Raw genomic sequence first — 67,035 nt, forward strand, 5'->3', positions numbered from 1 at the left:
GCGAGGAGAGAGAGAGAGGGAGAGAGAGAGACCGCGAGAGAGAGAGAGAGAGACCGCGAGAGAGAGAGAGAGACCGCGAGAGAGGAGAGAGACCGCGAGAGAGAGAGAGAGACCGCGAGAGAGGACCGCGAGAGAGAGAGAGACCGCGAGAGAGAGAGGAGAGACCGCGAGAGAGAGAGAGACCGAGAAGGACCGCGAGAGAGAGAGAGACCGCGAGAGAGACCGCGAGTTAGAGAGACCGCGAGAGAGGAGAGAGACGGCGAGAGAGAGAGACACGGCGAGCGAGAGAGTCCGCGAGAGAGAGACACGGCGAGCGAGAGAGTCCGCGAGAGAGAGTCCGCGAGAGAGAGACAGAGAGAGAGCGAGAGTGAAAGACAGAGACACAGGAAAACCTGGCTCTCAGAGAGAGAGACAGAGCGAGAGACAGAGACAAAGAGAGAGAGGAGAGAGAGAGAGAGAGAGCGAGAGAGAGAGAGAGCGAGAGTGAAAGACAGAGACACAGGAAAACCTGGCTCTCAGAGAGAGACAGAGCGAGAGAGACAGAGACAAAGAGAGAGAGGAGAGAGAGAGGGGGAGAGGGAGAGAGAGACAGACAATGAGTTAGAGTGAGAGACAGAGAGTGACAGGGAGAGATAGAGAGAGCGCGAGAGAGAGACAGAAAGAGAGAGAAATTACGTCTAAATATCTCCGACAGACTGACATGGTCAATTGTAGTAATTGAGTAAAATGAAGATCTACAGTTAAATGTCCTCTAACCTTGAGCCTTTGAAGGTGGTTTATTTTTCTTCTGGACACAGTAAACTGCCAACACCATCAATAAGACAAGGACCACTCCTGCCAGAGACCCTGCTGCCATCCCTATGTACTTTGTGACTAAGAGAGGAAGCAGACACAACATAAGAATGAAGATTGCTCCATTATAAAAACATCTTAATGATAATAATGATAATGATCAGACATCAGAATAAGCATGATCACTTACTAAAAATCCAAAGGGTCTGAGTAGTGTTAGTACAAGTGCTGTTAGTCAAGCCCTGGGTGTGATTGCTGGGTCTGGAGGTCATTGGGGTGTCATGCCCCGGGCCCTTACCAGTGAAGGTTTTACTGGTGGGAGACTCAGTCGTCAACGTTGTAGGCTCAACACACAGGGTATTACCAGTGGCATTCACCCACTCTGATATCTTTGTCCCGTTGGATAAGGTGCAGTTAACATATATCAGCCCTGTAGGCAATCCAAACAACAGTAATCACATTCGTATCTGGATTACATGTAAATACTGGCAAATGGATACTGCTGTTTCTAAACAGGTCAATTCTTATTGATATTATTTCTCATTGATCATTAATCATTGATATATTTTTTTAACAAAGTAAATTAAACAGTAGATTACCTGGACAGTGTGAGATTCTCCTGCTGACAGTATTACGGTTGATGTTGTTTCTGACGGTACAGGTGAGATCTCCTGACAGGCCTTTCTTCAGAGTGATGGTGTTTGTCTTATTATCAGGAGGGGCATCAGTGTCGTTCAGCGTCTGTCCATCCAGAGTCCAGCTGTACTGGGGACCATCCCCCTCAGAGGAGCAGGACACCTTCATCTCTCCATGAGACAGACACTCAGAGGACAGCTGAGGACTGGACACTGGAGCTGTGGGGGAAGAAGGATATGTAACTGTAGTAAGAGGGAAAAACACATTACAACACAACACCAGCCATTCTTCTTGAAAGCCACAGAAACTACTGTAGTCAACAGGAGCAGCAGATTCATGACACACAATGACTGTTGGTTATTTGAAATACAGATGATTTAATGTTGATGGATGTGGTTATGACTATGTATTTTCAGTAAACTATGATGTCAGCGTCAGTGGTGTATAGGTGAGGAAGGAGTCAAGCGCAGGAAACAGAACGGAGTAAAAATAACGTACTTTACTCGGGAAAAATAACAGTACAATAAATCCATGTACGAGTAACAAATCCTAACACGCAACAATAACACATAACAGGAACAATCAGGCACAATACATAATGGGAACCAGAGGGAGAAATCTGGAACTAATAATAACTTAATTGGAACCAGGTGTGTACACTCAAGACATAACAAATGGAAAACAGAAACATGGATCGGTGGCAGCTAGAAAGCCGGTGATGACGAGCACCGAACACTGCCCGAACAAGGAGAGGCACCAACTTCGGCGGAGGTCGTGACATACAGTGCCTTGCGAAAGTATTCGGCCCCCTTGAACTTTGCGACCTTTTGCCACATTTCAGGCTTCAAATATAAAGATATAAAACTATTTTTTTGTGAAGAAATAAATGTTGTTCCACTTCATGATTGTGTCCCACTGGTTGTTGATTCTTCACAAAAAAAATACAGTTTTATATCTTTATGTTTGAAGCCTGAAATGTGGCAAAAGGTCGCAAAGTTCAAGGGGGCCGAATACTTTCGCAAGGCACTGTATGAAAATAAAAATGGACTCCATGGTTACACATAAAATGCATTTCTCATTATTTGTATTAATAGGTAGTCACATATTTGTAGTTTAGCCAGATAAATAGCTTGTCAAAGTTATATGTAATAATTATTTTGCAAGTTAGTGATTTACCTTCGATGAACAGTTGTAGTCCTCTGATCCCAGATGATTTCCCTTCTGAATCGTATTTTTCGAACTGGTATTCACCAGAATCATTCCTTTGTATGTTATTTAACCTAAATGTCCCATTATTTATAAAGAAGTGTACTCGGTTTTTAATGGGGGTCTCTCTTATTACCAATGTGTCCTTCACTCTCAGTATCTCTGTTTTAGCATCAGTTGAGCCTTTATAAAATGAGTAGTGATTATATGCCATGGTATCAGTCAGCTGGAGATAGACAGTTCCTCCCAGAGCTCCATAACACTGAGATCCATTCTGTCTAGCATCACAGGAAGTTTCCAAGCCTGAAGATCAAGAAGAAAAATAGACACTGTAGTGGCTATCACTGTTCTAACCCATGTCAAGTCATGTATCATTTTACAGATGAGGATATAAGCGACTAACAGTACAACCAAACCAACAGCATCAACGTGATAGGGATCATTAAGTCAGTGATCCTTATCATGGGACAATGAGTAAAGAGACAGCTGTCTTCTACAGTGTTCTGATTATTGTCTATCACCATCCGACATTTCTGCTACATGTATAGAAGACTACTGATATTATATTCTGCATAAAAGAAGAGGGAAACCAACACATAAAGATGTTTCTTACCATGAGACACTCCTGCTGAGATCACCAACAGTCCTAAAACAGCCTCCATGTCTCTTTACAACGCAGGGTTTCAGTTTATCAAATTAACTTTGGTACTTCAACAAAGTCCTCTATTTTCTATTCAGAGCTGCACTTCCATAATCTGGCAATGTCTTACAGCACAAACAAAACCAATGCAAGGATAGTATGAGAGATAGCTGTTCCTTCCGCTCAGAAGAATTCACCCAGTTTGTGAAGAGTAACAGAAGAAGTATAATTTTGACCCTAATCATAGGTTCTGGGCGACATCATCAAAGTCTCACTTCTTCATTATATAAATAGCCAGGCTGGCTACATGTCTCCTGTGTGATGGATTTAGACAGGATGCCAAATATAGTATGTGATAAGTGACGCTACTTTTGAGTGTGAAGAAGAGATGTTGGAGCCTGAGAATATAACACCTCATCCGTTGTGTCAGGGCAGTGGTCAGCTCTCACACACTGCTGTCCAACACTGACATGAATACACTACCTTCTTCTTCACAATTAGTAGGACTTTGCTCCATTCATCTTTCCCTCGATCCTGACTAGTCTCCCAGTCCATGTTGCTGAAAAACATCCCCACAGCGTGATGCTGCCACCTCCATGCTTCACCGGATGGTGCCAGGTTTCCTCCAGACTTGTCAAAGAGTTCAATCTTGTTTCTCATGGCCCAAGAGTCCTTTAGGAGTCCTTTAGGTGAGAGTCCTTTAGGTGAGAGTCCTTTAGGTGCCTTTTGGCAACTCCAAGCTGTCTATCATGTGCCTTTTTCTGAGGAGTGACTTCCTTCTGGCCACTCTACCATAAAGGCCCGATTGGTGGAGTGCTGCAGAGATGTTTGTCCTTCTGGAAGGTTCTCCCATCTCCGCAGAGGAACTCTGGAGCTCTGTCAGAGTGATCATTGGGTTCTTGGTCACCTCCTTGACCAAGGACCTTCTCCCCCAATTGCTCAGTTTGGCCGGGCAGCCAGCTCTAGGAAGAGTCTTGGTGTTTCCAAACTTCTTCTATTTAAGAATGATGGAGGACACTGTGTTCTTGGGGACCTTCAATGCTGCAGATATTTTTTAGTACCCTTCCTGAGATCTGTGCCTTGACACAATCCTTTGTAAGAGCTCTACAGACAATTATTTTGACCTCATGGCTTGTTTTTTTCTCTGGCATGCACTGTCAACTGTGGGACCTTATATAGACAGGTGTGTGCCTTTCCAAATCATGTCCAATCAAATGCATTTACCACAGGTGGACTACAATAAAGTTGTAGAAACATCTCAAGGATGATCAATGGAAACAGGATGCACCTGAGCTCAATTTCGAGTCTCATTTGTAAATAAGGTATTTCTTTCTTTTATAAAATGTCATAACATTTCTAAAAACCTGTTGTTTTCACTTTGTCATTATGGGGTATTGTGTGTAGATTGATGAGGATTAAAATGATTTAATCCATTTAAGAATAAGGCTGTAACGTAACAAAATGTAGAGAACATAAAGGGTTCTGAATACTTCCAAATGAACTGTATATTAAATGTATTAATTACACTGAGAACGTTGCAGTCAAAGTGACTGCTCATTGGCTTGAAGGGGATCACCGAGGCCCAGCGGTTCTAGTATTTTTAAAAAATTGTGAAAACAGGTGCACACATTGGATATTACCATTAGACAGTTCTTCTGACATCAAAAGTCCAAACACCACAATCAGTGGATTCATTATTGAAGTTCCAAACTCGGATTACAAACTAAATCAACCTGCCACATCGTGTGACTAGAATGTTTGACCAAAACACGCAATATATTGTGTCATTTCAGGGAGGGGAAAGGAAGTGTTTGAATAACCTCTTGATCTCACTTCTTCATTTCACAGACCAATACATGAAAAGGTGTAATGTATACGATAAAGCCTTAAATAAGATACAACACAGGAGTAAGATACACCACACACACACACAAGTGAACAAGAGATCTGGAGAATAGATTTGCATGAGAGCTGTAAGATCAAATGTGATACAGAAGAAAGTCACACTAAATTTAGTCTGCGAGAACTTGATGCCTAAAAATGAGAGAGACCGAAAGAGAGAGAGATGCTAAGTTCCCCAAAAGCTACTGCAATGTTCTCATTTCATTGTTTGAAAAAAAGTTCTGCTTAGTAAGAGCAGGAAGTTCCAAATCACCCCCACTAAAATATTACATCTACACTACATGATTAAAAGTATGTGGACACCTGCACGTCCAACATCTCATTCAAAAATCATGGGTATTATAATGGAGTTGTTCCCCCCTTTGGTGCTATAACAGCCTCCACTCTTCTAGGAAGGCTTTCCACTAGATGTTGGAACATTGCTGCGGGGACTTGCTTCTCTTCAGCCACAAGACCATTAGTGAGGTTGGGCACTGGTGTTCAGCGATTAGACCTGACTTGCAGTCAGCGTTCCAATTCATTCCAAAGGTGTTCGATGGAGTTAAGGTCAGGGCTCTGTGCAGGCCAGGCAAGTTCTTACTGATTGGGGCCTCTGTCAAAGTCATGGGGGTCACTGTACAGTCGTGGCCAAAAGTTTTGAGAATGACACAAATATTAATTTCAACAAAGTTTGCTGCTTCAGTGTCTTTAGATATTTTTGTCAGATGTTACCATGGAATACTGAAGTATAATTACAAGCATTTCATAAGTGTCAAAGGCTTTTTTTGACAATTACATGAAGTTGATGCAAAGAGTCAATATTTGCAATGTTGACCCTTCTTTTTCAAGACCTCTGCAATCTGCCCTGGCATGCAGTCAATTAACTTCTGGGCCACATCCTGACTGATGGCAGCCCATTCTTGCATAATCAATGCTTGGAGTTTGTCAGAATTTGTGGGGTTTTGTTTGTCCACCCGCTTCTTGAGGATTGACCACAAGTTCTCAATGGGATTAAGGTCTGGGGAGAGTCCTTCTTTTGAAGCTTCCAGTCTGTTACTCAAACTCAATCAGCATGACAGAGTGATCTCCAGCCTTGTCCTCGTCAACACTCACACCTGTGTTAATGAGAGAATCACTGACATGATGTCAGCTGGTCCTTTTGTGGCAGGGATGAAATGCAGTGGAAATGTTTTGGGGGGATTCAGTTCATTTGCATGGCAAAGAGGAACTTTGCAATTAATTGCAATTCATCTGATCACTCTTCATAACATTCTGGAGTATATGCAAATTGCCATCATACAAACTGAGACAGCAGACTTTGTGAAAACTAATATTTGTGTCATTCTCAAAACTTTTGGCCATGACTGTAGTAGACTCAACATCCACAGTGTGAGCGAGGGAAATAGTACCTCTCTGTCTCCGTATGTCTAGTCCATGTACCTGATGCTGTCTGGAACAAAATATTATGACATTTTGCCGATGTAGCATTTGATAGATTGATGCCAGCAAGCATTTGGCCTCTCTTGATGAAATCAATTATAAAATAATTAGCCAATCAGTGTTGAGCTGAGCTGTGGGTTGTCCTAGTGCAGCAAAACGTCCCCCAAGGGAGGACAGTTTGGATTTGGCTCCAGACCAATCAAATCTCTTTCTATGCAAAACATCATTTTCATATAAATGTGTCTGTTTCAGCCCTTTCCTAAGACATGGATGGAGAGGGGGATTTGGACTTGTGGTTTGGACTTAATTCTCTGTACAGACCAATGATTTTGACAGCGATTCTGATCTAACCATGAATTAATACGTTATGCCACTGGCCTGAGATGATTGAAGTTTAATATGTAGCCTAGATCAAATCAAATCTTATTGGTCACATGCACTTGGTTAGCAGACGTTACTGCGAGTGTAGCGAAATGCTTGAGCTTTTAGTTCCAACCGTGCAGTAATATCTAACATGTAATCTAACAATTTCAAAACAACTACCTCATACACACAAGCTAGGTAGCCTATGACGAAAAAAACTAAAGTTGTACTGTATGACAGAGCCATAAACTGTTTTGCCAACATGAAAGAGAGGAGGTTGGCATTGGCATTCAACTAGTCTACAAGTAGTGAATAAAAAAAATGTTTTTACTTGTGCACACACACACACACACACACACACACACACACACACACACACACACACACACACACACACACACACACACTAAAGTCAGTCCCATGGACAGCCACACCCTCCTTTATTCTGTGTTCAATCATGACTCTAACAACATCATTAAGTTTGACAGAACAGTGGTAGGCCTAATCCCCAACAACGACGAGACAACCTATAGGGAGGAAGTCAGAGACCTGGTCGGGTGATGCCAGGACAACAATCTCTCGCTCAACGTGATCAAGACAAAGGAGATGATTGTGGACTACAGGAGAAGGAGGACAGAGCACGCCCCAATTCTCATCGACGGGGCTGTAGTGGAACAGGTTGAGAGGTTCAAGTTCCTTGGTGTCCACAACACCAACAAACTATCATGGTCCAAACACACCAAGACAGTCGTGAAGAGGGCACAACAAAACCTATTCCCCCTCAGGAGACTGAAAAGATTTGGCATGGGTCCTCAGATCCTCAAAAGGTTCTACATCTGTGCCATCAAGAGCATCCTGGCAGGTTGCATCACTGCCTGGTTTGGCAACTGATCAGCCTCCTACCACAAGGCACTACAGAGGGTAGTACGTATGGCCCAGTATATCACTGGGGCCAAGCTTCCTGCCCTCCAGGACCTCTATACCAGGCGGTGTCAGAGGAAGGCCCTAAAAATTGTCAAAGACTCCAGCCACCCTAGTCGTGGACATTTCTCTCTGCTACCGCAGGGCAAGAGGTACCGGAGCGCCATGTTGAGGTCCAAAAGGCTTCTTAACAGCTTCTACACCAAACCATAAGACTCCTGAACATCTAATCAAAAGGCTACCCAGACCCCTCTTTTACGTTGCTGCTACTCTCTGTTAATTATCTATGCATTGTCACTTTAACCTTTTGCGTCTAGGGGGCAGTATTTTCGTTTTTGGCTAAAGAACGTACCCATTTGAAACTACCTATTTCTCAGCCCCAGAAACTAGAATATGCATATAATTGTCAGATTAGGATAGAAAACACTCTAAAGTTTCCAAAACTGTAAAAATATTGTCTGTGAGTATAACAGAACTGATATTGCAGGCGAAAGCCTGAGGAAAATCCAATCAGGAAGTGCCTCTTACTTTCAAACCTCTCTGTTCCTATGCATGCCTTTCCTCCATTTAAATGGATATCAACCAGATTCCTTTTTCTATGGCTTCCCTAAGGTGTCAACAGTCTTTAGACATAGTTTCAGGCTTTTATTTTGAAAAATAAGCGTGAAAGATCACATTGCTTAAGTGGATAGGTGGGGGCTCTCAGAGTGAGTTTTACGCTACAAAGTAAAGCGACCATTGTTCCTCCCGGTTCAATTGAAAAAGCTTCTGACCCGGTTGATATATTATCGAATATATATTTTAAAAACATCCTGAGGACTGATTATAAAAAACGTTTGACATGTTTCTGTGGACATTATGGATATTATTTGGAATATACGTCTGCATTGTCATGACCGCTCTTTCCTGTGGACTTCTGAATATAATGCGACAAACAAACTGATGTATTTTGGATATAAAAATAATCTTTATGGAAAAAAAGGAACATTTGTTGTGTAACTGGGAGTCTCGTAAGTGAAAACATCCGAAGATCATCAAAGGTAAACAATTGTTTTGATTGCTTTGCTGATTTTCCTGACCTAGCTACTTAATGCTTAGTGTACATAATGTTATGTTATGCTATCGATAAACTTACACAAACGCTTGGATTGCTTTCGCTGTAAAGCATCATTTCAAAATCTGAGACGACAGGTGGATTAACAAAAGGCTCAGCTGTGTTTTGCAATACTGCACTTGTGATTTTTTAGTAATATTATTTGACTGTGGTTCTATGCTATTCAGCGGTTGCTGATGACAATTATCCTGCTACCGGAATGGGTAGCGTCAACCTACTTGTACATATTACCTTAATTACCTCAACAAACCATGTCCCCGCACATTGACTCTGTACCGCTACCGCCTGTATATTATTTTACTGTTGCTGTTTAAATATTTGTTACTTTTATTTTCTATTTTAAATTTTTTACTTATTTATTTTTTACTTCACACTTAATTTTTTTTCTTAACTTCTTAAAGTATTGTTGGTTAAGGACTTGTAAGTAAGCATTTCACTGTAAGGTCTACACCTGCTGTATTTGGCGCATGTGACAAATACAATTTGATTTGATATTTTGCAACATTGATTTCACTAAATGGTTTTTGGTATCTTCAAATTTGTTTACAGTGTATTACACTAAGCATATATAGCGTTGTTGATTTGATGTAGCATTGACTATCATTAAATGTGAAGACTGTTATATTATCAAATCAATTCTCTATTCGTAATTATTCCTTAGTTGATTCAATTAATCATGTAACTTTAATTAACCAGGAAGTCGGGGCACCACGGGAAAATGTTTATAGAGTCTCTATTTCCAAAATTTACTTTTCAGATATTTTCATAGTCTTATCGATTACAGTCTTCTATTAATGTATTATTAACTCATCAATCTCAGTCCTGAATGTTGCAAACCCTTGGATATCTGCACGAACCCTAGCATCATAAATCATGAATCAGTCATGTACAAATTGTGTTAATTATTTATTTACTAACTAACTAATCAATCACAGAATTCCATAAACAAACACTAGTTTCACATTGGTTACCAACAGGATACACTGAAAAGTCTCTAGTGGGCTAAACCGATATGACGACGAAGGAATAGGGTGGGGCCAGCTCAAGAGCAGGAATCTCAGAGTGAATCGCCGGTACATACACTACACTCATGGAAATGCTTATACTTTGAAAATGAACAACCGCTCATTCGAAAAAAATTTGCAATTTACACATTTACGAGTGTATGCCTTTGTTGTCCCTGTCTGCGATCACCGTTCAATCTGTTGGATAGATTTACGACAGAAAGTCTCTGGTTGCGTCCACCAGAGATCAGGTTGTTATAATGGATACGTCAGAGTACCATTCGGAAATGTTCTTAGATGAGATGCGTTTACTAGACAAAGTACTTAAACAGCTGCAGCCTGAATAATTGTTCTTTAGTTTGTAGATTTCTTAGCCATTTCAACATGGGAATGATCTCCACATTCTCTGGTCTTGTCCTTTGGTAGAGTTGCCATCCATTTCAACATGTAGCGACAGCTTCTACGTTTCCTGGTCTAGAGTTGTAGTTTGAACCAGTTCACACACCAACATCACCTGGCACGTTTTGGTCTAATGTACATTTTGTCGGAAGTGGGTTTTATACTGAAGTAGAAAAGGGGGTGTTCCATGACGCTGTGTAATTTCTGTGCTCACGGGGGAATAGCCACTGACTTGGTTCAGACTTCATATGAAAACAATTATCTCGTTTAGAAGGCTAACATCACATTACATCTTCACACAAATAGTTTCCTATTTAGTCATATATTGTATACTTGTATACATATATTGTATACAACATTCAGATGCAAACGCCATAATTGAGAAGTGTATGCAACCAAAGACACAGTAATGTGTGTTTCCTGTCCTTCATGAGATGACCAAATGAAGCAATCTCGATATGACTGTTCCTGAAGTGTCCATGGACCACTCCAACTGGTTGGAATAGAGAAATATTGCTACATTATTCAACCTTTTGACATTATAAAGGGATTCTTAACCTTCATTTTGTCAGAGTGGGGTAAAGAGTTTTAGGTATTTATGACCGTCACAAACCTGTGGTGGGAGAGAGAGAGAGGGCTATGATCCTCACCCTAAAACAGCACATAGTGACAATGTTTAAATGTTTAAATTGGAATGGTGCTGGAATAGCGGAGGCAGTGCTCCTGTTATCTTTGTGCTGATTTGCGGTAACTCTGTGGTTCTAAATCTGTAGTTGTTTAGTAAACTGTTAAAAAAATGTCCTTACTAAACCATGCTGCAGGTCATATAACTGTTTGTGAAATGCAATATTTGCTTTGTGGACTTCCCCGGACAGATGTTGCTCTCCGGTTTTGTGATGAAGCAAATGTATGTGTAGTTGAATTTCTGTGGCTGTTGTCTTTTTGTTGTCACTGTAACGATCGTCTGTGGTGGAATAAGGTGAGGACCAAAGCGCAGCGTGCTAAGTGTTCATATTTTTTTTCTGACCAAACTAAAACAAAGACATAACAAAGGAACTAAGGTCAGAACGTGACAATCACAGCCTTTTTATGTATGACAGTGGAGTATGTGCGAATGGGTTATAGAGCAAACAACGCAATTATCACAACATACTGTAGGTTGTAATATGGCTGTTTTACTGGCTTGGCTTCCTCAGTGATTTTACCCATGCACCGCTACTGAACACACAGGGTGTGAATAGCCTCATTCACCCACTCTGATATCTTTGTCCTGTTGGATAAGGTGCAGTTAACATACAGTGCATTCAGAAAGTATTCACACCCCTTGACTTCATCCATTGATCCTGAAAGGTTCATTGCACTCTGGGAGGGGGACACCATGGAGTTGTCAACCGTGATGGAGAGGTCTTGGAGTGGGAAGAGCAGCTCTGTTTTGACGAGGTTGAGCTTAAGATGGTGGGCCGACATACAAGCTGAGATGTCTTCCAGGCACGCAGAGATAAGTGTCGCCACCTCGGTGTCAGAAGGGGAGGTGGAGAAGAGTAGTTGAGGGTTATCCGCAGTGATGACAGATCTGAGTGACTTGGTGTATATAGAAAAGAGGAGTGGGCCTAGAACCGAGCCCTGGGGGACACCAGCAGTGAGAGCATGTGGTGCAGACACAGATCCTCTCCACATCACCTGGTAGGAGCAACCTGCCAGGTAGGATGCAATCCAGGAGTATGCAGAGCCTGAGAAGCGCAACCCTTCATAAAGCATGAACAAACCCTCAAAGGCACTTCAAACCAAATGTTATAGCAACCCAAATACCTTAACAAGTTTCACTCATAGAACACTTCCCATGGTATAATTTCAAAGAATCAAAAAATATACCAACACAGCAATCTGTACAATCAGAGGGTAGCTGGTTTCTGGATTACAGATCTTCAAGGTCTACAAAAAAATGGACAGACTTTTATGAGCTTTTTTGACTGCAACTAACATATACAGTGTATTCAGAACACTTTACTTCTTCCACATTTTGTTGCAGCCTTATTCTAAAATGGATTAAATAACAAAAATGCCTCACTAATCTACAAACAATTCCCATAATGAGAAAGCGAAAACAGATTGTTAGAATTGTTTAAAGATTTATTAAACATGAAAAACTTAAATACCTTATTTACATAAGTATTCAGACCTTTTGCTATGAGACTCGAAATTGAGCTCAGGTGCATCCTGTTTCCATTTATCATCCTTTAGATGTTTGTATACCTGATTGGAGTCTTCCTGTGTTAAATTCAATTGATTGGGCATGATTTGGAAAGGCACACACCTCTCTATGGACAGTTGACAGTGCATGTCAGAGAAAAAACCAAGCCATGAGGTCGAAGGAACTGTCCATAGAACTCCGAGACAGGATTATGTCGAGGCACAGATCTGGGGAAGGGTACCAGAAAAATAATTCAGCATAAGGTCCCCAAGAACACAGTGGCCTCCATCATTCTTAAATGGAAGAAGCTTGGAACCAAGACTCTTCCTAGAGCTGGCCACCCGGCCAAACTGAACAATCGGGGGAGAAGGGCCTTGGTCAGAGAGGTGACCAAGAAACCCGATGGTCACTGTGACAGCACAGAGTTCCTCTGTGGAGACCTTTATGATAGAGTGTCCAGACGGAAGCCACTCTTCAGTAAAAGGCACATGACAGCCCACTTGGAGTTTGCCAAAAGCCATCTAAAGACTCTCAGACATTTCTCTGGTCTGATGAAACCAGGAATGAACAATTTGGCCAGAAGGCCAGGCGCCACATCTGGAGGACACATGACACCATCCCTAAAATGAAGAATGGCGGTGTCAGTTTTGGTATTGTACAGTTTTACGATATGTGGTACAGAAAAGTACAATCATAGGAGAGTACATGGGGAGCTTACGGGACTGTTCTCTGCAGGGGATATTACTGTAGGTAGAAGTAGATATTTTTGTGTGGGGTCCAAATGACCCCAAACTAAAGTGCATTGACACTACTGTACAGAGTCAAATGTGCCGTTTTGAATCTTGAATAGACCCCATGTTTGTGCTAGAGACTTACCGTTTCTTGTAGAGGCTGCAGCTCAATCCCCTCTTTCCGCTGTTTATTTTACTTTTTTTACAAAATGTGTGGGCATAGACAGAGGTGAGAGAAATAAGAAGTGAAACAGAGAAGACAAGCAGATCAAAGTCCAATGTCTCCCTAATAGTGGTTTGTGACTCTCTGGTGTCTTCAACCGGCTGCGACTGATTCCTTTGGGTTGAAGCTGTTGGCTCGACACAATAACATGACTTCATAATGGACTGGGTTAATATACCACTTTCTGGGGGCTCAAACCTTGCCGAATTGGGTTTGTTATTGGATGCAAAAAAAGATTTGCTTTATAAAACTGTTTGGCCCATTCTGCCATTGACTATTACAGTAAGGATTGTGTTTCACAGAATTGTACACCACAGGGACATCTTCTACATCACAGACTTCTGCAGTGAATGACAACTGTTACTACTTTGATGTTTGTTGAAATGTTAAAATAATGTAGGAGAATAACACAATAAATATAGTAGGAGAAAATCCAAAGAAAAAACAACCAGAACTTTCTTTTTTTGAGAGAGACCATCCTCTTAGAAATGCAATAGTAAGGTCATATTGAAAATTACCTCCCCAGATGCAATTCCTATGGCTTCCACACGGTGGCAGCAGTCTATGTACAAGGTTTCAGGCTTGTAAAGTCAAAAACTAATAAGAAATATCAGTTTTAGTACAGGGACACAGTCTTGGAAATTGGTGTTTGCGCGCGCCATGAAGACTGCTAAAATCGGATTCCTATTGAACATACTTCTTTCCGTAAGAAATGTTATAGTTTGATTACATTTTAGGGTATCTGAGGAGTATATAGAAACGTATTTTGACTTGTTGAAACAAAGTTTAGGGGTAGATTTTCAGATTCTTTCTCAGCATGTTGAACGAGTGGATTACTCAAATCGAGCGCTCCGAGGGCTCTGACTTTTTGGGACATAAAGAAGGATTTTATCTAACAAAAACAACACTACATGTTATAGCTGGGACCCTTTGGATGACAAATCAGAGGAAGATTTTCAAAAAGTAAGTGAACACAAATCTTTATTTGTGAATGTATGAAACCTGTGCCGGTGGAAAAATATTTTGATGTGGGGCGCCGTCCTCAAATAATTGCATGGAAAGTTTTCGCTGTAATAGCTACTGTAAATCGGACAGTGCGGTTAGATGAACAAGAATTTAAGCATTCAGCCCATATAAGACACTTATATGTACCTACATGTTTAATATCCATAATATTAACGATTATTTATTTGAATTGCGCGTCCTCCAGTTTCACTGGAATATGTCCCGCCAGTGGGATGCCTATACCTAAGATTAATGTATGTAAGCAGTCAAAGGAGCATTTTGCACCCCAAAAAACATTTGAACACAAGTGCATGTCAACATTCAAGATGCCTTTAGCTTCTTTGGAAGATACTTACTTGGCAAAGAGATATGAACGTTTTAGCTCCTCAGCTCCAATGATCAGTTGTACTCCTCCGGTGCTCAAAAGTGTTCCGTTTGAGTCGTAGATATTCACCAGAATCACTCTTTTCTGTGTTAGATGTCCTAAATGTCCCGTTGTTGATAAAGAACACTGATCTAGCTTTAATGGAGTCATGGAATCTCACTGTGTTGTTTTTCATTTTTAATATGTCCTAACTTGCACCAGTGGGATCTTTTTTTAATTTGAGTTCAGACGCTGTGGCATTATTCATCAGCTGAAGATAGACAGTTTCTCCCAGAGCTCCGGGACATGCTATGTTCTGTCTAGCATCACACTTTTGTTGATAGTGATTACTGTTATTCTTCATCTGAAACTCTAATATATTTTCATTTTGTGACATTATGAATGTCCCAGCAGCATATCACCCTGCAACCCACTGCTGGCTTGTCTCTGAAGCTAAGCAGGGTTGGTCTTGGATGGGAGACTAGATGCTGCTGGAAATGGTGTTGGAGGGCCAGTAGGAGGCATCTTTTTCTCTGGTCTAATTCTTTATGTGCACCAGGGCAGTGATTTGGGACATTACCCTGTGTAGGGTGCTGTCTTTCGGATGGGACATTAAACGAGTGTCCTGACTCTTTGTGATCACTGAAGATCCCATGGCCCTTATCGTAAGAGTAGGGGTGTTAACCCCGGTGTCCTGAGTAAATTCCCAATCTGGCCCTTATACCATCATGGCCACCTAATCATCCACAGCTTCCAATTGGCTCATTCATCCCCCCTCCTCTTCCCTGTAACTATTCCCCAGGCTGTTGCTGTAAATGAGCATGTGTTCTCAGTCAACTTACCTGGTAAAATAAGGGGTAAAAAAATATCTAATTTGGCAAGTAAATAATTTAACCTTGCTTTGTGTCTGTTTCTTTTCTCCTCATTATAACGCGGTATTGTACTCTGCTGTAATTATTAATTTACTCTTTTTAACACTGCCTTATTGTTAGAACATACATGACCTCCATAGACAAACAACTTTAGCCTATTACCATTAGAGAGTCCAGTTAACATCACCAGGAGCCCAAACACTTCAAGCATGTTGTCTTCACAATGGCCAACCACTGATATGTGTTGGCAACTGTAGATTCACTATACAGTACAATTTCAAAACTCAGATTCCAAACTAAATCGACCTGCCACATTGTGTGACTAGGATGTTTAAGAAAAACACACTATAGATTGATTGTGTATTTCAGGAATGAAAAAGGAAGTGTTTGAACACAGTCTTGATCTCACTTCTTTATTTCACAGACAAATGCATGAATATGTTATAAACAATAAGGCATTAAATAAGATAGAACAAGAAGTAAGATACACCACACACACAAGTGAACAAGAGATCTTGAGACTAGATTTCCATGAGGGCTAAAAGAGGAAATGTGATACAGAATAAATTTTCACACTAAATTTAGTCTGTGAGAACTTTGTATTTCTGCACCACAGACCGCGCCTTATGGTAGGTCCATGTGAACTCTATACTGTAAGTTATTTAGTAAACACTCTGCCCTTTATACAGCTGTGTCTGTTAGTGTTTCTCTGACACTAACTCGATCTCAAGTGCTAGTTTAACTGTTGCAAGAAAGGTTGAGAAACAATGTTACACCACACAGGTCATGTGTTCAATGTGAACCTCCTAATGGTGACCTTGTGTGGGAAAATGTTTTACCATAGAAAATCAAGGTGAGAGTGTGTATTAATAGACCTTTAGTTTGTGAACTGAATTAACGTTGAGGGCCACAGAAAATGTTACGGCTAGTCAGATATGTTCCCCTGGATGCTATTGTTAATGAAGGGATGATGCCTCTATATGTTAGCGTGGTTCCATTCTTTATATGCCATGTAGACACCTCTTCTGTCATTGTACTGCTATCATTGTCGGGCCACCGACCTTTCAGTTACTGGGCCAATGCTCTGACCTCAAGGCTACCTGGTGTCAGAGAAGGCTACTTTGTTTTAATGCATACATATGATGTAATGTATTATAACTGATTCCAATCATGCATAGATGATGTCATGAATCATAGATGACACCATTGAAAATATTGTACCATGTTTGATTAGGATTGTTTTGCAGTATCTAAAAACTCTATTTGGTCCACAATGTGTTATTTTCTTTGTATTGCAAATGATTGTATCATTGTGGAGTGACACTTTAATACATTTGTCTAACTCTTACTTTACATTAATGTGGCATGGCCATGGACAAACACAGAGAGGTGTTGATAACACACCACAAACAGACCATCTGTTGCCACTTCAGAGCAATACCATAATGACTATCATAAATACTGTCATAAAGAGTATGTATACCACCAGAAACAAGATAGTACTGTCAGCTGCATTTGTGATCTGAACATGTATTTATTTAGGTGATATAGCAATTATTATTATAAAAAGCAATTAAAAAGGAATTGCTTGTTTGTTTTCTAACTGTTCTGGATTGAAAGAATTCACACAAAGATTTATTTACAGTAATTTTATTACAATTAGTTAAAGTGGATCCCTATCAGAAATCTTATATTTTAGCATTAAAAATCAGATTATGCCTGCTGTAGTACACACTTTAACAACTATGAAGAAAAGTGGTATTTAGCAAGAATTACAAACATTAAGCTATAGGTATTTCACAGCTTGGCCTCCTCTGAGTCCACTGGACCTGGGGAGCCAAGCATCTCGAAAGCTAGAGCGAGAGAGAGAGAGACTATATTGGAACAATGGTGCATTACTGACCTTATTTTAGAGCAGGTATTCCCAAACTGGGGTAATGCCGTCGGGGGTACGCCAAATAAAAACGTGATTTACATTTAAATATAACATATAATGTTTTTGTTTTACATTTTCAAACAGTCCATTTCTATTTTCCAACCTTTGGGTGAGGTTTTTCTCTCGCCTGAGTAGCCTCATTTCACTGCAAAAAAATGTAATTAAACCATTTAGTGTTCAGCAAAATAACAACACAATGTCAAATACAGGTAGCCGAGTCAAATAATTAACATCCAATCACATTAACCGTTACACTCTCGCGGGAATTCCACAAACAGTCTGCATGTAGCCAAACGGATAAATGGTTAAGAAAGTAAGGCCCGCGTCCATAGAGACACATACCAGCTCTACTGGTAGTTCTGCTACTACCAGCAGTACTACACCTGCACCTGTCGACAACACAAGTTGTTCTGCTTCCATGAGCACATCCAATGGATACATGGGGCCTGAGGGCACACAGTCTGTGAATGTATTGTAATGATTTAAAAATTGTATAAACTGCCTTAATTTTGCTGGAACCCAGGAAGAGGCAGCAGCTGATGGGGATCCTTAATTAATACAAATAAAATGCTAGCATTAGTAATTCTACATTTGTTGTTAGCCCAGCTAGCATGGACACTGACAGTTGTGAATCTGATGCAGCCGAAGAGATACTGCCCCCTTACCCGGGAGGGCACCGAACAACAGACAGGGACATTGGACCATTGAAGAGGCGCAAATATGAGGAGAACTTGGGGTTCCCTTATATTAGGAGTAGTGCCTTTTCTCAGCCACAGTGTGTTATATATGCAAAAGTACTATCTCACAACTCAATGAAACCTTCACTCTTGTGCAGACATTTAGAAACAAAATATGCCAATTTTGGAAAATAAGCCACAGGAGTTTATTGAGCAAGAATTTAGATGACTTTCGAGTAGTAAGACATGTTTAAAAGCAACAGATACCATTAATAAGAAGGGTCTAGAAGCGTCTTATATGGTGAGCTACCGAGTGGCTAGGACAGGCAAGCCCCATACTATTGTGGAGGACTTAATTCTTCCTGCTGCCGCGGATATGGATGCCAGGTCGCAATTGTAAATGAGAACTTGCCTACCTGGTTAAATAAAGGTAAATAAATAAATAAATAAATAAATATGGCTGGGACAATGCCTTCTTCAAGCAACACTGTTTCACAACGCATCAGTGACATGACAGGAGATGTTTTGAAACAATTACTGATTCACATACAAGCCAGTGAATTATATGTGTTACAGCTGGATGAGTATATGTCCGCTACGTTTATGGGGGTTCAATTAAGGAAGACATCCTCTTCTGCAAACCACGGGAAACCAGGTCAACAGGAAAGGATATTTTAAAGTACTGGACAGCTTTGTAACATCAAATGGACTTTGGTGGTCAAGATGTGTTGGTATCTGTACTGATGGCACAAAAGCCATGACAAGGAGACATAGGGGAGTGGTAACACACATGCAAGCAGTTGCTCCCAACACCACTTGGGTACACTGCAACATCCACCGAGAGGCTCTTGCTGCCAAGGGAATACCTGACAGCTTGAAAGACGTTTTGGACACTACAGTGAAAATGTTTAACTTAGTTAAAGCAAGGCCCCTGAACTCTTGAATTTTCTGCATTATGCAATGATATGGGTAACGCTTTCACAACATACAGAAGTTCGCTGGTTATCAAGGGGCAAAGTGTTGACACGTTTTTCTTTAATTGAGAGACTTTCTTAAAGTTTTCTTTACTCACCATACTTTTCACTTGTCTGACCGCTTGCATGATGATGAGTTTCTCACACATCTGACCCATCTGGGTGATGTTTTTCTCACCTGAATGATCTGAATCTAGGATTACAGGGACTCTCCGCAACTATATTCAATGTGCGGGACAAAATCGAGGCTATGATTAAGAAGTTGCTCTTCTCTGTCGGCATTAACAGGGACAACACACAGGTCTTTCCATCATTGTATGATTTTTTTGTGTGCAAATGAACAGAAGATTACGGACAATGTCAAATGTGATATATTGAAGCACCTGAGTGAGTTGGGTGCGCAATTACGCGGGTAGTTTCTCGAAATGGATGACACAAACAACTGGATTCACTATCCCTTTCATGCCCTGCCTCCAGTCCACTTACCAATAACAGAACAAGAGAGCCTCATAGAAATTGGAACATGCGGTTCTGTGAAAATTTGATTTAATCAGAAGCCACTGACAGATTTCTGGATTGGGCTGTGAGCCCTTTCCAATCACGTACCTATTTGAGAGTGGATTCTAGGCCCTCACTAGCATGACAACTAAATACAAGCAGTCTGTGTGTGTAAAATGATTTAAGACTGAGACTCTCTCCAATACAACCCAACTTTGCAGAGTTATGTGCATCCTTTCAAGCACACCATTCTCATTAACCTGTGGTGAGTTATTCGCAATTGTTGATGAACAAATAAGGTTTTATATGTAAAGTAGTGAAATGAAGAGCAAAAATTATTGATTATTATTATTTGTGCCCTGGTCCTATAAGAGCTCTTTGTCACTTCCCACAAGCCGGGATGTGACAAAAACTCCCACTCATTCTTATGTTTATTAAATGTATTGTATAGTGTTAGTGTGGCAGGCTTACAATAATGGCAAAAAACAACATTTGAGAGTGTGCTGACCCTGGTGCTAGAGGGGGTACGCAGCTGGAGTTTTCCATGTTTGAAGGGAATGGGGAATGGGACTATAAAAAGTTTGGGAACCACTGTTCTAGAGGGCAAATAACGGCAGGTTTTTTATGTTATATCCACTATCGGAAAATAATTGATCTATCTACAGCTATTCTTTGGTGTCCGATCCAGGGTTTCATCCAAGCTTTGCTATGGTATTTGTCACTGACTATCACCAATGTGCTATCGTCAGAATTATTGTTGAGCAATCTACACTTAAAAATGAAATAGATTAACTGTCGAAGTCATTCCAAAGGGTAGGTTCAACAGAGCAAATGCAATGTCACCATACTTTATATATTATGCATCTTTCGTCTCTCTATGTTTAATAATTTTCCTTCAATTCACAAGAGGCAGAATGTATCTCTACGGAGAAAGCATCTGGTCCACTGAAACAGCAGCCCTCTTTCTCAGTATGTGTAGCCCATCTATCTGATGCTGGCAGAATTTTTTTGTATGACATCGTAGCATTGAATACAAGAGAAGCCAGCAAGCATCTGGCCTCCCTTGATAAAACAAATTATGAAATAATAGCCAATCAACATTGAGCTAAACTAACTGAGCTCAACTCTGAATGGTCCTGGTGTCAGAGTCTAGGTGATGTGGGTAAGGCGGAGTCAGGCGCAGGACACAGAGATGAGTAATAATAATAACTTTACTCAAAAATAATCTTCCAACAAGGAGAACGAAAACCCAGAATCACATAAACAAGACAACTGACAACAATAAACACGCACAAAACCATGATAGCTCCAGAAGGTTAAATAGGGAAATAATTCAAACGTAATGGGGACCAGGTGTGTACAATCAAGACAAAACAAATGGAAAAAGAAATGTAGTTCGGTGGAGGCTAGAAAGCCGGTGACGTCGGCCACCGAACAAGGAGAGGCACCAACTTCGGCGGAAGTCGTGAAACCTGGCCCACAAAAAAAGTATCAAGGGAAGCCAGTTCGGATTTGGCTTCACACAATACCATCGCATTAAAAGCATAACATAATTTACAGAAGATATTTGAAATGTTGCATCTCGTTTTGCGTTGTCCTCCGTTTGTCTGGCTAGCTAGCTAAAGTCATCCTGTTCATAAATTAGCCATGGATGGAGATAGGGACTTAGACTTGACATTCTACTTAATTCTCTGCTCTGGCCATTGATTATAAATGTAATTCTGATCCAACCATTAATTCATACATTTTGCCTATGGCCTGAGTGGATGGAAGTTCAATATGTAGCTAGATGTAGAAGGCTAATGGCCTGGCGCATTATTGCTCATGAAAGGAAGTTAGGCTAGTGAGCAAGCATCCATTTATCCATGTAGCCTAGGACAACAAAAACTAAAAACATAGTTGACGTTTCGCTACAAGAAGGGTGAGCCAACCTGGTTTTTCTACTTGCATTCACACACGCACAACAATCACCATGGATAGCCACATCATATTTAGCTTACATTGATTGGACTAAATTGTTTTTGTATTGTTACGGTTTTCTTCCGTCGAAGGAGAGGTGGACCAAAATGCAGCGTGGTTATGTAGATTCATGGTTCTTTAATAAAGAAACTACACATGAACAAAACAAGAAACGTAACGTGAACCTAAACAGCCTATCTGGTGCAAACAAACACAGAGACAGGAACAATCACCCACAAAACACTCAAAGAATATGGCTGCCTAAATATGGTTCCCAATCAGAGACAACGATAAACACCTGCCTCTGATTGAGAACCACTCCAGACAGCCATAGACTATTCTAGATAACCCCACTATACCACAATCCCAGTACCTACAAAAAACCCAAGACAAAACACACCACATAATAAACCCATGTCACACCCTGGCCTGACCAAAATAATAAAGAAAACACAAAATACTAAGACCAGGGCGTGACATGTATATTTTGGTTGTCTAACTAAGCATAGGTGATTTGATGATGTTGAAATGTTGATGATGATGAAATGGTACTGCAACAGTGGAGGCTGCTAATGTTTTCTTTTCGACATGCGGTAACTCTCCAAGGTTCTAAATCAATAGTCGGAAACATTAACTTGCTTGACCATCCTGTATGTCATCTAACTGTTTGTTACATGCTTTGTGGTCTCCACCGGAAAGATGTTGCTCTCCGGTTTATAGGTTGAAATCTTATTGATGAACGTCTCTACGAAATATTACCCAATTATCCACGTTAAAATGATGTGGTTTGCCCAGCGGGTAGTGAACATTTTATTTAACAGCTACTGCCTGTGTCCAGAGTCCAGCTGTACTGGGGACTGTCACCCTCAGAGGAGCAGGACACCCTCATCTCTACTTGGGACAGACACTCAGAGGACAGCTGAGGACAGGACACTGGTGCTGTGGAGGAATGAGAGTAGTTACAGTACAAAATCAAGTACTTCAATTGTTGTAAATGTAATTGATTAGGTTAATAATTACTTTAGATGAAATGGAAATATTTTTGATATGAAACACATTATGAATGAACAGTCACACTTAATAAACAGTTGTACTGTTTTGGCTCCCATATCCATTTAAACAAATATTTCTAAAAGGTATTCAGGAGAATCATTCATTGGATGCTCTGGCTTTAATCTTAAAGATCGGGTGAATTTTTTCAACTTTTTGTTTAAAAATCGCGCAAAATTTAAACGTCCTGCTACTCATGCCAGGAATATAGTATATGCATATGATTAGTATGTGTGGATAGAAAACACTCTGAAGTTTCGAAAACTGGTTAATTAAATCATGTCTGTGACTATAACAGAACGTGTGTAGCAGGCAAAACCCCAAGGAAAAACTGTTCACAAAAAGAAAAAAATATATCCCTCCGCCAGTTCTCTGTATTGTCTATGGCAAGGGAAAATAGATAGCGCCCAGTTTACAGTTCCTACAGCTTCCACACGATGTCGCCAGTCTTGGCAATTGGGTTGAAGTTAATCCTTGGTGAAATGAGAAATAGGCACTTCCTGTCATCAGGTACACCGGGGGAAGTTATGAAAGAGAGAATATCGACCATGATTTCAAGACTTGCTGCTATTGAATGATCGATTATTAACGTTTACAAATACCTAAAGTTGGATTACAAAAGTAGTTTGAAGTGTTTTGGCAAATTTTATAGGCAACTTTTTTAATTTTAAAAAATGACGTTGCGTTTTGGAAAGCTGTTTTTTTCTGGATCAGACGGGCGTCATAAATGGACATTTTGGGTATACATGGATGGATTTAATCGAAAAAAAGACCCAATTGTGATGTTTATGGGACATATTGGAGTGCCAACAAAGAAGCTCGTCAAAGGTAATGAATTTTTTATATTTTATTTCTGCGTTTTGTGTAGCGGCCGCTACGCTAATTCTTTTGTTTACGTCCCCTTCAGGTATTTCGGGGGGGGGGGGGGGGGTGCATGCTATCAGATAATAGCTTCTCATGCTTTCGCTGAAAAGCATTTTTTAAATCTGACATGTTGGCTAGATTCACAACGAGTGTAGCTTTAATTGAGTACCCTGCATGTGTGTTTTAATGAAAGTTTGAGTTTTAACGAGTACTATTAGCATTTAGCGTTGTGCATTTACATTTCCTGTTGTCTAGGTGAGACGCTAGCGTTTGTTAGGTTTAGAATCATTGATTATCACTATAGGGTTTTTCATTTTGAGTATCTCTGTAGATATGCCAGTGGGGTCTTTCTTAATATGAGTTCAGATCCCATGGCATCAGTCATCATTTGGAGAGAGACAGTTCCTCCCAGAGCTTCATAACACTGAGATCCATACTCTCTACCAAGATCACAGTGGGTCTCCATACCTGAGGATAGAGTGACAAGGTTATCACAATTCTGACACAACTGGTATAATTCTTTATAATCTAATTATCTGATTTTGTGGCTAATAATGAGTGAACATGCTAATAATATAAAAGTATAACATTACAATGCTCTAAATGTATAAAGAGAGAAATAAAGTAGAAACGAGAAATGGACATTAACATGATCTTCTCTGGTATGGCATTAGTAATCAAATCAAATCAAATCAAATTTTATTTGCCACATACACATGGTTAGCAGATGTTAATGCGAGTGTAGCGAAATGCTTGTGCTTCTAGTTCCGACAATGCAGTAATAACCAACAAGTAATGTAACTAACAATTCCAAAACTACTGTCTTATACACAGTGTAAGGGGATAAAGAATATGTACATAAGGATATATGAATGAGTGATGGTACAGAGCAGCATAGGCAAGATACAGTAGATGGTATCGAGTACAGTATATACATATGAGATGAGTATGTAAACAAAGTGGCATAGTTAAAGTGGCTAGTGATACATGTATTGCATAAGGATGCAGTCGATGATATAGTACAGTATGTACGTGTGCATATGAGATGAATAATGTAGGGTAAGTAACATTATATAAGGTAGCATTGTTTAAAGTGGCTAGTGATATATTTACATCATTTCCCATCAATTCCCATTATTAAAGTGGCTGGAGTTGAGTCAGTGTCAGTGTGTTGGCAGCAGCCACTCAATGTTAGTGGTGGCTGTTTAACAGTCTGATGGCCTTAAGATAGAAGCTGTTTTTCAGTCTCTCGGTCCCAGCTTTGATGCACCTGTACTGACCTCGCCTTCTGGATGATAGCGGGGTGAACAGGCAGTGGCTCGGGTGGTTGATGTCCTTGATGATCTTTATGGCCTTCCTGTAACATCGGGTGGTGTAGATGTCCTGGAGGGCAGGTAGTTTGCCCCCGGTGATGCGTTGTGCATACCTCACTACCCTCTGGAGGGCGGAGCAGTTGCCGTACAGCCCGCCAGGATGCTCTCGATTGTGCATCTGTAGAAGTTTGTGAGTGCTTTTGGTGACAAGCCGAATTTCTTCAGCCTCCTGAGGTTGAAGAGGCGCTGCTGCGCCTTCTTCACGATGCTGTCTGTGTGAGTGGACCAATTCAGTTTGTCTATGATGTGTATGCCGAGGAACTTAAAACTTGCTACCCTCTCCACTACTGTTCCATCGATGTGGATAGGGGGGTGTTCCCTCTGCTGTTTCCTGAAGTCCACAATCATCTCCTTAGTTTTGTTGACGTTGAGTGTGAGGTTATTTTCCTGACACCACACTCCGAGGGCCCTCACCTCCTCCCTGTAGGCCGTCTCGTCGTTGTTGGTAATCAAGCCTACCACTGTTGTGTCGTCCGCAAACTTGATGATTGAGTTGGAGGCGTGCGTGGCCACGCAGTCGTGGGTGAACAGGGAGTACAGGAGAGGGCTCAGAACGCACCCTTGTGGGGCCCCAGTGTTGAGGATCAGCGGGGAGTAGATGTTGTTGCCTACCCTCACCACCTGGGGGCGGCCCGTCAGGAAGTCCAGTACCCAGTTCCACAGGGCGGGGTCGAGACCCAGGGTCTCGAGCTTGATGACGAGCTTGGAGGGTACTATGGTGTTGAATGCCGAGCTGTAGTCGATGAACAGCATTCTCACGTAGGTATTCCTCTTGTCCAGATGGGTTAGAGCAGTGTGCATTGTGGTTGAGATTGCATCGTCTGTGGACCTATTTGGGCGGTAAGCAAATTGGAGTGGGTCTAGGGTGTCAGGTAGGGTGGAGGTGATATGGTCCTTGACTAGTCTCTCAAAGCACTTCATGATGACGGAAGTGAGTGCTACGGGCGGTAGTCGTTTAGCTCAGTTACCTTAGCTTTCTTGGGAACAGGAACAATGGTGGCCCTCTTGAAGCATGTGGGAACAGCAGACTGGTATAGGGATTGATTGAATATGTCCGTAAACACACCGGCCAGCTGGTCTGCGCATGCTCTGAGGGCGCGGCTGGGGATGCCGTCTGGGCCTGCAGCCTTGCGAGGGTTAACACGTTTAAATGTCTTACTCACCTCGGCTGCAGTGAAGGAGAGACCGAATGTTTTCGTTGCAGGCCGTGTCAGTGGCACTGTATTGTCCTCAAAGCGGGCAAAAAAGTTATTTAGTCTGCCTGGGAGCAAGACATCCTGGTCCGTGACTGGGCTGGATTTCTTCCTGTAGTCCGTGATTGACTGTAGACCCTGCCACATGCCTCTTGTGTCTGAGCCCTTGAATTGAGATTCTACTTTGTCTCTGTACTGACGCTTAGCTTGTTTGATAGCCTTGCGGAGGGAATAGCTGCACTGTTTGTACTCGGTCATGTTACCAGACACCTTGCCCTGATTAAAAGCAGTGGTTCGCGCTTTCAGTTTCACGCGAATGCTGCCATCAATCCACGGTTTCTGGTTAGGGAATGTTTTAATCGTTGCTATGGGAACGACATCTTCAACGCACGTTCTAATGAACTCGCACACCGAATCAGCGTATTCGTCAATATTGTTATCTGACGCAATACGAAACATATCCCAGTCCACGTGATGGAAGCAGTCTTGGAGTGTGGAGTCAGCTTGGTCGGACCAGCGTTGGACAGACCTCAGCGTGGGAGCCTCTTGTTTTAGTTTCTGTCTGTAGGCAGGGATCAACAAAATGGAGTCGTGGTCAGCTTTTCTGAAAGGGGGGCGGGGCAGGGCCTTATATGCGTCGCGGAAGTTAGAGTAACAATGATCCAAGGTCTTTCCACCCCTGGTTGCGCAATCGATATGCTGATCAAATTTAGGGAGTCTTGTTTTCAGATTAGCCTTGTTAAAATCCCCAGCTACAATGAATGCAGCCTCCGGATAAATGGTTTCCAGTTTGCAAAGAGTTAAATAAAGTTCGTTCAGAGCCATCGATGTGTCTGCTTGGGGGGGGATATATACGGCTGTGATTATAATCGAAGATAATTCTCTTGGTAGATAATGCGGTCTACATTTGATTGTGAGGAATTCTAAATCAGGTGAACAGAAGGATTTGAGTTCCTGTATGTTTCTTTCATCACACCATGTCTCGTTAGCCATAAGGCATAGTATGAATCTCTTTTGTCATAAATTTGTCTACCATACACCAATAATATATCTGCCATGATTGGGGGACACAAAACATTAAAGATTGACTTAGCCTAGCCTTTTCAATGCAATAAAAGGACAACTACATAGGAACCCAAACAAAGAATAAAATGACCATGAGACACTTCTGCTAACCTCACAAAAATTGACCAAACACAGCCTCACATATCTTCACAACGCAACGCGCAACTTAGAAAATGAACCTACTGTACTTATACAGAATCCTACAATTTTTATCAGCCCTCTATTTTCTACGAGTGTAATCTTGACATTAACCTATTCATAGGTTATGACTCAGAGGAAAGAGGAAGAGCCTCAGAGTTTCACTTCTTAATTTAAACAGCCAGGCTGGCTACATGTCTTTTGTGTGATTATATCAGTGAAGAAGCAAAACGTGTTAAGTGAGGCTACTTTTAAGTGTGAAGAAGATATGTTGGCACCTGAGAATATAACACCTCATTTGTTTTGTCAGGGCAGTGGTCAGCTCTCACACACTGCTGTCCAACACTGACATGAAGACACTACCTTCTACGCAATTAGTGGGCTCTTTCACTCCATTTTAGAAGGTGATCATTTGAAAAAGAAATGAACAAGTAAGAGAGAGAAATAGAAAGACAGGAATTTGAGAGGAGGAGATGTGAGAGAAATAAGAAGTGAAAAAGAGAGGACCAGCAGTGTTTCCCTAAACGTGGTTTGTGACTCTGGCATCTATGACAGGCTGCAACTGATTCCTTTTGGGTTACAGCTGTTGGCAAGACACAATAACATGACTTTATAATGGACTGGGTTCATATATCACTTTGTGGGGGCTCAAACCTTGATGAATTGCACTTGTTATTGGATGCAAAAAAGATGTGCTTTAGAAAACATTTTGAACCATTCTGCCATTGAGGATAGAGTAAAAATAATAACGTTCTCAAATGAACCTTTTTCATAATTTCACTTATGGACCTTGTGACCAATATGATCATTTTACAAGTAAAATCATTAACAAACATGTTTTTGAATGAATGATTGCTCATCACTGATTTTAGTCATAAAATGGAGATACAATTCTAATATCTGTAAGATACTGTATGAATGATTTTGCTTACAACAAGACAGTCCCACTACCATCATTAGAAGACCGTACACAGCATGCATGTTGATTAATCTGTCACAACAAAGGCCTATGTCTTAGTATTTCCTGCATCCATTGACTCACAATGGGGGTCCTCACTTTGAATGACAAAAAAAATGGACTCAGAATATTAGTCAAACTGTCACTAAAGCTGCTTCGTATTGTTTAGCTGTGTTCTGCTTCGTATTGTTTAGCTGTGTTCTGCTTCGTATTGTTTAGCTGTGTTCTGCTTCGTATTTTTTAGCTGTGTTCTGCTTCGTATTGTTTAGATGTGTTCTGCTTTCATTTCATTGAGCGTCTGTAACGTGTCCCTTTAGAACATTTAGAAAGATACAATAGAGACAGGGTGTACTGAAAGATATTATATATAGCATATTAAACCCGGGTTGTCTACACGTCTCAAGATCACTTTAGCCCATCATTGTAGGAAGTAGGAGACCTCAGAACTGATGACTTGAGATGTGGTCTATGACATTGTGATGTTGACTGACGACACCTCAGCATTGGCTCTTCATGAAGGGAAGTGCTACAGCCTGTGTGATAACATTTCCTTCAGTGGACCCATAGAAAAGTCAGAATCCCTGCACATATTCACTTAGTTTGTTGTGCTTTTAACAAACAGTGGTAGATCATGAGAAATTAGGTCCAGAATGTTTTTAAAAAAAGTAGAGTTAATGAGAAATAAGGTAAAACATGTTTCAATAGTAGTAGTTATTTTGTTTAAATGTTTTATTTTTATTTCACCTTTATTTAACCAGGTAGGCTAGTTGAGAACACCTTTATTTAACCAGGTAGGCTAGTTGAGAACACCTTTATTTAACCAGGTAGGCTAGTTGAGAACAAGTTCTCATTTACAACTGTGACCTGGCCAAGATAAAGCATAGCAGTGTGAACAGACAACACAGAGTTACACATGAATCCGGGTGCGTGCTTGAGTGTGCCTCCAATGTTTTTACATAAAACACTAATGATGCATGTTTAAATAGTAGTACAATTTGGTCATTAATTCTAACACGTCTTTAAAACGTTTGTACTAAATATTTTGGAATTAAATCACTGGTTTTAAAAATGTATCTCACCCGTAACTATGGGAAAAGGTCCTTTCCAGACATCACCCCGGTCTGTCAAGAAGAAAAAGACATGGAAAATCGGGGTGCGTGCACGAGTGTGCGTGTGACGGAGCAGCAGGAGTGTGTGTGTGTGTGTGCGTTTCAAAAAACAAAAGGGTTTGTGTGTGAGTTCAACAAGGGGCTCCCAGCGCTGTATCTGTAGAGAATCGTTTGAAACCAAGGTTTGCACTATCGGCCATATGGCATGTCAAGATATCGGCCGAACGCCCGGGGTTAAACACAGATATCTAATCAACGCACCAGGATCCCAAACCAAACCGTATGCCGACAGAAAGGCTCTATGAATTCACAGCCTTTTGGCCTCTAAACCAAAACATACAGGGGGGGGGGGGTGCCTATAGGATATCTCTCGGAACTAATTCCGTACTTTCGATAGTTAGGGGCAGAACGTGGAGCATATACTTTAACACTATGTTACCACAGCTTTAGCGCAAACACACAGGCCCGAATATTTCGTGGCCAGGACAGATTAAAAAAGAGATGTGAATAAGTGAATCCCTCCTAATGGCTATTTCTGAAGGCTGCTGGACATAAGGGCTTGGGGAAGCGACGGTTAGACGTAGATTCTCAGAAGCAAACTGAGCCCTGTCCTTTACGTAGCCCTTCACGATCACACATTTTTTAGGCGTAAGTCCAAATAATCACATACCCAAGAATATTTATATATTAAAAAAAGAAAAGTGTGCACTCTGAACGACTTCGTAAGACACCAGGCAGCAGTCTCAGGACAGATAACATAGTCTGTGAAGCTCTCCTAATGGATATTTCGGGAGCTGAGTATGAAAAATATATTTTAAGTTTTGTTTGAATATTATTGTGATATTATTGTAATATTAAACACGAGTTATTTGTGTTTTAAACACAACGTTTTATTTATTTATTTCTTTTTATATTTATTTTTTAGGTATGATGGACATCGGACACAGGGTGACTTGGATGCATTAGGGACTCTGAACGACATCGGAGGAACCGATGAAACAGACAGTATTATGTCTTTTTTGTATGAAAGGTCTACGAACGTTGGAACATCTACAACTATTGAAGATGCAAAAAGGGGTTTTCAGAAATACATTGGGTTTGCAGATATGTATTATTATACAAATATAACATTATTATCATCATCTAAAACACTTTAAAGGAGCTCTAATTCAAACATGCAAGGATATATATATATATATATGATACGATTACCCACTTTAAAACTGTTGCTGCAATATCACATCTCAATGTGTGTACATTTCAAGCTTTCAACAACAATAAACCAACCAGCTCAATAATGTTTCTCAGACTTACACACTGTTGAGTTTTCCTAGTTAGTAAAGAAACAACCACTAAGCCAAAACACAAACCGTTGTAATATAATATGTATACAAGTCATTCTATACGGAAAACAGGTACATTTTGATTGATCAAGAATTCCCAATAGGTTTGTGTCACGCCCGGACCATAGTTTGCTATGTATGTTTATAGGTTTTGTTTGGTATGGGGTGTGATCTGAGTGGGCATTCGATGCTGTATGTCTAGTTTGTCTTTTTCGGTGTTGGGCCTGATATGGTTTTCCCCATCAGAGGCCGGTGTTAGTCGTTGTCTCTGATGGGGAACCATATTTAGGTAGCCGGTGTTGTCATTGTTGTGTGATTGTCTATGTTAGGTGCTTGTGTCAGCACATTTGGTATATAGCGTCACGGTCCTTGTTCATGTATTGGCTTGTTCAGTTTACTTTGTGTTTTAGTCATCCATTAAAACGATGCATTCACACCACGCAGCGCCTTTGTCCGCTTTTTATTACAATGACGCTCGTGACAGCTTGATCTGATCCTCAACCCTATTACGAAAGCATATAATGCACAGTCATATGCAAAACCATAAAACTCTGACAAGAAAACAATGAAAACCTGAACACGACTACACGCATTGCCATTATTTTAGTTAACAGCCACCCATGGTGGAATTTGGTACTTTTTTCTTTGTACATGCACCAAGCCTCCAAAGGGGGTGACAACCGTATTCACAATGAGAAATATAGTCTAATAAAACAAATGTCTGCATAATGAAAGACATGAAAACTGTATCCAACAATGTATTTCGATCTGTTTTAAACGGGGGATATTGTCAGTAAGGTCACGGAGACTAACAATAGACAATAGTTATTGTGGGAGGTTTAGGGTTAAAAATATATGGGAAGGATCCCAGTTAGGGGGAGTGATGAGCTCTACAGCCGAGTCTCACAACTCAATCGCTGGTTGAAAACTGTTTTCTGCCCCTCCCAAAAGTTAGAATTTGTAGATAATTGGCCCTCTTTCTGGGACTCACCCACAAACAGGGCCAAGCCTGACCTGCTGAGGAGTGACGGACTCCATCCTAGCTGGAGGGGTGCTCTCATCTTATCTACCAACATAGACAGGGCTCTAACTCCTCTAGCTCCACAATGAAATAGGGTGCAGGCCAGGCAGCAGGCTGTTAGCCAGCCTGCCAGCATAGTGGAGTCTGCCATTAGCACAGTCAGTGTAGTCAGCTCAGCTATCACCATTGAGACCGTGTCTGTGCCTCGACCTAGGTTGGGCAAAACTAAACATGGCGGTGTTCGCCTTAGCAATCTCACTAGGATAAAGACCACCTCCATTCCTGTCATTACTGAAAGAGATCATGATACCTCACATCTCAAAATAGGGCTACTTAATGTTAGATCCCTTACTTCAAAGGCAATTATAGTCAATGAACTAATCACTGATCATAATCTTGATGTGATTGGCCTGACTGAAACATGGCTTAAGCCTGATGAATTTACTGTTTTAAATGAGGCCTCACCTCCTGGCTACACTAGTGACCATATCCCCCGTGCATCCCGCAAAGGCGGAGGTGTTGCTAACATTTACGATAGCAAATTTCAATTTACAAATTTTTTTTTACATTTTCGTCTTTTGAGCTTCTAGTCATGAAATCTATGCAGCCTACTCAATCACTTTTTATAGCTACTGTTTACAGGCCTCCTGGGCCATATACAGCGTTTCTCACTGAGTTCCCTGAATTCCTATCGGACCTTGTAGTCATAGCAGATAATATTCTAATCTTTGGTGACTTTAATATTCACATGGAAAAATCCACAGACCCACTCCAAAAGGCTTTCGGAGCCATCATCGACTCAGTGGGTTTTGTCCAACATGTCTCTGGACCCACTCACTGTCACAGTCATACGCTGGACCTAGTTTTGTCCCATGGAATAAATGTGGTGGATCTTAATGTTTTTCCTCATAATCCTGGACTATCGGACCACCATTTTATTACGTTTGCAATTGCAACAAATAATCTGCTTAGACCCCAACCAAGGAACATCAAAAGTCGTGCTATAAATTCACAGACAAAACAAAGATTCCTTGATGCCCTTCCAGACTCCCTCTGCCTACCCAAGGACGCCAGAGGACAAAAATCAGTTAACCACCTAACTGAGGATCTCAATTTAACCTTGCGCAATACCCTAGATGCAGTTGCACCCCTAAAAACTAAAAAAATGTCTCATAAGAAACTAGCTCCCTGGTACACAGAAAATACCCGAGCTCTGAAGCAAGCTTCCAGAAAATTGGAACGGAAATGGCGCCACACCAAACTGGAAGTCTTCCGACTAGCTTGGAAGGACGGTACCGTGCAGTACCGTAGAGCCCTTACTGCTGCTCGATCATCCTATTTTTCTAACTTAATTGAGGAAAATAAGAACAATCCGAAATTCCTTTTTAATACTGTCGCAAAGCTAACTAAAAAGCAGCATTCCCCAAGAGAGGATGACTTTCACTTTAGCAGTGATAAATTCATGAACTTCTTTGAGGAAAAGATTATGATTATTAGAAAGCAAATTACGGACTCCTCTTTAAACCTGCGTATTCCTCCAAACCTCAGTTGTCCTGAGTCTGCACAACTCTGCCAAGACCTAGGATCAAGAGAGACGCTCAAGTGTTTTAGTACTATATCTCTTGACACAATGATGAAAATAATCATGGCCTCTAAACCTTCAAGCTGCATACTGGACCCTATTCCAACTAAACTACTGAAAGAGCTGCTTCCTGTGCTTGGCCCTCCTATGTTGAACATAATAAACGGCTCTCTATCCACTGGATGTGTACCAAACTCACTAAAAGTGGCAGTAATAAAGCCTCTCTTGAAAAAGCCAAACCTTGACCCAGAAAATATAAAAAACTATCGGCCTATATCGAATCTTCCATTCCTCTCAAAAATTTTAGAGAAGGCTGTTGCGCAGCAACTCACTGCCTTCCTGAAGACAAACAATGTATATGAAATGCTTCAGTCTGGTTTTAGACCCCATCATAGCACTGAGACGGCACATGTGAAGGTGGTAAATGACATTTTAATGGCATCGGACCGAGGCTCTGCATCTGTCCTCGTGCTCCTAGACCTTAGTGCTGCTTTTGATACCATCGATCACCACATTCTTTTGGAGAGATTGGAAACCCAAATTGGTCTACACGGACATGTTCTGGCCTGGTTTAGATCTTATCTGTCGGAAAGATATCAGTTTGTCTCTGTGAATGGTTTGTCCTCTGACAAATCAACTGTAAATTTCGGTGTTCCTCAAGGTTCCGTTTTAGGACCACTATTGTTTTCACTATATATTTTACCTCTTGGGGATGTTATTCGAAAACATAATGTAAACTTTCACTGCTATGCGGATGACACACAGCTGTACATTTCAATGAAACATGGTGAAGCCCCAAAATTGCCCTCGCTAGAAGCATGTGTTTCAGACATAAGGAAGTGGATGGCTGCAAACTTTCTACTATTAAACTCGGACAAAACAGAGATGCTTGTTCTAGGTCCCAAGAAACAAAGAGATCTTCTGTTGAATCTGACAATTAATCTTAATGGTTGTACAGTCGTCTCAAATAAAACTGTGAAGGACCTCGGCGTTACTCTGGACCCTGATCTCTCTTTTGAAGAACATATCAAGACCATTTCGAGGACAGCTTTTTTCCATCTACGTAACATTGCAAAAATCAGAAACTTTCTGTCCAAAAATGATGCAGAAAAATTAATCCATGCTTTTGTCACTTCTAGGTTAGACTACTGCAATGCTCTATTTTCCGGCTACCCGGATAAAGCACTAAATAAACTTCAGTTAGTGCTAAATATGGCTGCTAGAATCCTGACTAGAACCCAAAAATTTGATCATATTACTCCAGTGCTAGCCTCTCTACACTGGCTTCCTGTCAAAGCAAGGGCTGATTTCAAGGTTTTACTGCTAACCTACAAAGCATTACATGGGCTTGCTCCTACCTATCTCTCTGATTTGGTCCTGCCGTACATACCTACACGTACGCTACGGTCACAAGACGCAGGCCTCCTAATTGTCCCTAGAATTTCTAAGCAAACAGCTGGAGGCAGGGCTTTCTCCTATAGAGCTCCATTTTTATGGAACGGTCTGCCTACCCATGTCAGAGACGCAAACTCGGTCTCAACCTTTAAGTCTTTACTGAAGACTCATCTCTTCAGTGGGTCATATGATTGAGTGTAGTCTGGCCCAGGAGTGGGAAGGTGAACGGAAAGGCTCTGGAGCAACGAACCGCCCTTGCTGTCTCTGCCTGGCCGGTTCCCCTCTTTCCACTGGGATTCTCTGCCTCTAACCCTATTACAGGGGCTGAGTCACTGGCTTGCTGGGGCTCTCTCATGCCGTCCCTGGAGGGGGTGCGTCACCTGAGTGGGTTGATTCACTGTTGTGTTCATCCTGTCTGGGTTGGCGCCCCACCCTTGGGTTGTGCCGTGGCGGAGATCTTTGTGGGCTATACTCAGCCTTGTCTCAGGATGGTAAGTTGGTGGTTGAAGATATCCCTCTAGTGGTGTGGGGGCTGTGCTTTGGCAAAGTGGGTGGGGTTATATCCTTCCTGTTTGGCCCTGTCCGGGGGTGTCCTCGGATGGGGCCACAGTGTCTCCTGACCCCTCCTGTCTCAGCCTCCAGTATTTATGCTGCAGTAGTTTATGTGTCGGGGGGCTGGGGTCAGTTTGTTATATCTGGAGTACTTCTCCTGTCCTATTCGGTGTCCTGTGTGAATCTAAGTGTGCGTTCTCTAATTCTCTCCTTCTCTCCGTCTTTCTCTCTCTCGGAGGACCTGAGCCCTAGGACCATGCCCCAGGACTACCTGACATGATGACTCCTTGCTGTCCCCAGTCCACCTGGCCATGCTGCTGTTCCAGTTTCAACTGACCTGAGCCCTAGGACCATGCCCCAGGACTACCTGACATGATGACTCCTTGCTGTCCCCAGTCCACCTGGCCATGCTGCTGCTCCAGTTTCAACTTCCACCTGACTGTGCTGCTGCTCCAGTTTCAACTGTTCTGCCTTATTATTATTCGACCATGCTGGTCATTTATGAACATTTGAACATCTTGGCCATGTTCTGTTATAATCTCCACCCGGCACAGCCAGAAGAGGACTGGCCACCCCACATAGCCTGGTTCCTCTCTAGGTTTCTTCCTAGGTATTGGCCTTTCTAGGGAGTTTTTCCTAGCCACCGTGCTTCTACACCTGCATTGCTTGCTGTTTGGGGTTTTAGGCTGGGTTTCTGTACAGCACTTTGAGATATCAGCTGATGTACGAAGGGCTATATAAATAAATTTGATTTGATTTGATTTGATCAGGAATGTTAGAGATTTGGTCACTGGGGGCGATTTTGAAAGAGGGAGATTAGAACCACAAAGTAATAGGGTGGTAAGAGATCCTAAAGGTAATTTCATATTTCGGTTTAGGTGTTATTAACTTTATGGAAAACAATATTCAAACTATGTGGATTATTCAAGATCTAACAGGGATGAGTGGTGATTCATAGTACAACAGGAGTCTTCGGTAACATGCAATACGTGTTAAATATGTTTTACATACATCCATGACTGAATGGTTTCACAAACTCCCTTTAAAGGTTTTGTAAGAAAGTTGTAACAGGCCTCATTCACCAGTCTAGATAGAGATGAACCTAGAGACACCAAAAACATCAACGTTTAGAGCAGCTTGGAGATTATTACCCATGTAAGGGGGGAGCAAAGAGCTGATTTAACTCTACGGTCAAATGCATCTATAGTTTTTAATGAAGTGGTCGCTGCATTCATTTAGATTATTTCAACATAGTCTAGAACCAGTAAGAACATAGATTGAATGATCGGCTTTGCGCTATTGAGCAAGAGGCCTGACCCATTTCTATGTAAGAAGCCACACTTTTTATATTCAGCTTCTGAATTAACTAACTCATAAATATGTTTTTAAGTCAGCTTAACGTATATACTAGTACAACATACTAGGTACATACACTTCAATCATTCGAATAATTTGCATAATGTAGTTCAGATAGAGCAAGATCAGCAGGGCGGGCGATAGAGTACACAACTGTATCAACGGCTTGAATTTCTGACAAAATAATATTATCAATGTATACAATATATTTGTTTATTAGACCTACCAACATAGAACACAATAGTGTATATCATGGGTAACTCCCGTTTTCATGGTTAATGGATAGGTGTTCCATTGTGTGGACTGAGAATCCAAAATACTTTGCACAACATATGCGATTAAATGTATATGTTGTGCAAAGTATTTTGGATACTTTCTCTTCATATGACACAGTATTTATGATAGTCATTATGGTATTGCCCTGTAGTGGCATAAAGATGGTCCAGTCTGTCTGTGGTGTGTAGTCAACTCCTCTCTGTGTTTGTACTTTGCCATTCCAAATGTCTCATTTAGAGTTAAAGTTAGTTAGAAACAGTTATTAAAGTGTCACTCCACAGTGAACCAATCAAAAACAAAAATCACAGTCAAACACATTTTCTATTGGCGTCATCTATAATTCATGACATCTATACATTATTGGAATCAGTTATTATGCATTACATCATATGTTGCATAAACAAACAAAAAAAAAAGTAGCCTTCTCTGACACCAGGTAGCCTTGAGGTCAGAGCGTTGGCCCAGTAACTGAAAGGTCGTTGGCCCGACAATGATAGCAGTGCAAATGACAGAAGAGGTGGCTACAGAGCATATACAGAATGGAACCAGGCTAGCATATAGAGGCATCATCCCTTCATTAACAATAGCATCCAGGGGAACATATCTGACCTGCCGTAACATTTTCTGTGGCCTTCAACGTTAATTCAGTTCACAAACAAAAGGTCTATTAAAAAACAACTTGATTTTTTATGGAATAGGTGTGGGTTAACTGCCTTGTTCAGGGGCAGAATGCGAGGAAGCAATCTAGCAACCTTTCGGTTACTGACCCAATGCTCTAACCACCGGTAGCCACCTGCAGCCCTGATGTGGAACCACAGGTGGCTACCGGTGGTTAGAGCATTGGGTCAGTAACCGAAAGGTTGCTAGATTGCTTCCTCGCATTCTGCCCCTGAACAAGGCAGTTAACCCACTGTTCCTAGGTTATTGTAAATAAGAATTTGTTCTTAACTGACTTGCCTAGTTATATAAAATTAGAACGCTCACAGTCAACACAGTGGTGTAATGTTTTGGGGTATCTGTACTTTACTATTTATATTTTTGACAACAAGAAAATACTTTTTACTCCATACTTTTCCCCAAATGTACTCATTACATTTTGAATGCTTAGCTAGACAGGAAAATGGTCCAATTCACACACTTAACAAGATAACATCCCTAGTCATCCCTACTGCCTCTGATCTGGCAGACTCACTAAACACAAATACTTCATTTGGAAATTATGTCTGATTGTTGGACACAATCTTTTAAAAATTAAAGAAAAGAAAATGGTGCTGTCTGGTTTGCTTAATATAAGGAATAGGAAATTATTCATACTTTTGATACTTGCAATTAAATTTACAGGATATTTAAAGCCAAATACTTAGACTTTTACTCAAGTAGTATTTTGCTGGGTGACTTTCACTTTTATTGAGTCATTTTCTATGAAGGTATTTTACATTTACTCAAGTGTGACAATTTGGTACTTTTTCCACCACGGAGTGAACACATGACCTGAGTGGTGTAACAGTGTTGCTCAACCTTTCTTGCACCAGGGATGGTTGTTCCTCCTTGGAGGAGTGCATTAAGTTCATCTAGCAGTTGAGCACTGACTAAGTTGGTGTCAGGGAAACACTGCGCACCGGCGCAGAGGAAGTCTCCGGCCATGGAGCGGGTGCTCGAACTGAGCACCGGCGCAGAGGAAGGCTCTGGCCATGGAGCGGGACTGAACGCCGTGCCCGAACTGAGCACCGGCGCAGAGGAAGGCTCCGGCCATGGTGCGGGACTGGACGCCGTGCCCGAACTGAGCACCGGCGCAGAGGAATGCTCCGGCCATGGAGCGGGACTGGACGCCGTGCCCGAACTGAGCACCGGCGCAGAGGAAGGCTGCGGCCATGGAGCGGGACTGGACGCCGTGCCCGAACTGAGCACCGGCACAGAGGAAGGCTCCGGCCATGAAGCGGGACTGGACGCCGTGCCCGAACTGAGCACCGGCGCAGAGGAAGGCTCCGGCCATGGAGCGGGACTGGATGCCGTGGCCGGACTGGGCACCGGCACAGTGGAAGGCTCCGGCCATGGCACCGACGCAGGAAGCTCCGGGCCGTGGACCGTCACTGGAAGCAGTGGACCGTGGACCGTCACTGGAAGCTGTGGACCGTGAACCGTCGCTGGATGCTCTGGACTGTGAACAGTCGCTGGAAGCTCTGGACTGTGAACCGTTGCTGGAATCTCGGCCATGGAGCGGGACTGGACGCCGTGCCCGAACTGGACGCCGTGCCCGAACTGAGCACCGGCACAGAGGAAGGCTCCGGCCATGAAGCGGGACTGGACGCCGTGCCCGAACTGAGCACCGGCGCAGAGGAAGGCTCCGGCCATGGAGCGGGACTGGATGCCGTGGCCGGACTGGGCACCGGCACAGTGGAAGGCTCCGGCCATGGCACCGACGCAGGAAGCTCCGGGCCGTGGACCGTCACTGGAAGCAGTGGACCGTGGACCGTCACTGGAAGCTGTGGACCGTGAACCGTCGCTGGATGCTCTGGACTGTGAACAGTCGCTGGAAGCTCTGGACTGTGAACCGTTGCTGGAATCTCTGGACTGTGAACCGTTGCTGGAGGTTCCGGGCTGTAGACCTTCACTGGAGTCTCCGGACCGTGGACCGTCTGTGGAGGCTCCGGACCGTAGACCATCGCTGGAGACTCCGGACTGTACACACGCACTGGTGGACGAGTGCGGGGAGCCGGCACTGGACGTACCGGGCTGTGGAGGCGCACTGGAGGCCTGGTGTGGGGAGCCGGCACCAGACATACTGGGCTTGGGAAGCGCACTGGCGGCCTGGTGCGGGGAGATGGCACAGGACCCACCAGGCTGGGAAGGCGCACTGTAGGCCTGGTGCATGGAGCCGGCACAGGTTGCAATGGAGTGGTGACACGCTCTTCAGGGCGAGTGCGGGGAGCTGGCACAGGACGTACCGGGCTGGGAAGGCGAACTGGAGGCCTGGCGTGTGGTGCTGGCACAGGTTTCACCGGACTGATGACACATTTCTCAGGGCGAGTGCAGGGAGCCGACACAGGATGTACCAAGCTGGGAACGCGCACTGGAGGCCTGGTGCGTGGAGCCGGCACAGGTTTCACCGGACTGATGACACGCTCTTCAGGACGCCTGCACTGCAGAATACTCTTAACCAACATCTCCCTCCGATATCCCTCCTCAAACTGCTCCATCGACTCCCAGACGGTCTCTGGCTCTCTCCTCGGCCGACCGCCCCTTGTGCCCACCCCCTTTATACAGGGAAGATACCAAAACAGCTCTCATACATATGGGTTGTCCTATTTAAGTACAAACCTCAGTAAACATTCAGCTAATCTAAAATAACTACTCCCTGTGAGAAAATAATTAGCAATGACACAAATGTTATGTCTAACTTCTTCATTTAAAATGTGTCTTCAATACAGTTATCAGGGAAATGCCAATCCACAGCGCTGCCTATTCATGGCCTTGTAGATACCCAGTTTACATACACCTTAGCCAAATACATTTAAACTCAGTTTTTCACAATTCTTGACATTTAATCCTAGTAAAAAAATCCCTGTTTTAGGTCAGTTAGGATCACCACTTCATTTTAAGAATGTGAAATGTCCGAATAATAGTAGAGAGAATGATTTATTTCAGCTTTTATTTCTTTCATCACATTCTCAGTGGGTCAGAAGTTTACATACACTCAATTAGTATTTGGTAGCATTGCCTTTAAATGGTTTAACTTGGGTCAAACATCTCGGGTAGCATTCCACAAGCTTCCCACAATAAATTGGGTGAATTTCGATCGATTATTTACATATTAGGGTACCTGAAGTTGGATTAGAAACATTGTTTGAATTGTTTGGACAAAGTTTACCGGTAACTTTTTAGATTCCTTTGTAGGCATGGGCGAGTTGGAACAGGTGTATTTCTGAATCAAACGCGCCAAATAAATGGAAATAAAGAAGGACTTTATTGAACAAAGAGACCATTATTGTGTAACTGGGACCCTTTGGATTGCAAAAAGATGAAGATCTTCAAAGGTAAGTGATTTATTTTATCGCTGTTTTTGAGTTTTGTGACACCTGTGCAGGTTATGAATTTATGTTAATGCAGGAACTGAGTGAGGCGCTGTCCTCAGACGATCAAATGCTATGCTTTTGCCATAAAGCCTTTTGTAAATCGGACAAAGTGGTTCGATTACCAAGATTCAAAGCTAAATAATGGTGTTTAAAACTCCAGTGTTTTCATTCATTTTTAGTATTACTACTTTTGTATTTTGACTTTCGCGCTCTGCAATTTCACCGGATGTTGTCGAGGCCGGGCACTAGCGGTACCCCTTTCCCAATTAACAAATGTGCCTTGTTAAAAGTTAATTTGTGGAGTTTCTTTCTTTCTTAATGCGTTTGAGCCAGTCCTACGGAACAGCTGATGCTCTCATGCATTCTTCAATGTTACTTTCCTCGAAGCAAGCATATAAATATTATAGATCGTCTGGTAGGCTCGTGTCACTGGGCAGCTCACGGCTGTGCTTCCCTTTGTAGTCTGTATTAGTTTGCGAGCCCTGCCACATCCTGCGAGCACCAGAGTCAGTGCAGTACGATCCAATCTTAGCCCTGTATTGACGCTTTGCCATTTTGATGGTTTGTCGGAGGGCATAGCGAGATTTTTTAAAAGCTTCCGGGTTAGAGTCCCGCTCCTTGAAAGCAGCAGTTCTACCCTTTAGCTCAGTGTGGATGTTGCCTGTATTCCATGGCTTCTGGTTGGGGTATGTACGTACAGTCACTGTGGGGACGACGTCATCGATGCACTTATTGATGAAGCCAGTGACTGATGTGGTCTACTCCTCAATGTCATCGGAAGAATCCCGGAACATATTCCAGTCTGTGCTCGCAAAACAGTCCTGTAGTTTAGAATCTGCTTCATCTGAACACTTTCTAATTGAACGAGTCACTGATGCTTCCTGCTTTTGTTTTTGCTTGTAAGCAGGAATCAGGAGGATAGAATTAAGGTCAGATTTGCCAAATGGAGGGCGAGGGAGAGCTTTGTACGTGTCCCTGTGTTTGGAGTAAATGTGGTGTAGAGTTGTTTTCCATCTGGTTGCACATTTAACATACTGGTAGAAATGAGACCATACGGATTTGAGTTTCCCTGCATTAATGTCCCCGGCCACTAGGAGCACCGCCTCTGGATGAGCATTTTCCTGTTTGCTTATGGCCGTATACAGCTCGTTGAGTGCGGTTTTAGTGCCAGCTTCGGTTTGTGATGGTATATAGACAGCTACGAAAAATACATATGAAAACTCTCTTGGTAAATAGTGTGGTCTACAGCTTATGATGAGATACTCTACCTCAGGAGAGCAAGACCTCCAGATTTCCTTAGATTTCGTGCACCAGCTGTTGTTTACAAATATGCATAGACCGCCACCCCTTGTCTTACCAGAGGTCGCTGTTCTATCCTATCGAAAAAGCTTGAAAGCTGTATGTTATTCATGTCGTCGTTCACCCACGACTCGGATGAAACATAAGATATTACATTTTTTTATGTCCCTGTCACGGATTCCCCCGGTAATGCTGCTCATTCCGTTCACCAGCTCCGGAGGTCTACGTCACCCACCTTCTAGGCATCACTGAACTGGATGATTACCCGAAACCCAGGACTGTCTTGTCTCATTACGCACATTCTCCCTGATTAGTATGTGTATATATGTGCCCTCTGTTCCCCATTGTCCTTGCTGATTATTGTTCCATGTCCGTTGGTCTTGAGAGTACCTGTGCTCTCTTGTATCGGCTTGCGTGTTACCGTGTTAGTGTGCACTTGTTATTACAGGTCTCTTCCTGTGTATTGTTATTACAGGTCTCGTCCAGTGTATTTATTAGAGGGTTACACCTCACTCTTTGTTTGGGTTACAGCCCTGTGTTATATATGTAAATGTTTGTTTTGGGCTTCGTCCTCATCATGTTCATGACGTACGCTATTTTGGTTGGAGAAATAGAAAAACCCTATTTCGTATTCCTGCACCTGTCTCCTATCATTATACATCGTGACAGTCCGGTTGGTGGATATACATGATCGCAGTTTGTCTATTTTATTATCGATTGATTGTATGTTGGCTAATAGGACCGATGGTAAAGGTAGACTACCCTCCTTACAAGGCACCCAGACCTTCGTCCCCAATACCCCTGTCTCTTTCTCCTGTGAATGATGGGGATGAGGGTCTTGTAAGGCGTCTGAAATACATCCATCCCGTCCTTCTCGTTGAAGATAAAGTATTCCTCCAGCATGGGGTGAGAAATCGCTGTTCTGACATCTAGAAGCTTTTTTCGGTCATAAGACACAATGGCAGAAACATTATGTTCAAAATAATGCGAAAAAAAACATACATAATAGCACAATTGGTTATGGGATCGTAAAACGACAGTCATCTCCTTTGGTGCCATTCTGAAGGTCCAGAATAGTAAGTAGCTTGATTTTATTTCAATGCATTCAAAATCGCACAAATACCACATCAAATCAAAACATGATGAAGTTACAGTAAGAATGGAAGTGTCTGTTACAGTTCCCCAGCACTAATAAAAACATGTGGTCAAAATGCATCCTCTGTTTTTGTTTTCAATAACCTTTTTGTATTCTTTTGAGCATTGATTAAATTAAGTGCATTATTTTTGCATTCCTTTTCATAGTTTTGAGTGCAGGTACCTTTTGAACTCTACATATTTGCTATCGCAAAATAAAAATATGTTTGTGAAGGCCTTAGGTCACATTCGAATACGAAAGAAAATTTATTTTTCAAAAACACAATAGCATTTTCATTGGTTTATAAAAAACTGTATGTACAAATGAAAAACCGCAAAAACACTACAATTCAAGAGTTAAAATCCATTAAATAAATACCATCGCATAGATCATTCATTATTACTTTGTTAAGTGCAGGTCTGAAGGAACATTATGAAACTATGAAGACGTATGTCAAAAGAACTAAATATGTGACTGTGCTTTGAGTTTGAGCTTGATTAAGAGTAAAACAGCAATAAGCAGTATAACATCATCATTAGTCGTGGTCTCCATGGCAACTTTCATGACATCAACACCCCTCTTAGAGTCCCACCGTGATCAACCTGAGAGACTGCAAACACTCTGCTTACTCACCATCATCTGGAGAGAGAGAAAAAGTGAGTGTGTGAGAGAGAGAGAGAGAGAGAGAGAGAGAGCGAGAGAGAGAGAGGGGGGAGAGCGAATTAAGAAGAATAATACAATGTTACTTATCAGACAAAATACGTTAAACAAAAGGTACAGTGATGCATTACTGACCTTGTTCTTGAAGACAGGTTTTCTTCTTGTAAAACCAGTATGATCCCAGACAGATTGTCAGCAGAATGAAGACTTCAGCAAGTTGGAAATAAACAAACACATTGAACCCTGATACTGGGGGACAGAAGGGAGAAGGTATAAGACCTAAATGAACTAATCAGCTAATTAATCAAATCCATAAAAATGAACTGCAGTAAGATCTGCTATCAACATAAAACCTACTAGCCCATGAGGAGATTTCTGCTGAATGTTCTGATGAAGGGAGACTGCAGTAAAATAATTTATTGTGTTGAGCAATTACTAAGGTTTCATGCCTCTTACCAGTGGTTGCCTCCATCACAGTTGTGGGGGCAACTGTTGTAGGGTATTATTAGCCTCAATCCCTGAAATCTTTGTCTCCTCAGTTTATTGTTTTTGAAAGTTGCGACAGTGTTTCCTTGCAAAGTTTTATTTACATACTTTTTAACTTTGGATCCTGCATCGCGGTTAGCCTCAGCTGCTGGGACAGCTACAATCTGTCCCGGGATCCTGCATCGCGGTTAGCCTCAGCTGCTGGGACAGCTACAATCTGTCCCGGGATCCTGCATCGCGGTTAGCCTCAGCTGCTGGGACAGCTACAATCTGTCCCGGGATCCTGCATCGCGGTTAGCCTCAGCTGCTGGGACAGCTACAATCTGTCCCGGGATCCTGCATCGCGGTTAGCCTCAGCTGCTGGGACAGCTACAATCTGTCCCGGGATCCTGCATCGCGGTTAGCCTCAGCTGCTGGGACAGCTACAATCTGTCCCGGGATCCTGCATCGCGGTTAGCCTCAGCTGCTGGGACAGCTACAATCTGTCCCGGGATCCTGCATCGCGGTTAGCCTCAGCTGCTGGGACAGCTACAATCTGTCCCGGGATCCTGCATCGCGGTTAGCCTCAGCTGCTGGGACAGCTACAATCTGTCCCGGGATCCTGCATCGCGGTTAGCCTCAGCTGCTGGGACAGCTACAATCTGTCCCGGGATCCTGCATCGCGGTTAGCCTCAGCTGCTGGGACAGCTACAATCTGTCCCGGGATCCTGCATCGCGGTTAGCCTCAGCTGCTGGGACAGCTACAATCTGTCCCGGGATCCTGCATCGCGGTTAGCCTCAGCTGCTGGGACAGCTACAATCTGTCCCGGGATCCTGCATCGCGGTTAGCCTCAGCTGCTGGGACAGCTACAATCTGTCCCGGGATCCTGCATCGCGGTTAGCCTCAGCTGCTGGGACAGCTACAATCTGTCCCGGGATCCTGCATCGCGGTTAGCCTCAGCTGCTGGGACAGCTACAATCTGTCCCGGGATCCTGCATCGCGGTTAGCCTCAGCTGCTGGGACAGCTACAATCTGTCCCGGGATCCTGCATCGCGGTTAGCCTCAGCTGCTGGGACAGCTACAATCTGTCCCGGGATCCTGCATCGCGGTTAGCCTCAGCTGCTGGGACAGCTACAATCTGTCCCGGGATCCTGCATCGCGGTTAGCCTCAGCTGCTGGGACAGCTACAATCTGTCCCGGGATCCTGCATCGCGGTTAGCCTCAGCTGCTGGGACAGCTACAATCTGTCCCGGGATCCTGCATCGCGGTTAGCCTCAGCTGCTGGGACAGCTACAATCTGTCCCGGGATCCTGCATCGCGGTTAGCCTCAGCTGCTGGGACAGCTACAATCTGTCCCGGGATCCTGCATCGCGGTTAGCCTCAGCTGCTGGGACAGCTACAATCTGTCCCGGGATCCTGCATCGCGGTTAGCCTCAGCTGCTGGGACAGCTACAATCTGTCCCGGGATCCTGCATCGCGGTTAGCCTCAGCTGCTGGGACAGCTACAATCTGTCCCGGGATCCTTCCAGACCAAAAAGCCTGAAGTTGTTTACCGTAGCTTAGCTACTAGCCCGCCTGTCCGGCGTCGCCAGAGTCTCCCGCCTGTCCGGCGTCGCCAGAGTTTCCCGCCTGTCCAGCGTCGACTGTTTGAATCATGTCTGTGAGTATAACTGAACTTATTTAGCAGGCAAAACCCTGAGGACGAACCATTCAGATTTTTTATTTTGAGGTCACTCTCTTTTCAATGGGATTTCATTGGGAATCCAGATTTCAAAGGGACCTTCTTGCAGTTCCCATCGCTTCCGCTGGATGTCAACAGTCTTTAGAAATTGGTTGAGGTTTTTCCTTTGTGTAATGAAGAAGTAGCACTGTTCAGAACGAGGGTCACTTGAAGTGTACTGTTAGAGGCGCGTGATCAGAAAGCTAGCTACAGTTTGTTTTCCTCCTGTATTGAACACAGATCATCCCGTCTTCAATTCTATCGATTATTTACGTAAAATAATACCTAAAGTTTTATTACAAAAGTAATTTGAAATGTTTTGGCAAAGTTTACAGGTAACTTTTGAGATATTTTGTAGTCACGTTGCGCAAGTTGGAACCTGTGTTTTTTTTTAAATAAAACGCGCCAAATAAATTGACATTTTGGATATATATCGACGGAATTAATTGAACAAAAGGACCATTTGTGATGTTTATGGGACATATTGGAGTGCCAACAAAAGAAGCTCGTCAAAAGTAAGGCATGAATTATATTTTTTATTTCTGCGTTTTGTGTCGCGCCTGCAGGGTTGAAATATGCTTCTCTCTCTTTGTTTACTGGGGTGCTATCCTCAGATAATAGCATTGTTTGCTTTTGCCGAGAAGCCTTTTTGAAATCTGACATGTTGGCTGGATTCACATCAAGTGAAGCTTTAATTTGTTATCTTGCATGTGTGATTTCATGAAAGTTAGATTTGAATTTGGCGCTCTGCATTTTCACTGGCTTTTGGCCAGGTGGGATGCTAGCGTCCCACATATCCCAGAGAGGTTAAGGGAGGGTGGGGGAGGGCCTTGTAGGCATCCCATAAGGGAGAATAACAGTGGTTGAGCATTTTAGCAGCGGAAATACTACAGTCAGTGTGTTGAAAGAACTTCGGTTGCGTTTTCCTCAAATTTGCATTCGTAAAATCCCCAGCTACAATAAATGCGGCCTCAGGACATGTGGTTTCCAGTTTGCAAAAGGTATTGTGTAGTTCCTTTAGGGCCGTCATGGTATCGGCTTGAATGGGAATATTCACGGCTGTGACTATAACCGAAGATAATTATCTTGGGAGGTAATACGGTCTGCATTTTATTGTGAGGTATACTAGGTCGGGTGAACAAAATGACTTTTTCTACATTATCAGAATCACACCATGAGTAGTAAATCATGAAACATACACCACTGCATTTCTTCTTCCTGGAGAGTTATTTTACCCTGTATGCGCAATGTACTGAGAACCCAGCTGGCTGTATGGACGGGGACAGTATATCCAGAGAGAGCAATGATTCTGTGAAACAGAGTATGTTATGGTCCCTGATGTCTCTCTGAAAGGAGATCCTCGCCCTAAGCTCGTCTACTTTATTGTCCAGAGACTGAACATTAGCAGGTAAAATACTTGGAAGCAGGGAATGGTATGCAAGCCTCCTTAGTCGAACTAGAAGTCCACTCCGAATACCTCTTCACCCTCGGCATCTTCTTGTTGCAGCCTCTGGGATAAGTTCAATTACCCTGGGTTACAAATAAAGGATCCAATTTGGGAAATTCCTGATCGTAATGCTGGTGATTTACTGCCTCTCTGATATGCAAAAGTTTTTTCCGGCTGTATGAAATGACACAAAAAAAAGTTCTAGGCTAATAAAATAAGAAATAGCACCCAAAAAAACAAAATACTGCAGAGTTGCTTAGGGGCTAGAAGCAGAGCTGCCATGTCTGTCGGCGCCATCTTGCAATCTGGCTTGATAATGTATGTGAAGTTCCCCACAAAATCTTCAAACTGTAACTAGCGCCTGCAACCTGGTTCAGCTTACCAGGGTAGTTAACTTCTGATGGCCGGAGGCAGTATTGAGTAGCTTGGATGAATAAGGTTCCCAAAGTAAACGGCCTGCTGCTCAGTCTCAGTTGCAAATATTTGCATATCATTATTATTGTTATTGGACAGAAAACACTCTAAAGTTTCTAAAACTGTTTGAATGATGTCTGTGAGTATAACAGAACTCATATGGCAGGCAAAATCCTGAGGAGAAATCAAAACAGGAAGTGAGAAATCTGAGCTTGGTATGAATTCACCACAGTTCCCATTGATATCCCATTGAGATATTAATGATGTTGCACTTCGAGGGCTTCCACTAGATGTCAACCGTCTATAGAAATTTGAATGAGACTTCTACTGTGTTGTGGGACTGAATGAGAGCAGAATGTATCAGGTGACTGGCAGTCAGCTATTTTCTGATCACGCGCATTCCTCATGGTATCCACTTGCGTTCCATTGCTCATCAAGACACAAAGGAATACTCTGGTTGGAACTTTATTGAAGCTATATGTTAAAAACATCCTAATGATTGATTCTGTACTTAGTTTGAAATATTTCTTCGACCTGTAATATAACTTTTTGAAGTTTTTGTCCGACGTAACGCTGACCAGAATGAGCGTTTGGATATGTATACCAAACACGCTAAAAAAAGGAGGTATTTGGACATCAATAACGGACATTATCGAACAAAACAAACATTTATTGTGGACCTGGGATTCCTGGGAGGCTTTCTGATGAAGATCATCAAAGGTAAGGGAATATTTATCATGTAAATTCTTGTTTATGTTGACACCAACATAGCGGCTATTTTGACTATTTTTCTGAGCGCCGTCTCAGATTATTGCATGGTTTGCTTATTCCGTAAAGTTTTTTTGAAATCAGACACAGCGGTTGCATTAAGGTATATCTATAAACAGCACAGGAATTAAATCATCATCATGTATCACATCTTTACTAAATTAGCAGAAATTCGCTTTAAAGCAGTTTCCAAATCCATTGGATGTAGTGATCACAATATAGTAGCCACATATCGGAAAACCAAAGTTCCAAATGGTGCGCCTAATATAGGGTATAAGAGGTCATACGATAAGTATTGTAGTGATTCTTATGTTGATGGTGTAAAAAAGATTTGCTGGTCTGTGGTGCAATGAGGAGACACATCTATGAAATTGCTTATTCCAGTTACGAATAAGCATGCACCCATTAAGAAAATGACTGAAGAAATGTTAAATCCCCTTGGATTTGCGAGAAATTGAAAAATGGTATGGCTGAGATGGATGTTGCAAAAGGAATGGCAAATAAGTCTGGCAGCACAACCGGTTGGCAAACGTACTGCAAATTGAGAAGACGTGAAAAGAATTCATAAAAATAAGAAGAATCTATACCATGAAACAAATATATATGACATAAACATTGATAGTAATAACCTTTGGAACACCTTAAATGAAATGTTGGGCAAAAAAAGTGAACTCAGCTCCAACATTCTTTGAATCAGATGGCTCATTCATCACAAAACCCACTGATATTTCCAACTACTTTAATGATTTCTTAATTGGCAAGATTAGCAAACTTATACATGACATGCCAGCAACAAATGCCAACACTACACATCCAAGCATAACTGAACAAATTATGAAAGACAAGCATTGCAATTTTGAATTCCGTAAAGTGAGTGTGGAAGAGGTGAAAAAATTATTTTTGTCTATCAACAATGACAAGCCACCGGCGTCTGACAACTTGGATGGAAAATGACTGAGGATAATAGCGAACAATATTGCCTCTCCTATTTGACAATTTGTTAATCTATGTATGCAGATGACTCAACACTATATCCACGTCAGCTACTACATCGATTAAAATGACTGCAACAATTAACAAAAAGCTGCAGTTAGTTTCAGAATGGTTGGCAAGGAATAAGTTTGTCCTAAATATTTCAAAAACTAAAAGCATTGTATTTGGGACAAATCATTCACTAAACCTCAACTAAATATTGTAATGAATAGTGTGCAAATTGAGTAAATTGAGGCGACTAAACTGCTTGAAGTAACACTGGATTGTCTGGCCCTTAAATGTAAATGTAAAACTAACATTAATAATATGCATGTCAATCTCTCATGGCTCAAAGTGGAGGAGAGATTTACTTCATCACTACCTGTTTTTGTAAGAAGTGTTGACAAGCTGTTTAACTTCTTTGGGGTAGGGGGCAGTATTGGGTAGCTTGGATGAAAAACGTGCCCAAATTAAGCTGCCTGCTACTCAGCCGTAAAAGCTAGAATATGCATATAATTAGAAAATCTGGACAGAAAACACTCTGAAGTTTCTAAAACTGTTTGAATGATGTCTGTGAGCATAACAGAACTCATACAGCAGGCAAAAACCTGAGAAAAAATCCAAACAGGAAGTGGGAAATCTGAGGTTTGTAGTTTATCACCTCAGTCCCCATTGAAGATACCGTGTGATATTAGTTATGTTTCACTTCCCAAGGCTTCCACTAGATGTCAACAGTATTTAGAACCTGTTTTGAGGATTATACTCTAAAGGAGGGGCTCATAAGGGCTCTTTGAGGTAGTGGTCTGGCAGAGTGCCACAGCCTCGGTCTGGCGCGCTCACGTGAAAGGTAGCTACGTTCCACTTCATTTGTACAGACATAGGAATTGTCCGGTTGGAAAATTAATGAAGTTTTATGTTAAAAACATCCTAAAGATTTATTCCATACTTGGTTTGGCATGTTTCTATGGGCTGTAACTGAACTTTTTAAACTTTTCGTCCGACGTTCAGCGCGACCTGAACGCACTTTTGGATTTGTTTATCAAACGCCCTAACAAAAGAAGATATTTGGACATAACTGATGGACATTATCGAAATCAAGCATTTATGGTGGAACTGGGAATCCTGGGAGTGCATTCTGATGAAGATAATCAAAGGTAAGTGAATATTTCAAATTCTATTTCTGAGTAATGTTTACTACCTAATATGTCGGGTATCTTTTGGGCTTTTTTGTTGTCTAAAGGCTGTACTCAGATTATTGCATCGTTTTCTTTCTCCGTAAAGCTTTTTTGAAATCTGACACAGCGGTTGCATTAAGGAGAAGTTTATTTAAAGTTCCATGTATAATAGTCGTATCTTTATCAATGTTTATTATGAGTATTTCTGTAAATTGATGTGGCTCTCTGCACAATCACCGCGTGTTTTAGAACTACTGAAAGTAAAGCGCCAATGTAAACTCAGATTTTGTTGTATAAATATGAACTTTATCAAACAACACATGCATGTTATGTGTAACATGAAGTCCTATGAGTGTCATCTGATGAAGATCTTCAAAGGTAAGTGATTAATTTTATCTCTATTTCTGGTTTTTGTGACTCCTCTCTTTGGTTGGAAAGATGTCTGTGGTTTTCTGTGACTTGGTGGTGACCTAATATAATCATTTGTGGTGCTTTCGCTGTAAATCCTTTTTGAAATCAGACACTGTGGCTGGATTAACGAGAATTGTATCTTTAAAATTGTGTAAAATACTTGTATGCTTGAGAAATGTTTATTATGAATTATTATATTTTTTTATGTGGCACCCTGCACTTTCCCTGGCTGTTTCGGGGGGGTTCCGCTAGCGGTTATGGAACTGTGGCTACTGTAAGAGACACACACACAGGCACAGACAAATGCACACAAATGCTAGCACATGCACTATTCATGATGTGGAACTCTATTCCACATCATCAGGTAACTGAAGCAAGCAGTGGAATCAGATAAAGAAAAAATACACCTTATGGAACTGTGGCTACTGTAAGAGACACGGGTACAGACAAACACATACGCACACAAACGCTAGCACATGCACTCTACACACACATACATTGTAATATTGTTGTATGGTCTTATTCTACATTTTGTATTGCAGATATGTTGTGGTGTAATAATGTTATATGACTTGCTGTTTATCTTTTGTTCCTTAATGTGTTTGGACTCCAAGAAAACTAGCTGCTGTCCTGGCAACAGCTAATGAGGATCCCTAATAAATAACAATTAATACAGTTAACATATATAAACCCTGGTGGCAATAAAACATTTAAAGGAATCACATATCTGAGTTGAGATGTGCCAAATGCTATGATGCTGCTACTTCAAGAGGGTCATTCCGTGAAATTAGTCCCTTTTGGGTAGTGTAACCTGAAAATTAATCCCTAATCTCTCGAGTGGCTAGATGTTCTTTACCATTTGGCCATCAGATTTGCCACCAATGCTCCTTATAGGACACATCACTGCACTCTATACTCCTCTGTAAACTGGTCACCTCTGTAAACTGGTCATCTCTCAAGACCCACTGGTTGATGCTCATTTATAAAACCCTCTTAGGCCTCACTCCTGTTTATCTGAGATATCTACTGCAGCCCACATCCTCCAGATACAACACCGGTTCTGCCAGTCATATTCTTTAAAAAGTCTCCAAAGCACACACATCCCTGGGTTGCTCCTCTTTTCAGTTCACTGCAGCCAGCGACTGGAATGAGGTGCAACAAACACTCAAACTGGACAGTTTTATGTCAATCTCTTCATTCAAAGACTTAACCTTGGACACTCTTACTGACAGTTGTGGCTGCTTTGTGTGATGTATTGTTGTCTCTACCTTTTAGCCCTTTGTGCTGTTGTCTGTGCCCAATAATGTTTGTACCATGTTGTGTTGCTACCATGTTGTGTTGCTACCATGTTGTTGTTATGTTGTGTAGCTACCATGCTGTGTTGTCATGTGTTGCTACCATGTCGTGTTGCTACCATGTTGTTGTTATGTTGTGTAGCTACCATGCTGTGTTGTCATGTGTTGCTGCCTTGCTATATTGTTGTCTTAGGTCTCTCTTCATGTAGTGTTGTGTTGTCTCTCTTCATGTAGTGTTGTCTTAGGTCTCTCTTCATGTAGTGTTGTGTTGTCTCTCTTCATGTAGTGTTGTCTTAGGTCTCTCTTCATGTAGTGTTGTCTTAGGTCTCTCTTCATGTAGTGTTGTGTTGTCTCTCTTCATGTAGTGTTGTCTTAGGTCTCTCTTCATGTAGTGTTGTGTTGTCTCTCTTCATGTAGTGTTGTCTTAGGTCTCTCTTCATGTAGTGTTGTGTTGTCTCTCTTCATGTAGTGTTGTCTTAGGTCTCTCTTCATGTAGTGTTGTGTTGTCTCTCTTCATGTAGTGTTGTCTTAGGTCTCTCTTCATGTAGTGTTGTGTTGTCTCTCTTCATGTAGTGTTGTCTTAGGTCTCTCTTCATGTAGTGTTGTGTTGTCTCTCTTCATGTAGTGTTGTGTTGTCTCTCTTCATGTAGTGTTGTGTTGTCTCTCTTCATGTAGTGTTGTGTTGTCTCTCTTCATGTAGTGTTGTGTTGTCTCTCTTCATGTAGTGTTGTGTTGTCTCTCTTCATGTAGTGTTGTGTTGTCTCTCTTCATGTAGTGTTGTGTTGTCTCTCTTCATGTAGTGTTGTGTTGTCTCTCTTCATGTAGTGTTGTGTTGTCTCTCTTCATGTAGTGTTGTGTTGTCTCTCTTCATGTAGTGTTGTGTTGTCTCTCTTCATGTAGTGTTGTGTTGTCTCTCTTCATGTAGTGTTGTGTTGTCTCTCTTCATGTAGTGTTGTCTCTCTTCATGTAGTGTTGTCTCTCTTCATGTAGTGTTGTCTCTCTTCATGTAGTGTTGTCTCTCTTCATGTAGTGTTGTGTTGTCTCTCTTCATGTAGTGTTGTCTCTCTTCATGTAGTGTTGTGTTGTCTCTCTTCATGTAGTGTTGTGTTGTCTCTCTTCATGTAGTGTTGTCTCTCTTCATGTAGTGTTGTGTTGTCTCTCTTCATGTAGTGTTGTCTTAGGTCTCTCTTCATGTAGTGTTGTGTTGTCTCTCTTCATGTAGTGTTGTGTTGTCTCTCTTCATGTAGTGTTGTGTTGTCTCTCTTCATGTAGTGTTGTGTTGTCTCTCTTCATGTAGTGTTGTGTTGTCTCTCTTCATGTAGTGTTGTGTTGTCTCTCTTCATGTAGTGTTGTGTTGTCTCTCTTCATGTAGTGTTGTGTTGTCTCTCTTCATGTAGTGTTGTGTTGTCTCTCTTCATGTAGTGTTGTGTTGTCTCTCTTCATGTAGTGTTGTGTTGTCTCTCTTCATGTAGTGTTGTGTTGTCTCTCTTCATGTAGTGTTGTGTTGTCTCTCTTCATGTAGTGTTGTGTTGTCTCTCTTCATGTAGTGTTGTGTTGTCTCTCTTCATGTAGTGTTGTGTTGTCTCTCTTCATGTAGTGTTGTGTTGTCTCTCTTCATGTAGTGTTGTGTTGTCTCTCTTCATGTAGTGTTGTGTTGTCTCTCTTCATGTAGTGTTGTGTTGTCTCTCTTCATGTAGTGTTGTGTTGTCTCTCTTCATGTAGTGTTGTGTTGTCTCTCTTCATGTAGTGTTGTGTTGTCTCTCTTCATGTAGTGTTGTGTTGTCTCTCTTCATGTAGTGTTGTGTTGTCTCTCTTCATGTAGTGTTGTGTTGTCTCTCTTCATGTAGTGTTGTGTTGTCTCTCTTCATGTAGTGTTGTGTTGTCTCTCTTCATGTAGTGTTGTGTTGTCTCTCTTCATGTAGTGTTGTGTTGTCTCTCTTCATGTAGTGTTGTGTTGTCTCTCTTCATGTAGTGTTGTGTTGTCTCTCTTCATGTAGTGTTGTGTTGTCTCTCTTCATGTAGTGTTGTGTTGTCTCTCTTCATGTAGTGTTGTGTTGTCTCTCTTCATGTAGTGTTGTGTTGTCTCTCTTCATGTAGTGTTGTGTTGTCTCTCTTCATGTAGTGTTGTGTTGTCTCTCTTCATGTAGTGTTGTGTTGTCTCTCTTCATGTAGTGTTGTGTTGTCTCTCTTCATGTAGTGTTGTGTTGTCTCTCTTCATGTAGTGTTGTGTTGTCTCTCTTCATGTAGTGTTGTGTTGTCTCTCTTCATGTAGTGTTGTGTTGTCTCTCTTCATGTAGTGTTGTGTTGTCTCTCTTCATGTAGTGTTGTGTTGTCTCTCTTCATGTAGTGTTGTGTTGTCTCTCTTCATGTAGTGTTGTGTTGTCTCTCTTCATGTAGTGTTGTGTTGTCTCTCTTCATGTAGTGTTGTGTTGTCTCTCTTCATGTAGTGTTGTGTTGTCTCTCTTCATGTAGTGTTGTGTTGTCTCTCTTCATGTAGTGTTGTGTTGTCTCTCTTCATGTAGTGTTGTGTTGTCTCTCTTCATGTAGTGTTGTGTTGTCTCTCTTCATGTAGTGTTGTGTTGTCTCTCTTCATGTAGTGTTGTGTTGTCTCTCTTCATGTAGTGTTGTGTTGTCTCTCTTCATGTAGTGTTGTGTTGTCTCTCTTCATGTAGTGTTGTGTTGTCTCTCTTCATGTAGTGTTGTGTTGTCTCTCTTCATGTAGTGTTGTGTTGTCTCTCTTCATGTAGTGTTGTGTTGTCTCTCTTCATGTAGTGTTGTGTTGTCTCTCTTCATGTAGTGTTGTGTTGTCTCTCTTCATGTAGTGTTGTGTTGTCTCTCTTCATGTAGTGTTGTGTTGTCTCTCTTCATGTAGTGTTGTGTTGTCTCTCTTCATGTAGTGTTGTGTTGTCTCTCTTGTTGTGTTTTGTCCTTTATTTATATTGTATATTTGTATTCATTTTAACCCCAGGCCCCCGTCCCCGCAGGAGGCCTTTTTGCCTTTTGGTAGGCCGTCATTGTAAATAAGAATTTCTTCTTAACTGACTTGCCTAATTAAATAATAATAAGGTCTGCCTAATAAGGTTAAAAAATATGTTTTTAAGGTGCAGTTAACATATATCAGCCCTGTATGCAATCCAAACAACAGTAATCACATTCGTATCTGAATTACATGTAAATACTGGCAAATGGATAGTGCTGTTTTGAAACAGGTCAATTCTTATTGATAAGAATTGATCATTGATCATTATAATCATCATTATTATTATCATTAATCTTTGATATTGTTGATCATAATATTTTTTTAACAAAGTAAATTAAACAGTAGATTACCTGGACAGTGTGAGATTCTCCTGCTGACAGTATTACGGTTGATGTTGTTTCTGACGGTACAGGTGAGATCTCCTGACAGGCCTTTCTTCAGAGTGATGGTGTTTGTCTTATTATCAGGAGGGGCATCAGTGTCGTTCAGCGTCTGTCCATCCAGAGTCCAGCTGTACTGGGGACCATCCCCCTCAGAGGAGCAGGACACCTTCATCTCTCCATGAGACAGACACTCAGAGGACAGCTGAGGACTGGACACTGGAGCTGTGGGGGAAGAAGGATATGTAACTGTAGTAAGAGGGAAAAACACATTACAACACAACACCAGCCATTCTTCTTGAAAGCCACAGAAACTACTGTAGTCAACAGGAGCAGCAGATTCATGACACACAATGACTGTATTTCAAATAACCAACAGATGATTTAATGTTGATGGATGTGGTTAAGACTCTATGTACCAACTACAGTAGACTATGAAAATAAAAATTACTCCTGTTGAATGACTACACACAAAATGCATTTCTCATTATTTTGATTATTATGCAGTCACATATGTGTAGTTTAGCCAGAGCAATATGTAGAGCTTGTCAAAGTTACCATTTGTAATAATTATTTGGCAAGTTAGTTATTTACCTTCGATGAACAATTGTAGTCCTCTGATCCCTGATGATTTCCCTTCTGAATCGTATTTTTCGAACAGGTATTCACCAGAATCATTCCTTCGTGTGTTATTTAACCTAAATGTCCCATTGTTTATAAAGAAGTGTACTCTGTCTATAATGGGAGTCTCTCTTATTAGAACTGTTCTCTTAATTTTCAGTATCTCTGTCATAGCACCAGTTGAGCCTTTATAAAATGAGTAGTAATTATATGCCATGGTATCAGTCAGCTGGAGATAGACAGTTCCTCCCAGAGCTCCATAACACTGAGATCCATTCTGTCTAACATCACAGGAAGTTTCCAAGCCTGAAGATCAAGAAGAAAAATAGACACTGTAGTGACTATCACTGTTCTAACCCATGTCAAGTCATGTATCATTTTACAGATGAGGATATAAGCGACTAACAGTATAACCAAACCAACAGCATCAACGTGATAGGGATCATTAAGTCAGTGATCATTATCATGGGACAATGAGTAAAGAGACAACTGTCTTCTACAGTGTTCTGAATATTGTCTATCACCATCCGTCATTTCTGCTACATGTATAGAAGACTCCTGATATTATATTCTGCATAAAAGAAGAGGGAAACCAACACATATAAAGATGTTTCTTACCATGAGATACTCCTGCTGAGATCACCAACAGTCCTAAAACAGCCTCCATGTCTCTTTACAACGCAGGGTCTCAGTTTATCAAATTAACTTTGGTACTTCAACAAAGTCCTCTATTTTCTATTCAGAGCTGAATTTGTTTTACGGCACAAACAAAACCAATGCAAGGAAAGTATGAGAAATAGCTGTTCCTGCCACTCAGAAGACCTCAACCAGTTTGTGACAAGCAAAATAAGAAGTGAAACTTTGACCCTATTCATAGGTTCTGACTCAGAGGAAAGAGGAGGAGCCCCATCAAAGTCTCACTTATTCATTATACAAACCACCAGTATGGCTTCATGTCTCATGTGTGATGGATTTAGTTAAGATGTCAAACACAGGATGTGATAAGTGAGGCTACTTTTGAGTGTGAAGAAGAGATGTTTGCGCCTGAGAATATAACACCTCATCCGTTGTGTCAGGGCAGTGGTCAGCTCTCACACCCTGCTGTCCAACACTGACATGAAGACACTACTTTCTTCTTCACAATAAGTAGGCTCTTTCACTTCATAAATTAACAAGTGAGAGAGGTAGAAAAACAGGTATTTGAGAGGAAGAGAGGTGAGAGAAATAAGAAGTGAAACAGAGAGGATCAGCAAAACAAAGTTCAAGTTCAACCCTAATAGTGGTTTGTGACTCTCTGGTGTCTTCGGCCGGCTACAGCTGATTCCTTTTGGGTTGCAGCTGTTGGCTAGACACAATACCATGTTTTAGATGGAAATGGTTAGTATGGCTGTATGTTGAGACTTTAAAGGGTAAAAAACATGTTCAATCAATAACAGAAGGACTCACTACGGCCAGTATATACAGTTTAGTTGTTCATGTACATTTCATGAAAATACATTGCATTCGGAAAGTATTCAGACTCCTTCACTTTTTACACATTTTGTTCCGTTACAGCCTTATTCTAAAATGGATTCAATCGTTTTCCCCCCTCGTCAATCTACACACAATATCCCATGACAAAGCAAAAACAGTTTTTATTTTATTTTGTGCAAATTATATAAAAAATAAAAACACAAATATTACATTGACGTAAGTATTCAGCCCCTTTACTTTGTACTTTGTGGAAGCACCTTTGGCAGCGATTACAGCCTCGAGTCTTCGTCTTCTTGAGTAGGACGCTACACGCCTGGCACACCTGTATTTGGGGAGTTTCTCCCATTCTTCTCTGCAGATCCTCTCAAGCTCTGTCAGAATGGACGGGGAGCATCGCTGCAGAGCTATTTTCAGGTCTCTCCTAGGGCTGTTGTGGTGACTGTATTACCACCACACTGGCGGTCATGAGTAATGAAGGCATTCAAATTCCACATTACCTGTTTAGTCACAGTAATTAGGCTTCTCCAATCTCTGATGCTGCTGCTGGTCATTAGTAGCCAACCAAACTTGATAACTGCCTTGTACTCAGCATTCTATTGTCCCTCTAATCACTCTGACATCAATGCAAATCGAATCAAACACTTCATGAGAGCCCATGAGCTCATGTTCCGCAACATTTTTATATATCTATGCAATTGCGGGTGAAAACAGAGTGATGGCCGTTAATAAAAAGATGAGGATCCCATCAGCTTTCTATAGGCTTTAATATACAGGTATTTATTTCTCAACTTTCCTAATATTAATCACATTGCCTATATTTACAACAGGGGTATAGCCGACCTGGCTGGCATGAAAATAAGTGGATAAGTGAGATAAGGGGATAAGTGTCCTCCATTCCCTATGTAAGTGCAGAGATAACGTGTATTTTTCCCGCTGCCACTGTTTCAATACAGGTGCAAGATAATGGTCTATTCTAAATCAGAGCATTCTCTGGACATCCGCGGGCAACAAGCAGGCTATCCAACTGGATGGACAGATCCACCAGTTGGTCAAAAGTGATGGTGCCATCCCTGCAGTCCAACTCCCGTCGGATGTCCTCATGCAGGCTGCATCAGTAGTGGTCGATAAGGGCCCTGTCGTTCCATCCAGCTAAGGACGCACGCAGTTGGTGTCTGTCTTCCCTTGTAGCCTGTGAGAAAGACCTGATCAAGTGACGGAGAGCCATGTGAGTGAGAGACACTTCGAATTGGCAGCACACTCAGGGAGACGGGCATAATGCAGCATTCTGGGCCACAAAAAGGCATGGAGTTTTGTTAGGGTACATTACGGCCACAAAGGGGACGCCGCTGTGAAATTCGAGGCATTATCAAGTGCTTATCAAATTGGGAATGAGAGACTGATGAAGTGTGTGCAGCCTGTGCAGAAAACAAAGCAGAGCTCATGCCTTTCAAGTGACTTTTTTCAAATCATCATTAGAGTCTCATCATGCAGCCTTACAACGTATTAAACATCTAAACTTATAGCCCGACATTTGTAGAACAACTAAAGTAACATTATTACATCTAAATGAAGCATATAGGAGTACCTATTTCTTTGTTAACCGCTCAACACAGAAAAGCAGCATGTGCGCACCCCTTCAAATCGTTCAGAGAAAATATTAATATTTTATTCAGCTTTGCTCAATTGTATTTTCATACTATAAAATAATGCCACGGAATTATAAGCAAATCTTGTCTGCTAAATGAATGAATGTAGCCCACAGCCATTTGGCATAGCCACATCAGGACCTAACATAAGAACAACTCAGAGTATGCTATTATTATCCTCTGAAATAGACTACATTATCTTCATATCATGCTTCTTTAGACCTGTCTAAAATAAATCATGGATTTATTATTACATGGATTTAATACATTTTTAATGGCCCGTAGGCTATGTGTGGAAGCCTGTAAGGGTTTTCCTCCTCTCCATCTGAAGAGGAGGTGTAGCAAGGATCGGACCAAGATGCAGCGTGGTAAGTGTCCATAATGTATTTAATGAAGACAAAATGAACACTAGAACAAAAACAATAAATTATGACGTGAATTACAAAACCGAAACAGTACCGTGTGGTGAAAACCACAGACACGGAAACAATCACCCACAAAACAACAGTGAAACCCAGGCTACCTAAGTATGATTCTCAATCAGAGACAACTAACGACACCTGCCTCTGATTGAGAACCATACTAGGCCGAACACAGAAAACCAACCTAGAAACACAAAACATAGAATGCCCACCCAACTCACGTCCTGACCAACTAAAACAAACAATTAACACAATAACTAGGGTCAGAACATGACAAAGCCAGGAGGTGCTAAATGTGTTTATGTTAATTAACGGTAAATTATTGTGAGACAGATAGTTATTTGCTTGACAATCACCGGCTGATGAAACGTCATGACTTCCACAGCCCTAGTCTCTCTAGAGATGTTTGATCAGGTTTAAGTCGGGCTCTGGCTGCATCACTCAAGGACATTCAGAGACTTGTCCCGAAGCCACTCCTGCGTTGTCTTGACTGTGTGCTTAGGGTCGCTGTCCTGTTGGAAGGTGAACCTTCACCCCAGTCTGAAGTCCTGAGAGCTCTGGAGCAGCTTTTCATCAAGGATCTCTCTTCTCCATTCATCTTCCCCTCGATCCTGACTAGACTCCCAGTCCCTGCTGCTGAAAAACATCCCCACAGCATGATTCTGCCACCACCATTCCTCACCATTGGGATGGAATTGGCCAGGTGATGAGCAGTGCCTTGTTTCCTCCAGATGTGAGGCTTGGCATTCAGGTCAAAGAGTTCAATCTTGGTTTCATCAGACCATTGTTTCTCATGGTCTGAGAGTCCTTTAGGTGTCTTTTGGCAAACTCCAAGCGGGCTGTCATTTGCCTTTTACTGAGGAGTGGTTTTCGTCTGGACACTCTACCATAAGTGCTACCGAGATGGTTGTCCTTCTGGAAGGTTCTCCCATCTCCACAGGGGATCTCTGGAGCTCTGTCAGAGTGACCATTGGATTGATGATCACCTCCCTGACCAAGGCCCTTACACACCTGATTGCTCAGTTTGGTTGGGCGGCCAGCTCTAGGAAGAATCTTGGTGGTTCCAAACTTCTTCAATTTAAGAATGATGGAGGCCAATATGTTCTTGGGGACCTTCAATGCTGCAGAAAGGTTTTGGTACTCTTCCCCAGATCTGTGCCATGACATAATCCTGTCTCTGAACTCTACGGACAATTATTTTGACCTCATGGCTTGGTTTTTTGTTTTGACGTGCACTGTCAACTGTGGGACCTTATATACACAGTTGTGAGCCTTTCCAAATCATGTTCAATCAAAGTAATGTACCACCAGTGGACTCCAATCAAGTTGTAGACACATCTCAAGGATGATCAATGGAAACTGGATGCACCTGAGCTCAATTTCGAGACTCATATCAAAGCGTCTGAATACTATTCCTGTTTTTTTTCTAAAAACCTGTTTTCACTTGGTAATAATTGGGCATTGTGTGTTGATTGTTGAGGAAAAACATTGATTTAATAAATGTTAGAATAAGGCTGTAACGTAACAAAATGTGGAAATGGTGAAGGGGTCTGAATGCTTTTCGAATGCACTGCATTTACAGAAATATGGGAAAGTTAGATACAATTAGTTACAGTAACCAATGCAGCAACAAAGCATCAATACTATGTCTAAACACCAACCCTTCACACCTCATACTCTCGGGGCCTCTCAGTCTAAGGCATAGCATCACAGTGCTACAGGCATTACTACAGACATGGATTCATTCCCATTGAAAAGTTTGGACACACCTACTCATTCAAGGGTTTTTCTTTATTTTGACTACTTACTACATTGTAGAATAATAATGAAGACATACCACGTGTAGCATTGGGTACACGGCTGGAAATGGTTAAACTCTGAGACTATCGATCCCGACAGAATAAGAGCAAATCTTAGATACTAATTACTAGTCTGCAGCTAGAAATGATGTAAACTTGGGATGCGAAGACCAACAACCGCCAAAACATCTATATATGAAAACATTTCTGAATGGTACTCTGAAGTATCCATTCTAACCACAAAAGACTTCAGGGAAGGAGAAAGAGAGACCCTCGGACGAACTCTCCAACAGACAGGTGGACGATTCCAACAGAGATTTTATTTTTATTTATTTTTATTTCACCTTTATTTAACCAGGTAAGCTAGTTGAGAACAAGTTCTCATTTGCAACTGCGACCTGGCCAAGATAAAGCATAGCAGTGTGAACAGACAACAAAGAGTTACACATGGAGTAAACAATTAACAATAAACAAGTCAATAGCATAGTAGAAAAAAAAATCTATATACATTGTGTGCAAAAGGCATGAGGAGGTAGGCAATAAATAGGCCATAGGAGTGAATAATTACAATTTAGAAGATAACGATGACACACTGGGCGTAAATATATTTATTGATTACAATTATTCCCGAATGAGTGAGCATTCATGTGCAAAGAATTAGCATTTCAATTATAATAATTTTCAACTGTGTAGTGACTCCTTTTGTCTTTCCTGCCTTTTTCAGTCCACACCCTCTTCCTTGTGTCCACCAAGCCGTCATGTCGGCTTAGCCCACTAGGGAACCTCCCCTATCATTTGTTTGTTTATGCATTTCTGTTATTATTTAGTTAGTTATTAAATAAATTATTAAGACAATTGGTGTATGGATGATCCATAGTAAAGGCTGGGTTCGTGCAGATAACCAACAATTTACGGCGTTTGGAATGAGACTAATATGAGGTAAAGAATAATTCATTAATCAGAAGACTAATTGATCAGATATTGAATTATCTGAAGAGTTATATTCGGAAAATGATAACTTTGTCATCTGAATATTTTCCTTGGTGCCCCAACTTCCTAGTTAATTACATTTACATGATTCGTTTGATCACGTAATAATAATTACAGAGAATTGATTTGATAAAATAACTGTTTCCAAAGACACGACATCGTTGAACAAGTTAAAGAAGCTGAACTCCTAGGAGTAACTTTGGTCAGATATCACGTCCAAGCTATATTGACAAAGTTGTTGTGAATATAGGGAGAGATGTGTCTGTTATAAATAATATGTTTTGTGTTTTTGACACAAAGATCTGTACTAGTCGATCAGGTTCTGGTCTTGTCCAATCTTGATTACTGTCCGGTAATATGGTCAGGTGCAGCAAATAAATATCTATCAAAGCTGCAGCTGGCTCAAAACAAAGCAGCAGGCCTTGCCCTTAACTGCACAAATAGAACTAACATCAACAACATGCAAGATAGTCTTTCATGGTTGAGGGTTGAGGAGAAATTGACTACTTCTCTTCTAGTATTTTTAAGAAACATTTATGTGTTGCCTAACCACTTGTATAATCTATTTGCATACACTTCAAACTGACACCAAACCAGACAATACTAGGTTTCTTCACCGTACCTAAACAAATAACAGATATAATGCATCATGGAATGCTCTGCCACCAGATATTCCTCAGGCAATAAGTCGTTTTAAAAAATAGATAAAAACATATTGTATCACAGCACCTCTCCTCTCTCTAAAGATATCATTTAACTGTATATAGGAATAGTGTGTAAATAGTATTTTTGTTGCCTCTTGGTGTCTTTCCTATTGTAGAGGTTTTAGGGGTTGTATGGTGGATGGACGGTATGTGCCCGTGAGGTTTCTGTGTTTTTTGACTGCCAGGACCATGGTCAGCAATGTGAAGTATTCCCCCAGAGGCAGGAGCATGGACAGCTCAGGGGAAACTTCTAGACTGCAGCAGAACAGCCACACCTGTCTCCAGTTGTAATTAGAGCCAAACTGCAGACAGGTGAAACCAATCAGGGCCTCTACTTAAAATTGTGTGGTTTGAACTTTGTCTCTATGTGAAAGTTTGGCAATAACTTATTAACTTTTCATTATTCACAGCGCTCTGGTGACATGGCAGGCAAGGCAGGCAGGCAAGGCAGGCAAGGCAGGCAGGCAAGGCAGGCAGGCAAGGCAGGCAGGCAAGGCAGGCAGGCAAGGCAGGCAGGCAAGGCAGGAAAGGCAAGGCAGGCAAGGCAGGCAGGCAAGGCAGGCAGGCAAGGCAGGCAGGCAGGCAAGGCAGGCAGGCAAGGCAGGCAGGCAGGCAGGCCACTCCTGAAAACTGCTCAGCAAAGCAAAGGCTCTTTTGACAGCTACCAGATTTATTTAAAAAAGGACATTTCCAGTGTCTGTGTTTATATTTTAAGGGGGTGTCACTTTGGCAGATAATGTCACCCATCTAAAGACATTTTTATTTTTGAATAATTAACTAAATGTATGGTGTTTTTGTTTCTGTCAGTTTTATTGTTATGCTATAAATGGTTATTTTATGGTTGCAAGTAATAAAAAAAACATGAACTGGCGCACTTCCAGAAATAATTGTTTGTGTGTAGGTGCTGACTAACGGTGAATAAACTATAAACACCCTGGAAGGCAGAGTGATGCTGAAACATTGATAAATGCCCATTCAATTGCTGGGAGTTTATACATGGAGTGTGACTTTATTTTCATAGTTTATGGTTGTAAGTAATAAAATGAACTAGAAAATGTTGCAATTCTGAGTAATGACTACTTTTGTAAGGATATACAGTAAACTTCAGTACTACTGAAGTTGCTAAATAATTCCAATAGATGGTAGTATAAGACCACAAATAAAATTTCTGAACATTAGTTCTCCCTGGTACACCTCCTCCCCACAGGAAAACTCCCACATGCACTTTTTTCTTTCTTTCTTTCCACACTGCTAATGTAAGTGCTTCAGTCAAGGACTGAAAAAGCATTTAACAGATTACTGTGAATCAATATAATGATGAATCATGTTTATTTTATTAGTACCTGCTTTTATGCTCAATAATTAAAATTATACTTGATTACTATTTCAATAATCATTGTTAATAATCCTAAACATTAATTCTGTAACCTCTGGTGGAGAAAAAACGATTTTCCTTGGACATTCATTGTAAAATTCATCAACCAGCATCGTGGCGCACTTTCGCACAAGTAGCCAAGTCAACAAGTCCCGCCACAAGCAGCAGCAGTGAGCACTCTGCCTTCTCGTGCAAGAGAGGGTCATGTTGAGGTAAATATTGTACATTTGAAATTCTTCTAAGTAGCCACCCTTTTCCTTGATGACAGCTTTGCACACTCTTGGCATTCTCTCAACCAGCTTCATGAGGTAGTCACATGGAATGCATTTCAATTAACAGGTGTGCCTTGTTAAAAGTTAATTTGTGGAATTTCTTTCCTTCTGAATGTGTTTGAGCCAATCAGTTGTGTTGTGACAAGGTAGGGGTGGTATACAGAACAAAGCCCTATTTGGTAAAAGACAAAGTCCATATAATGGCAAGAACAGCTAAAATAGGCAAAGAGAAAGTACAGTCCATCATTACTTAAAAACACGAATGTCAGTCAATCTGGGAAATTTCAAGAACTTTGAACGTTTCTTCAAGTGCAGTCACAAAAACCATTAAGCGCTATGATGAAACTGACTCTCATGAAGACCGCCACAGGAAAGGAAGACCCATAGTTACCTCTGCTGCAAAGAATAGGTTCATTAGAGTTACCAACCTCAGAAATGAGGAAGGGTGATTGTGGAGGCCAGGTCATCTGATGCAGCACTCCATCACTCTCCTTCTTGATCAAATAGCCATTACACAGCCTGGAGGTGTGTTGGGTCATTGTTCTGTGCAAACCAGATGGGATGTTGTATCGCTGCAGAATGCTGTGGCAGCCATGCTGGTTAAGTGTGCCTTAATTAAGTGTGCCTTGCAATTTGCAACATTCACTCAATTCGATGACTGAGAACAGATTTCTATGCATATAAAATTACCCAGCAGCCATTTAGAAACAACATATCGTACAGAGAAAATGGTTATTTCTTAATTAGAAAATGCCTTCTGGCTGTTTAAATCGTCCACATCTTGAAAACGAAGACAGGGAAGTGCTTTTCCTTTAGGCTGTACATCTTTTTCTGAAGGAAGAAAATATGGTTAACCATGAACAGAAAATGTTTAACGTTTGATGGCTATGCGCCAGCCATCTCTAGCACTTATAGGTCACCACAACGAGTAGCCAGGCGAACAGTGAGACTGCTTAATTAACAAGTACCTGCAAATGTAATAATAATAATAATAATAAAAAGTTATGTGAGGTAATGCTGTCGGGTTGGTGCCATGGTGGTAAGGCGGGTTGGTGCCATGGTGGTCAATAGAACTAATAGAAGCTAGCAGGGTGAAAAATACCCTAAAATATGTTTTCGTTTCCAATGGGAACAGATTAGTCATGGTGTGCAGAACAAGCAAGGAGGTGGACAGAGTCAAGCATGAGCTAGTGAGGTCCTATTGGCCCGTTCTAGCATACATTTGCATATTTCCATTAGGGAATGCCTACTCTGAAATGCGGGTGTACAATAACTAAATTCGACGTTGCACTCCTCCTAAACAACGTGATTACGTTTTTTTTTTTGTCAAAGGCTAAAGTCTACAAAACTTAGTCCACTCGGATTCTACTTTTTGGAACAAAAAACTGTATTGAGATCAAATGTTTCATCGATGAGATCAGTTGCAGAATGTAGGTC

At 41.7% G+C, this 67,035-nt stretch overlaps 2 protein-coding genes across 5 annotated transcripts in view; both read right to left on the reverse strand.

Annotated features, from left to right (window-relative positions):
• LOC116353584 (T-cell surface antigen CD2) overlaps positions 1 to 4,420 on the reverse strand; it is a 19,104-nt gene extending 14,684 nt beyond the window's left edge. The window contains exons 1-5 of one of the 4 annotated variants that reach the window (XM_031789942.1): positions 3,248 to 4,420; positions 2,605 to 2,937; positions 1,392 to 1,646; positions 1,091 to 1,222; positions 757 to 873 (exon numbers count right to left, since the gene is read on the reverse strand). In XM_031789942.1, coding sequence (XP_031645802.1) covers positions 757 to 873; positions 1,091 to 1,222; positions 1,392 to 1,646; positions 2,605 to 2,937; positions 3,248 to 3,296 — 886 coding nt within the window. In that variant the 5' untranslated portion in view covers positions 3,297 to 4,420. Of the gene's footprint in view, positions 1 to 756; positions 874 to 982; positions 1,223 to 1,391; positions 1,647 to 2,604; positions 2,938 to 3,247 lie in introns of all 4 variants that reach the window. The other 3 variants (XM_031789940.1, XM_031789941.1, XM_031789943.1) reach the window with 3 other exon arrangements.
• An 18,220-nt stretch (positions 4,421 to 22,640) lies between these two features.
• LOC109905075 (flocculation protein FLO11) lies at positions 22,641 to 57,804 on the reverse strand. The gene is made up of 5 exons (XM_031791380.1): positions 57,536 to 57,804; positions 56,891 to 57,223; positions 56,267 to 56,521; positions 38,544 to 44,247; positions 22,641 to 22,765 (listed from the first exon to the last, which is right to left on the reverse strand). The coding sequence occupies exons 4-5, from the start codon at positions 39,970 to 39,972 to the stop codon at positions 22,641 to 22,643; spliced, it is 1,554 nt and encodes a 517-aa protein (XP_031647240.1). The 5' UTR covers positions 39,973 to 44,247; positions 56,267 to 56,521; positions 56,891 to 57,223; positions 57,536 to 57,804.
• Positions 57,805 to 67,035: the final 9,231 nt, after the last annotated feature.

Source organism: Oncorhynchus kisutch, linkage group LG15, assembly GCF_002021735.2.
Source record: "Oncorhynchus kisutch isolate 150728-3 linkage group LG15, Okis_V2, whole genome shotgun sequence".
In the NCBI taxonomy this organism is placed as follows: domain Eukaryota; kingdom Metazoa; phylum Chordata; class Actinopteri; order Salmoniformes; family Salmonidae; genus Oncorhynchus; species Oncorhynchus kisutch.

Bases quoted from the DNA above. Each gene is read 5' to 3' on its own strand.
- LOC109905075 (XM_031791380.1), bottom strand. From the start codon at position 39,972: ATGCACCAGGCCTACAGTGCGCCTTCCCAGCCTGGTGGGTCCTGTGCC. The intron at 22,766-38,543 runs GTAAATGTAAAA...ATTCCTCCACAG, and splicing joins TACCAAATTGTCACACTTGA to CACCAGTGTCCTGTCCTCAG.